Here is a 72,089-nt window from a genome sequence, read left to right on the forward strand (position 1 = left end):
ATGTTCATCCAGATTGCTGTGTACATATATCCATGTTCATACAGATGGCGGTGAAGATATTTCCATGTTCATACAGATGGCGTTGTAGATATTTCCATGTTCATACAGATAGCCGTGTAGATATTGGCATGTTCATACCGATAGCGGTGCTGATACTTCCATGTTTATACAGATAGCGGTGAACATATTTCTGTGTTTATACAGGTAGCGGTGTAGATATTTCCATGTTCATACAGATAGCGGTGGAGATATTTCCATGTTTATACAGATATCGGTGTAGATATCTCCTTCTTAATACAGACGGCAGTGTAGATATTTATATGTTCATACAGATGGCGGTGCAGAAATTTCCATTTTCATACAGATGGTGGTGTAGATATTTCCATGTTTATAGAGATAGCGGTGTAGTTATTTCCATGTGCAAAGAGATAGCTGTGTAGATATTAACATGTATATGCAGATAGCTGTGTAGATATTTCCATTTTCATGCAGATAGCGGTGTAGATATTTCCATCTTCAAACAGATAGCGGTGTAGATATATCCATGTTCATACAGATAGCGGTGTGGATATTTCCATGTTTATACAGATAGCGGTGAAGATGTATGCATGTTTACACAGATAGCGGTGTAGATATTTCCATGTTCATACAGATAGCTGTGTAGATATTTCCATGTTCATCCAGACGGCTGTGTAGACATATCCATGTTCATACAGATGGCGGTGAAGATATTTCCATGTTCATACAGATGGCTGTGTAGATATATCCATGTTCATACAGATGACGGTGAAGATTTTTCCATGTTCATACAGATGGCGGTGTAGATATTTCCATGTTCATACAGATAGCGGTGCTGATATTTCCATGTTTATACAGGTAGCATTGTAGATATTTCCATGTTTATACAGATAGCGGTGTAGATATTTCCATGTTTATACACATAGCGGTGTAGATATTTCCATGTTCATACAGATAGCAGTGTAGATATCTCCATCTTAATACAGATTGCGGAGTAGATATTTATATGTTCATACAGATGGGGGTGCAGATATTTCCATGTTCATACAGATGGTGGTGAAGATATTTCCATGTTCATACAGATGGCGGTGTAGATACTTCCATGTTCATACTGATAGCGGTGCTGATATTTCCATGTTTATACAGGTAGCGGTGTAGATATTTCCATGTTTATACAGATAGTGGTGTAGATATTTCCATGTTTATAGACATAGCGTTGTAGATATTTCCATCTTTATACAGATAGCGGTGTAGATATCTCCATCTTAATAGAGATGGCGGTGTAGATATTTATATGTTCATTCAGATGGCGGTGCAGATATTTCCATGTTCATACAGATAGCGGTGTAGATATTTCCATGTTCATACAGATAGTGGTGTAGATATTTCCATTTTCATGCAGATAGCGGTGTATATATTTCCCTGTTCAAACAGTTAGCGGTGTAGATATTTCCATGTTCATAAAGCTAGAGGTGTAGATATTTCCATGTTTATACAGATAGCGGTGAAGATGTATGCATGTTTACACAGATAGCGGTGTAGATATTTCCATGTTCATCCACATGGCTGTGTAGATATATCCATGTTCAAACAGATGGCGTTGAAGACATTTCCATGTTCATACAGATAGCGGTGTTGATATTTATATGTTCATAGAGATAGCGGTGTAGATATTTCCATGTTCATACAGATAGCGGTGTATGTATTTCCATGTTCATACAGATAGCGGTGTAGATATTTCCATGTTCATCCAGATGGCTGTGTACATATATCCATCTTCATACAGATGGCGGTGAAGATATTTCCATGTTCATACAGATGGCGTTGTAGATATTTCCATGTTCATACAGATAGCCGTGTAGATATTGGCCTGTTCATACCGATAGCGGTGCTGATACTTCCATGTTTATAAAGGTAGCGGTGAACATATTTCTGTGTTTATACAGGTAGCGTGTAGATATTTCCATGTTCATACAGATAGCGGTGTAGATATTTCCATGTTCATACAGATGGCGGTGAAGATATTTCCGTGTTCATACAGATGGCGTTGTAGATATTTCCATGTTCATACAGATAGCGGTGTATGTATTTCCATGTTCATACAGATAGCGGTGTAGGTATTTCCATGTTCATCCTGATGGCTGTGTACATATTTCCATGTTCATACAGATAGCGGTGTAGATATTTCCATGTTCATACAGATAGCGGTGTAGATATTTCCATGTTCATCCAGATGGCTGTGTACATATATCCATGTTCATACAGATGGCGGTGAAGATATTTCCATGTTCATACAGATAGCGTTGTAGATATTTCCATGTTCATACAGATAGCCGTGTAGATATTGGCATGTTCATACCGATAGCGGTGCTGATACTTCCATGTTTATACAGGTAGCGGTGTACATATTTCTGTGTTTATACAGGTAGCGGTGTAGATATTTCCATGTTCATACAGATAGCGGTGTAGATATTTCCATGTTTATACAGATAGCGGCGTAGATATCTCCTTCTTAATATAGACGGCAGTGTAGATATTTATATGTTCATACAGATGGCGGTGCAGATATTTCCATTTTCATACAGATGGTGGTGTAGATATTTCCATGTTTATAGAGATAGCGGTGTAGTTATTTCCATGTGCAAAGAGATAGCTGTGTAGATATTTCCATGTATATGCAGATAGCTGTGTAGATATTTCCATTTTCATGCAGATAGCGGTGTAGATATTTCCATGTTCAAACAGATAGCGGTGTAGATATTTCCATGTTCATACAGATAGCGGTGTGGATATTTCCATGTTTATACAGATAGCGGTGAAGATGTATGCATGTTTACACAGATAGCGGTGTAGATATTTCCATGTTCATACAGATAGCTGTGTAGATATTTCCATGTTCATCCAGACGGCTGTGTAGACATATCCATGTTCATACAGATGGCGGTGAAGATATTTCCATGTTCATACAGATGGCTGTGTAGATTTATCCATGTTCATACAGATGACGGTGAAGATTTTTCTATGTCCATACAGATGGCGGTGTAGATATTTCCATGTTCATACAGATAGCGGTGCTGATATTTCCATGTTTATACAGGTAGCAGTGTAGATATTTCCATGTTTATACAGATAGCGGTGTAGATATTTCCATGTTTATACACATAGCGGTGTAGATATTTCCATGTTCATACAGATAGCGGTGTAGATATCTCCATCTTAATACAGATTGCGGTGTAGATATTTATATGTTCATAGAGATGGCGGTGCAGATATTTCCATGTTCATACAGATGGCGGTGAAGATATTTCCATGTTCATACAGATGGCAGTGTAGATACTTCCATGTTCATACTGATTGCGGTGCTGATATTTCCATGTTTATACAGGTAGCGGTGTAGATATTTCCATGTTTATACAGATAGCGGTGTAGATATTTCCATGTTTATAGACATAGCGGTGTAGATATTTCCATCTTTATACAGATAGCGGTGTACATATCTCCATCTTAATAGAGATGGCAGTGTAGATATTTATATGTTCATTCAGATGGCGGTGCAGATATTTCCATGTTCATACAGATAGCGGTGTAGATATTTCCCTGTTCATACAGATAGTGGTGTATGTATTTCCATGTTCATACAGATAGTGGTGTAGATATTTCCATTTTCATGCAGATAGCGGTGTAGATATTTTCATGTTCAAACAGATAGCGGTGTAGATATTTCCATGTTCATACAGATAGCGGTGTGGATATTTCCATGTTTATACAGATAGCGGTGAAGATGTATGCATGTTTACACAGATAGCGGTGTAGATATTTCCATGTTCATACAGATAGCTGTGTAGATATTTCCATGTTCATCCAGACGGCTGTGTAGACATATCCATGTTCATACAGATGGCGGTGAAGATATTTCCATGTTCATACAGATGGCTGTGTAGATTTATCCATGTTCATACAGATGACGGTGAAGATTTTTCTATGTCCATACAGATGGCGGTGTAGATATTTCCATGTTCATACAGATAGCGGTGCTGATATTTCCATGTTTATACAGGTAGCAGTGTAGATATTTCCATGTTTATACATATAGCGGTGTAGATATTTCCATGTTTATACACATAGCGGTGTAGATATTTCCATGTTCATACAGATAGCGGTGTAGATATCTCCATCTTAATACAGATTGCGGAGTAGATATTTATATGTTCATACAGATGGGGGTGCAGATATTTCCATGTTCATACAGATGGTGGTGAAGATATTTCCATGTTCATACAGATGGCGGTGTAGATACTTCCATGTTCATACTGATAGCGGTGCTGATATTTCCATGTTTATACAGGTAGCGGTGTAGATATTTCCATGTTTATACAGATAGTGGTGTAGATATTTCCATGTTTATAGACATAGCGTTGTAGATATTTCCATCTTTATACAGATAGCGGTGTAGATATCTCCATCTTAATAGAGATGGCGGTGTAGATATTTATATGTTCATTCAGATGGCGGTGCAGATATTTCCATGTTCATACAGATAGCGGTGTAGATATTTCCATGTTCATACAGATAGTGGTGTAGATATTTCCATTTTCATGCAGATAGCGGTGTATATATTTCCCTGTTCAAACAGTTAGCGGTGTAGATATTTCCATGTTCATAAAGCTAGAGGTGTAGATATTTCCATGTTTATACAGATAGCGGTGAAGATGTATGCATGTTTACACAGATAGCGGTGTAGATATTTCCATGTTCATCCACATGGCTGTGTAGATATATCCATGTTCAAACAGATGGCGTTGAAGACATTTCCATGTTCATACAGATAGCGGTGTTGATATTTATATGTTCATAGAGATAGCGGTGTAGATATTTCCATGTTCATACAGATAGCGGTGTATGTATTTCCATGTTCATACAGATAGCGGTGTAGATATTTCCATGTTCATCCAGATGGCTGTGTACATATATCCATGTTCATACAGATGGCGGTGAAGATATTTCCATGTTCATACAGATGGCGTTGTAGATATTTCCATGTTCATACAGATAGCCGTTTAGATATTGGCCTGTTCATACCGATAGCGGTGCTGATACTTCCATGTTTATACAGGTAGCGGTGAACATATTTCTGTGTTTATACAGGTAGCGTGTAGATATTTCCATGTTCATACAGATAGCGGTGTAGATATTTCCATGTTCATACAGATGGCGGTGAAGATATTTCCATGTTCATACAGATGGCGTTGTAGATATTTCCATGTTCATACAGATAGCGGTGTATGTATTTCCATGTTCATACAGATAGCGGTGTAGATATTTCCATGTTCATCCTGATGGCTGTGTACATATTTCCATGTTCATACAGATAGCGGTGTAGATATTTCCATGTTCATACAGATAGCGGTGTAGATATTTCCATGTTCATCCAGATGGCTGTGTACATATATCCATGTTCATACAGATGGCGGTGAAGATATTTCCATGTTCATACAGATAGCGTTGTAGATATTTCCATGTTCATACAGATAGCCGTGTAGATATTGGCATGTTCATACCGATAGCGGTGCTGATACTTCCATGTTTATACAGGTAGCGGTGTACATATTTCTGTGTTTATACAGGTAGCGGTGTAGATATTTCCATGTTCATACAGATAGCGGTGTAGATATTTCCATGTTTATACAGATAGCGGCGTAGATATCTCCTTCTTAATATAGACGGCAGTGTAGATATTTATATGTTCATACAGATGGCGGTGCAGATATTTCCATTTTCATACAGATGGTGGTGTAGATATTTCCATGTTTATAGAGATAGCGGTGTAGTTATTTCCATGTGCAAAGAGATAGCTGTGTAGATATTTCCATGTATATGCAGATAGCTGTGTAGATATTTCCATTTTCATGCAGATAGCGGTGTAGATATTTCCATGTTCAAACAGATAGCGGTGTAGATATTTCCATGTTCATACAGATAGCGGTGTGGATATTTCCATGTTTATACAGATAGCGGTGAAGATGTATGCATGTTTACACAGATAGCGGTGTAGATATTTCCATGTTCATACAGATAGCTGTGTAGATATTTCCATGTTCATCCAGACGGCTGTGTAGACATATCCATGTTCATACAGATGGCGGTGAAGATATTTCCATGTTCATACAGATGGCTGTGTAGATTTATCCATGTTCATACAGATGACGGTGAAGATTTTTCTATGTCCATACAGATGGCGGTGTAGATATTTCCATGTTCATACAGATAGCGGTGCTGATATTTCCATGTTTATACAGGTAGCAGTGTAGATATTTCCATGTTTATACAGATAGCGGTGTAGATATTTCCATGTTTATACACATAGCGGTGTAGATATTTCCATGTTCATACAGATAGCGGTGTAGATATCTCCATCTTAATACAGATTGCGGTGTAGATATTTATATGTTCATAGAGATGGCGGTGCAGATATTTCCATGTTCATACAGATGGCGGTGAAGATATTTCCATGTTCATACAGATGGCAGTGTAGATACTTCCATGTTCATACTGATTGCGGTGCTGATATTTCCATGTTTATACAGGTAGCGGTGTAGATATTTCCATGTTTATACAGATAGCGGTGTAGATATTTCCATGTTTATAGACATAGCGGTGTAGATATTTCCATCTTTATACAGATAGCGGTGTACATATCTCCATCTTAATAGAGATGGCGGTGTAGATATTTATATGTTCATTCAGATGGCGGTGCAGATATTTCCATGTTCATACAGATAGCGGTGTAGATATTTCCCTGTTCATACAGATAGTGGTGTATGTATTTCCATGTTCATACAGATAGTGGTGTAGATATTTCCATTTTCATGCAGATAGCGGTGTAGATATTTCCATGTTCAAACAGATAGCGGTGTAGATATTTCCATGTTCATACAGATAGCGGTGTGGATATTTCCATGTTTATACAGATAGCGGTGAAGATGTATGCATGTTTACACAGATAGCGGTGTAGATATTTCCATGTTCATACAGATAGCTGTGTAGATATTTCCATGTTCATCCAGACGGCTGTGTAGACATATCCATGTTCATACAGATGGCGGTGAAGATATTTCCATGTTCATACAGATGGCTGTGTAGATTTATCCATGTTCATACAGATGACGGTGAAGATTTTTCTATGTCCATACAGATGGCGGTGTAGATATTTCCATGTTCATACAGATAGCGGTGCTGATATTTCCATGTTTATACAGGTAGCAGTGTAGATATTTCCATGTTTATACATATAGCGGTGTAGATATTTCCATGTTTATACACATAGCGGTGTAGATATTTCCATGTTCATACAGATAGCGGTGTAGATATCTCCATCTTAATACAGATTGCGGAGTAGATATTTATATGTTCATACAGATGGGGGTGCAGATATTTCCATGTTCATACAGATGGTGGTGAAGATATTTCCATGTTCATACAGATGGCGGTGTAGATACTTCCATGTTCATACTGATAGCGGTGCTGATATTTCCATGTTTATACAGGTAGCGGTGTAGATATTTCCATGTTTATACAGATAGTGGTGTAGATATTTCCATGTTTATAGACATAGCGTTGTAGATATTTCCATCTTTATACAGATAGCGGTGTAGATATCTCCATCTTAATAGAGATGGCGGTGTAGATATTTATATGTTCATTCAGATGGCGGTGCAGATATTTCCATGTTCATACAGATAGCGGTGTAGATATTTCCATGTTCATACAGATAGTGGTGTAGATATTTCCATTTTCATGCAGATAGCGGTGTATATATTTCCCTGTTCAAACAGTTAGCGGTGTAGATATTTCCATGTTCATAAAGCTAGAGGTGTAGATATTTCCATGTTTATACAGATAGCGGTGAAGATGTATGCATGTTTACACAGATAGCGGTGTAGATATTTCCATGTTCATCCACATGGCTGTGTAGATATATCCATGTTCAAACAGATGGCGTTGAAGACATTTCCATGTTCATACAGATAGCGGTGTTGATATTTATATGTTCATAGAGATAGCGGTGTAGATATTTCCATGTTCATACAGATAGCGGTGTATGTATTTCCATGTTCATACAGATAGCGGTGTAGATATTTCCATGTTCATCCAGATGGCTGTGTACATATATCCATCTTCATACAGATGGCGGTGAAGATATTTCCATGTTCATACAGATGGCGTTGTAGATATTTCCATGTTCATACAGATAGCCGTGTAGATATTGGCCTGTTCATACCGATAGCGGTGCTGATACTTCCATGTTTATACAGGTAGCGGTGAACATATTTCTGTGTTTATACAGGTAGCGTGTAGATATTTCCATGTTCATACAGATAGCGGTGTAGATATTTCCATGTTCATACAGATGGCGGTGAAGATATTTCCATGTTCATACAGATGGCGTTGTAGATATTTCCATGTTCATACAGATAGCGGTGTATGTATTTCCATGTTCATACAGATAGCGGTGTAGATATTTCCATGTTCATCCTGATGGCTGTGTACATATTTCCATGTTCATACAGATAGCGGTGTAGATATTTCCATGTTCATACAGATAGCGGTGTAGATATTTCCATGTTCATCCAGATGGCTGTGTACATATATCCATGTTCATACAGATGGCGGTGAAGATATTTCCATGTTCATACAGATAGCGTTGTAGATATTTCCATGTTCATACAGATAGCCGTGTAGATATTGGCATGTTCATACCGATAGCGGTGCTGATACTTCCATGTTTATACAGGTAGCGGTGTACATATTTCTGTGTTTATACAGGTAGCGGTGTAGATATTTCCATGTTCATACAGATAGCGGTGTAGATATTTCCATGTTTATACAGATAGCGGCGTAGATATCTCCTTCTTAATATAGACGGCAGTGTAGATATTTATATGTTCATACAGATGGCGGTGCAGATATTTCCATTTTCATACAGATGGTGGTGTAGATATTTCCATGTTTATAGAGATAGCGGTGTAGTTATTTCCATGTGCAAAGAGATAGCTGTGTAGATATTTCCATGTATATGCAGATAGCTGTGTAGATATTTCCATTTTCATGCAGATAGCGGTGTAGATATTTCCATGTTCAAACAGATAGCGGTGTAGATATTTCCATGTTCATACAGATAGCGGTGTGGATATTTCCATGTTTATACAGATAGCGGTGAAGATGTATGCATGTTTACACAGATAGCGGTGTAGATATTTCCATGTTCATACAGATAGCTGTGTAGATATTTCCATGTTCATCCAGACGGCTGTGTAGACATATCCATGTTCATACAGATGGCGGTGAAGATATTTCCATGTTCATACAGATGGCTGTGTAGATTTATCCATGTTCATACAGATGACGGTGAAGATTTTTCTATGTCCATACAGATGGCGGTGTAGATATTTCCATGTTCATACAGATAGCGGTGCTGATATTTCCATGTTTATACAGGTAGCAGTGTAGATATTTCCATGTTTATACAGATAGCGGTGTAGATATTTCCATGTTTATACACATAGCGGTGTAGATATTTCCATGTTCATACAGATAGCGGTGTAGATATCTCCATCTTAATACAGATTGCGGTGTAGATATTTATATGTTCATAGAGATGGCGGTGCAGATATTTCCATGTTCATACAGATGGCGGTGAAGATATTTCCATGTTCATACAGATGGCAGTGTAGATACTTCCATGTTCATACTGATTGCGGTGCTGATATTTCCATGTTTATACAGGTAGCGGTGTAGATATTTCCATGTTTATACAGATAGCGGTGTAGATATTTCCATGTTTATAGACATAGCGGTGTAGATATTTCCATCTTTATACAGATAGCGGTGTACATATCTCCATCTTAATAGAGATGGCGGTGTAGATATTTATATGTTCATTCAGATGGCGGTGCAGATATTTCCATGTTCATACAGATAGCGGTGTAGATATTTCCCTGTTCATACAGATAGTGGTGTATGTATTTCCATGTTCATACAGATAGTGGTGTAGATATTTCCATTTTCATGCAGATAGCGGTGTATATATTTCCCTGTTCAAACAGTTAGCGGTGTAGATATTTCCATGTTCATAAAGCTAGAGGTGTAGATATTTCCATGTTTATAGAGATAGCAGTGAAGATGTATGCATGTTTACACAGATAGCGGTGTAGATATTTCCATGTTCATCCACATGGCTGTGTAGATATATCCATGTTCAAACAGATGGCGTTGAAGACATTTCCATGTTCATACAGATAGCGGTGTAGATATTTCCATGTTCATAGAGATAGCGGTGTAGATATTTCCATGTTCATACAGATAGCGGTGTATGTATTTCCATGTTCATACAGATAGCGGTGTAGATATTTCCATGTTCATCCTGATGGTTGTGTACATATTTCCATGTTCATACAGATAGCGGTGTAGATATTTCCATGTTCATACAGATAGCGGTGTAGATATTTCCATGTTCATCCTGATGGTTGTGTACATATTTCCATGTTCATACAGATAGCGGTGTAGATATATCCATGTTCATACAGATGGCGTTGTAGATATTTCCAAGTTCATACAGATAGCCGTGTAGATATTGGCATGTTCATACCGATAGCGGTGCTGATACTTCCATGTTTATACAGGTAGCGGTGAACATATTTCTGTGTTTATACAGGTAGCGGTGTAGATATTTCCATGTTCATACAGATAGCGGTGTAGATATTTCCATGTTTATACAGATATCGGCGTAGATATCTTCTTCTTAATACAGACGGCATTGTAGATATTTATATGTTCATACAGATGGCGGTGCAGATATTTCCATTTTCATACAGATGGTGGTGTAGATATTTCCATGTTTATAGAGATAGCGGTGTAGTTATTTCCATGTGCAAAGAGATAGCTGTGTAGATATTTCCATGTATATGCAGATAGCTGTGTAGGTATTTCCATTTTCATGCAGATAGCTGTGTAGATATTTCCATCTTCAAACAGATAGCGGTGTAGATATTTCCATGTTCATACAGATAGCGGTGTGGATATTTCCATGTTTATACAGATAGCGGTGAAGATGTATGCATGTTTACACAGATAGCGGTGTAGATATTTCCATGTTCATACAGATAGCTGTGTAGATATTTCCATGTTCATCCAGACGGCTGTGTAGACATATCCATGTTCATACAGATGACGGTGAAGATATTTCCATGTTCATACAGATGGCTGTGTAGATATATCCATGTTCATACAGATGACGGTGAAGATTTTTCCATGTTCATACAGATGGCGGTGTAGATATTTCCATGTTCATACAGATAGCGGTGCTGATATTTCCATGTTTATACAGGTAGCAGTGTAGATATTTCCATGTTTATACAGATAGCGGTGTAGATGTTTCCATGTTTATACACATAGAGGTGTAGATATTTCCATGTTCATACAGATAGCGGTGTAGATATCTCCATCTTAAGACAGATTGCGGAGTAGATATTTATATGTTCATACAGATGGCGGTGCAGATATTTCCATGTTCATACAGATGGTGGTGAAGATATTTCCATGTTCATACAGATGGCGGTGTAGATATTTCCATGTTCATACTGATAGCGGTGCTGATATTTCCATGTTTATACAGGTAGCGCTGTAGATATTTCCATGTTTATACAGATAGCGGTGTAGATATTTCCATGTTTATAGACATAGCGGTGTAGATATTTCCATCTTTATACAGATAGCGGTGTAGATATCTCCATCTTAATAGAGATGGCGGTGTAGATATTTATATGTTCATTCAGATGGCGGTGCAGATATTTCCATTTTCATACAGATAGCGGTGTAGATATTTCCATGTTCATACAGATAGTGGTGTATGTATTTCCATGTTCATACAGATAGTGGTGTAGATATTTCCATTTTCATGCAGATAGCGGTGTATATATTTCCCTGTTCAAACAGTTAGCGGTGTAGATATTTCCATGTTCATAAAGATAGAGGTGTAGATATTTCCATGTTTATACAGATAGCGGTGAAGATGTATGCATGTTTACACAGATAGCGGTGTAGATATTTCCATGTTCATCCACATGGCTGTGTAGATATATCCATGTTCAAACAGATGGCGTTGAAGACATTTCCATGTTCATACAGATAGCGGTGTTGATATTTCCATGTTCATAGAGATAGCGGTGTAGATATTTCCATGTTCATGCAGATAGCGGTGTATGTATTTCCATGTTCATAGAGATAGCGGTGTAGATATTTCCATGTTCATCCAGATGGCTGTGTACATATATCCATGTTCATACAGATGGCGGTGAAGATATTTCCATGTTCATACAGATGGCGTTGTAGATATTTCCATGTTCATACAGATAGCCGTGTAGATATTGGCATGTTCATACTGACAGCGGTGCTGATACTTCCATGTTTATACAGGTAGCGGTGAACATATTTCTGTGTTTATACAGGTAGCATGTAGATATTTCCATGTTCATACAGATAGCTGTGTAGATATTTCCATGTTTATACCGATATCGGCGTAGATATCTCCTTCTTAATACAGACGGCAGTGTAGATATTTATATGTTCATACAGATGGCGGTGCAGATATTTCCATTTTCATACAGATGGTGGTGTAGATATTTCCATGTTTATAGAGATAGCGGTGTAGTTATTTCCATGTGCAAAGAGATAGCTGTGTAGATATTTCCATGTATATGCAGATAGCTGTGTAGATATTTCCATTTTCATGCAGATAGCGGTGTAGATATTTCCATCTTCAAACAGATAGCGGTGTAGATATTTCCATGTTCATACAGATAGCGGTGTGGATATTTCCATGTTTATACAGATAGCGGTGAAGATGTATGCATGTTTACACAGATAGCGGTGTAGATATTTCCATGTTCATACAAATAGCTGTGTAGATATTTCCATGTTCATCCAGACGGCTGTGTACACATATCCATGTTCATACAGATGGCGGTGAAGATATTTCCATGTTCATACAGATGGCTGTGTAGATATATCCATGTTCATACAGATGACAGTGAAGATTTTTCCATGTTCATACAGATGGCGGTGTAGATATTTCCATGTTCATACAGATAGCGGTGCTGATATTTCCATGTTTGTACAGGTAGCAGTGTAGATATTTCCATGTTTATACAGATAGCGGTGTAGTTATTTCCATGTGTAAAGAGATAGCTGTGTAGATATTTCCATGTATAAGCAGATAGCTGTGTAGATATTTCCGTTTTCATGCAGATAGCGGTGTATATATTTCCCTGTTCAAACAGTTAGTGGTGTAGATATTTCCATGTTCATAAAGATAGCGGTGTAGATATTTCCATGTTTATACAGATAGCGGTGAAGATGTATGCATGTTTACACAGATAGCGGTGTAGATATTTCCATGTTCATCCAGATGGCTGTGTAGATATATCCATGTTCATACAGATAGAGGTGTAGATATTGCCATGTTCATACAGATAGCGGTGCAGATATTTCCATGTTCATCCAGATGGCTGTGTAGATATATCCATGTTCATACTGATGGCGGTGAAGATATTTCAATGTTCATACAGATAGCGGTGTAGATATTTCCATGTTCATACAGATAGCGGTGTAGATATTTCCATGTTCATACAGATAGGGGTGTATGTATTTCCATGTTAATACAGGTAGTGGTGTAGATATTTCCTTTTTCATGCAGATAGCGTTGTATATATTTCCCTGTTCAAACAGTTAGCGGTGTAGATATTTCCATGTTCATAAAGATAGCGGTGTAGATATTTCCATGTTTATACAGATAGCGGTGAAGATGTATGCATGTTTTCACAGATATCGGTGTAGATATTTCCATGTTCATCCACATGGCTGTGTAGATATATCCATCTTCATACAGATGTCGGTGAAGATATTTCCATGTTCATACAGATAGCGGTGTAGATATTTCCATGTTCATACAGATAGCGGTGTAGATATTTCCATGTTCCTACAGATAGCGGTGTATGTATTTCCATGTTCATACAGATAGCGGTGTAGATATTTCCATGTTCATCCTGATGGCTGTGTAGATATTTCCATGTTCATACAGATAGCGGTGTAAATATTTCCATGTTCATACATATAGCGGTGTAGATATTTCCATGTTCATCCAGATGGCTGTGTAGATATATCCATGTTCATACAGATGGCGGTGAAGATATTTCCATGTTCATACATATTGCGTTGTAGATATTTCCATGTTCATACAGATTGCGGTGATGATACTTCCATGTTTATACAGGTAGCGGTGTACATATTTCCGTGTTTATACAGGTAACGGTGTAGATATTTCCATGTTCATACAGATAGCGGTGTAGATATTTCCATGTTTATACCGATATCGGCGTAGATATCTCCTTCTTAATACAGACGGCAGTGTAGATATTTATATGTTCATACAGATGGCGGTGCAGATATTTCCATTTTCATACAGATGGTGGTGTAGATATTTCCATGTTTATAGAGATAGCGGTGTAGTTATTTCCATGTGCAAAGAGATAGCTGTGTAGATATTTCCATGTATATGCAGATAGCTGTGTAGATATTTCCATTTTCATGTAGATAGCGGTGTAGATATTTCCATCTTCAAACAGATAGCGGTGTAGATATTTCCATGTTCATACAGATAGCGGTGTGGATATTTCCATGTTTATACAGATAGCGGTGAAGATGTATGCATGTTTACACAGATAGCGGTGTAGATATTTCCATGTTCATACAAATATCTGTGTAGATATTTCCATGTTCATCCAGACGGCTGTGTACACATATCCATGTTCATACAGATGGCGGTGAAGATATTTCCATGTTCATACAGATGGCTGTGTAGATATATCCATGTTCATACAGATGACGGTGAAGATTTTTCCATGTTCATACAGATGGCGGTGTAGATATTTCCATGTTCATACAGATAGCGGTGCTGATATTTCCATGTTTATACAGGTAGCAGTGTAGATATTTCCATGTTTATACAGATAGCGGTGTAGTTATTTCCATGTGTAAAGAGATAGCTGTGTAGATATTTCCATGTATAAGCAGATAGCTGTGTAGATATTTCCGTTTTCATGCAGATAGCGGTGTATATATTTCCCTGTTCAAACAGTTAGTGGTGTAGATATTTCCATGTTCATAAAGATAGCGGTGTAGATATTTCCATGTTTATACAGATAGCGGTGAAGATGTATGCATGTTTGCACAGATAGCGGTGTAGATATTTCCATGTTCATCCAGATGGCTGTGTAGATATATCCATGTTCATACAGATAGAGGTGTAGATATTTCCATGTTCATACAGATAGCGGTGCAGATATTTCCATGTTCATCCAGATGGCTGTGTAGATATATCCATGTTCATACTGATGGCGGTGAAGATATTTCAATGTTCATACAGATAGCGGTGTAGATATTTCCATGTTCATACAGATAGCGGTGTAGATATTTCCATGTTCATACAGATAGGGGTGTATGTATTTCCATGTTAATACAGGTAGTGGTGTAGATATTTCCTTTTTCATGCAGATAGCGTTGTATATATTTCCCTGTTCAAACAGTTAGCGGTGTAGATATTTCCATGTTCATAAAGATAGCGGTGTAGATATTTCCATGTTTATACAGATAGCGGTGAAGATGTATGCATGTTTTCAGAGATATCGGTGTAGATATTTCCATGTTCATCCACATGGCTGTGTAGATATATCCATCTTCATACAGATGTCGGTGAAGATATTTCCATGTTCATACAGATAGCGGTGTAGATATTTCCATGTTCATACAGATAGCGGTGTAGATATTTCCATGTTCCTACAGATAGCGGTGTATGTATTTCCATGTTCATACAGATAGCGGTGTAGATATTTCCATGTTCATCCTGATGGCTGTGTAGATATTTCCATGTTCATACAGATAGCGGTGTAAATATTTCCATGTTCATACATATAGCGGTGTAGATATTTCCATGTTCATCCAGATGGCTGTGTAGATATATCCATGTTCATACAGATGGCGGTGAAGATATTTCCATGTTCATACATATTGCGTTGTAGATATTTCCATGTTCATACAGATTGCGGTGCTGATACTTCCATGTTTATACAGGTAGCGGTGTAGATATTTCCATGTTCCTACAGATAGCGGTGTATGTATTTCCATGTTCATACAGATAGCGGTGTAGATATTTCCATGTTCATCCAGATGGCTGTGTAGATATATCCATGTTCATACAGATAGAGGTGTAGATATTTCCATGTTCATACAGATAGCGGTGCAGATATTTCCATGTTCATACAGATAGCGGTGTAGATATCTCCATCTTAATACAGATTGCGGTGTAGATATTTATATGTTCATAGAGATGGCGGTGCAGATATTTCCATGTTCATACAGATGGCGGTGAAGATATTTCCATGTTCATACAGATGGCAGTGTAGATACTTCCATGTTCATACTGATTGCGGTGCTGATATTTCCATGTTTATACAGGTAGCGGTGTAGATATTTCCATGTTTATACAGATAGCGGTGTAGATATTTCCATGTTTATAGACATAGCGGTGTAGATATTTCCATCTTTATACAGATAGCGGTGTAGATATCTCCATCTTAATAGAGATGGCGGTGTAGATATTTATATGTTCATTCAGATGGCGGTGCAGATATTTCCATGTTCATACAGATAGCGGTGTAGATATTTCCCTGTTCATACAGATAGTGGTGTATGTATTTCCATGTTCATACAGATAGTGGTGTAGATATTTCCATTTTCATGCAGATAGCGGTGTATATATTTCCCTGTTCAAACAGTTAGCGGTGTAGATATTTCCATGTTCATAAAGCTAGAGGTGTAGATATTTCCATGTTTATACAGATAGCAGTGAAGATGTATGCATGTTTACACAGATAGCGGTGTAGATATTTCCATGTTCATCCACATGGCTGTGTAGATATATCCATGTTCAAACAGATGGCGTTGAAGACATTTCCATGTTCATACAGATAGCGGTGTAGATATTTCCATGTTCATAGAGATAGCAGTGTAGATATTTCCATGTTCATACAGATAGCGGTGTATGTATTTCCATGTTCATACAGATAGCGGTGTAGATATTTCCATGTTCATCCTGATGGTTGTGTACATATTTCCATGTTCATACAGATAGCGGTGTAGATATTTCCATGTTCATACAGATAGCGGTGTAGATATTTCCATGTTCATCCTGATGGTTGTGTACATATTTCCATGTTCATACAGATAGCGGTGTAGATATATCCATGTTCATACAGATGGCGGTGAAGATATTTCCATGTTCATACAGATGGCGTTGTAGATATTTCCAAGTTCATACAGATAGCCGTGTAGATATTGGCATGTTCATACCGATAGCGGTGCTGATACTTCCATGTTTATACAGGTAGCGGTGAACATATTTCTGTGTTTATACAGGTAGCGGTGTAGATATTTCCATGTTCATACAGATAGCGGTGTAGATATTTCCATGTTTATACAGATATCGGCGTAGATATCTTCTTCTTAATACAGACGGCATTGTAGATATTTATATGTTCATACAGATGGCGGTGCAGATATTTCCATTTTCATACAGATGGTGGTGTAGATATTTCCATGTTTATAGAGATAGCGGTGTAGTTATTTCCATGTGCAAAGAGATAGCTGTGTAGATATTTCCATGTATATGCAGATAGCTGTGTAGATATTTCCATTTTCATGCAGATAGCTGTGTAGATATTTCCATCTTCAAACAGATAGCGGTGTAGATATTTCCATGTTCATACAGATAGCGGTGTGGATATTTCCATGTTTATACAGATAGCGGTGAAGATGTATGCATGTTTACACAGATAGCGGTGTAGATATTTCCATGTTCATACAGATAGCTGTGTAGATATTTCCATGTTCATCCAGACGGCTGTGTAGACATATCCATGTTCATACAGATGACGGTGAAGATATTTCCATGTTCATACAGATGGCTGTGTAGATATATCCATGTTCATACAGATGACGGTGAAGATTTTTCCATGTTCATACAGATGGCGGTGTAGATATTTCCATGTTCATACAGATAGCGGTGCTGATATTTCCATGTTTATACAGGTAGCAGTGTAGATATTTCCATGTTTATACAGATAGCGGTGTAGATGTTTCCATGTTTATACACATAGAGGTGTAGATATTTCCATGTTCATACAGATAGCGGTGTAGATATCTCCATCTTAAGACAGATTGCGGAGTAGATATTTATATGTTCATACAGATGGCGGTGCAGATATTTCCATGTTCATACAGATGGTGGTGAAGATATTTCCATGTTCATACAGATGGCGGTGTAGATATTTCCATGTTCATACTGATAGCGGTGCTGATATTTCCATGTTTATACAGGTAGCGCTGTAGATATTTCCATGTTTATACAGATAGCGGTGTAGATATTTCCATGTTTATAGACATAGCGGTGTAGATATTTCCATCTTTATACAGATAGCGGTGTAGATATCTCCATCTTAATAGAGATGGCGGTGTAGATATTTATATGTTCATTCAGATGGCGGTGCAGATATTTCCATTTTCATACAGATAGCGGTGTAGATATTTCCATGTTCATACAGATAGTGGTGTATGTATTTCCATGTTCATACAGATAGTGGTGTAGATATTTCCATTTTCATGCAGATAGCGGTGTATATATTTCCCTGTTCAAACAGTTAGCGGTGTAGATATTTCCATGTTCATAAAGATAGAGGTGTAGATATTTCCATGTTTATACAGATAGCGGTGAAGATGTATGCATGTTTACACAGATAGCGGTGTAGATATTTCCATGTTCATCCACATGGCTGTGTAGATATATCCATGTTCAAACAGATGGCGTTGAAGACATTTCCATGTTCATACAGATAGCGGTGTTGATATTTCCATGTTCATAGAGATAGCGGTGTAGATATTTCCATGTTCATGCAGATAGCGGTGTATGTATTTCCATGTTCATAGAGATAGCGGTGTAGATATTTCCATGTTCATCCAGATGGCTGTGTACATATATCCATGTTCATACAGATGGCGGTGAAGATATTTCCATGTTCATACAGATGGCGTTGTAGATATTTCCATGTTCATACAGATAGCCGTGTAGATATTGGCATGTTCATACTGATAGCGGTGCTGATACTTCCATGTTTATACAGGTAGCGGTGAACATATTTCTGTGTTTATACAGGTAGCATGTAGATATTTCCATGTTCATACAGATAGCTGTGTAGATATTTCCATGTTTATACCGATATCGGCGTAGATATCTCCTTCTTAATACAGACGGCAGTGTAGATATTTATATGTTCATACAGATGGCGGTGCAGATATTTCCATTTTCATACAGATGGTGGTGTAGATATTTCCATGTTTATAGAGATAGCGGTGTAGTTATTTCCATGTGCAAAGAGATAGCTGTGTAGATATTTCCATGTATATGCAGATAGCTGTGTAGATATTTCCATTTTCATGCAGATAGCGGTGTAGATATTTCCATCTTCAGATAGCGGTGTAGATATTTCCATGTTCATACAGATAGCGGTGTGGATATTTCCATGTTTATACAGATAGCGGTGAAGATGTATGCATGTTTACACAGATAGCGGTGTAGATATTTCCATGTTCATACAAATAGCTGTGTAGATATTTCCATGTTCATCCAGACGGCTGTGTACACATATCCATGTTCATACAGATGGCGGTGAAGATATTTCCATGTTCATACAGATGGCTGTGTAGATATATCCATGTTCATACAGATGACGGTGAAGATTTTTCCATGTTCATACAGATGGCGGTGTAGATATTTCCATGTTCATACAGATAGCGGTGCTGATATTTCCATGTTTATACAGGTAGCAGTGTAGATATTTCCATGTTTATACAGATAGCGGTGTAGTTATTTCCATGTGTAAAGAGATAGCTGTGTAGATATTTCCATGTATAAGCAGATAGCTGTGTAGATATTTCCGTTTTCATGCAGATAGCGGTGTATATATTTCCCTGTTCAAACAGTTAGTGGTGAAGATATTTCCATGTTCATAAAGATAGCGGTGTAGATATTTCCATGTTTATACAGATAGCGGTGAAGATGTATGCATGTTTACACAGATAGCGGTGTAGATATTTCCATGTTCATCCAGATGGCTGTGTAGATATATCCATGTTCATACAGATAGAGGTGTAGATATTTCCATGTTCATACAGATAGCGGTGCAGATATTTCCATGTTCATCCAGATGGCTGTGTAGATATATCCATGTTCATACTGATGGCGGTGAAGATATTTCAATGTTCATACAGATAGCGGTGTAGATATTTCCATGTTCATACAGATAGCGGTGCAGATATTTCCATGTTCATACAGATAGGGGTGTATGTATTTCCATGTTAATACAGGTAGTGGTGTAGATATTTCCTTTTTCATGCAGATAGCGTTGTATATATTTCCCTGTTCAAACAGTTAGCGGTGTAGATATTTCCATGTTCATAAAGATAGCGGTGTAGATATTTCCATGTTTATACAGATAGCGGTGAAGATGTATGCATGTTTTCACAGATATCGGTGTAGATATTTCCATGTTCATCCAGATGGCTGTGTAGATATATCCATGTTCATACAGATAGAGGTGTAGATATTTCCATGTTCATACAGATAGCGGTGCAGATATTTCCATGTTCATCCAGATGGCTGTGTAGATATATCCATGTTCATACTGATGGCGGTGAAGATATTTCAATGTTCATACAGATAGCGGTGTAGATATTTCCATGTTCATACAGATAGCGGTGTAGATATTTCCATGTTCATACAGATAGGGGTGTATGTATTTCCATGTTAATACAGGTAGTGGTGTAGATATTTCCTTTTTCATGCAGATAGCGTTGTATATATTTCCCTGTTCAAACAGTTAGCGGTGTAGATATTTCCATGTTCATAAAGATAGCGGTGTAGATATTTCCATGTTTATACAGATAGCGGTGAAGATGTATGCATGTTTTCACAGATATCGGTGTAGATATTTCCATGTTCATCCACATGGCTGTGTAGATATATCCATCTTCATACAGATGTCGGTGAAGATATTTCCATGTTCATACAGATAGCGGTGTAGATATTTCCATGTTCATACAGATAGCGGTGTAGATATTTCCATGTTCCTACAGATAGCGGTGTATGTATTTCCATGTTCATACAGATAGCGGTGTAGATATTTCCATGTTCATCCTGATGGCTGTGTAGATATTTCCATGTTCATACAGATAGCGGTGTAAATATTTCCATGTTCATACATATAGCGGTGTAGATATTTCCATGTTCATCCAGATGGCTGTGTAGATATATCCATGTTCATACAGATGGCGGTGAAGATATTTCCATGTTCATACATATTGCGTTGTAGATATTTCCATGTTCATACAGATTGCGGTGCTGATACTTCCATGTTTATACAGGTAGCGGTGTAGATATTTCCATGTTCCTACAGATAGCGGTGTATGTATTTCCATGTTCATACAGATAGCGGTGTAGATATTTCCATGTTCATCCAGATGGCTGTGTAGATATATCCATGTTCATACAGATAGAGGTGTAGATATTTCCATGTTCATACAGATAGCGGTGCAGATATTTCCATGTTCATACAGATAGCGGTGTAGATATCTCCATCTTAATACAGATTGCGGTGTAGATATTTATATGTTCATAGAGATGGCGGTGCAGATATTTCCATGTTCATACAGATGGCGGTGAAGATATTTCCATGTTCATACAGATGGCAGTGTAGATACTTCCATGTTCATACTGATTGCGGTGCTGATATTTCCATGTTTATACAGGTAGCGGTGTAGATATTTCCATGTTTATACAGATAGCGGTGTAGATATTTCCATGTTTATAGACATAGCGGTGTAGATATTTCCATCTTTATACAGATAGCGGTGTAGATATCTCCATCTTAATAGAGATGGCGGTGTAGATATTTATATGTTCATTCAGATGGCGGTGCAGATATTTCCATGTTCATACAGATAGCGGTGTAGATATTTCCCTGTTCATACAGATAGTGGTGTATGTATTTCCATGTTCATACAGATAGTGGTGTAGATATTTCCATTTTCATGCAGATAGCGGTGTATATATTTCCCTGTTCAAACAGTTAGCGGTGTAGATATTTCCATGTTCATAAAGCTAGAGGTGTAGATATTTCCATGTTTATACAGATAGCAGTGAAGATGTATGCATGTTTACACAGATAGCGGTGTAGATATTTCCATGTTCATCCACATGGCTGTGTAGATATATCCATGTTCAAACAGATGGCGTTGAAGACATTTCCATGTTCATACAGATAGCGGTGTAGATATTTCCATGTTCATAGAGATAGCGGTGTAGATATTTCCATGTTCATACAGATAGCGGTGTATGTATTTCCATGTTCATACAGATAGCGGTGTAGATATTTCCATGTTCATCCTGATGGTTGTGTACATATTTCCATGTTCATACAGATAGCGGTGTAGATATTTCCATGTTCATACAGATAGCGGTGTAGATATTTCCATGTTCATCCTGATGGTTGTGTACATATTTCCATGTTCATACAGATAGCGGTGTAGATATATCCATGTTCATACAGATGGCGGTGAAGATATTTCCATGTTCATACAGATGGCGTTGTAGATATTTCCAAGTTCATACAGATAGCCGTGTAGATATTGGCATGTTCATACCGATAGCGGTGCTGATACTTCCATGTTTATACAGGTAGCGGTGAACATATTTCTGTGTTTATACAGGTAGCGGTGTAGATATTTCCATGTTCATACAGATAGCGGTGTAGATATTTCCATGTTTATACAGATATCGGCGTAGATATCTTCTTCTTAATACAGACGGCATTGTAGATATTTATATGTTCATACAGATGGCGGTGCAGATATTTCCATTTTCATACAGATGGTGGTGTAGATATTTCCATGTTTATAGAGATAGCGGTGTAGTTATTTCCATGTGCAAAGAGATAGCTGTGTAGATATTTCCATGTATATGCAGATAGCTGTGTAGATATTTCCATTTTCATGCAGATAGCTGTGTAGATATTTCCATCTTCAAACAGATAGCGGTGTAGATATTTCCATGTTCATACAGATAGCGGTGTGGATATTTCCATGTTTATACAGATAGCGGTGAAGATGTATGCATGTTTACACAGATAGCGGTGTAGATATTTCCATGTTCATACAGATAGCTGTGTAGATATTTCCATGTTCATCCAGACGGCTGTGTAGACATATCCATGTTCATACAGATGACGGTGAAGATATTTCCATGTTCATACAGATGGCTGTGTAGATATATCCATGTTCATACAGATGACGGTGAAGATTTTTCCATGTTCATACAGATGGCGGTGTAGATATTTCCATGTTCATACAGATAGCGGTGCTGATATTTCCATGTTTATACAGGTAGCAGTGTAGATATTTCCATGTTTATACAGATAGCGGTGTAGATGTTTCCATGTTTATACACATAGAGGTGTAGATATTTCCATGTTCATACAGATAGCGGTGTAGATATCTCCATCTTAAGACAGATTGCGGAGTAGATATTTATATGTTCATACAGATGGCGGTGCAGATATTTCCATGTTCATACAGATGGTGGTGAAGATATTTCCATGTTCATACAGATGGCGGTGTAGATATTTCCATGTTCATACTGATAGCGGTGCTGATATTTCCATGTTTATACAGGTAGCGCTGTAGATATTTCCATGTTTATACAGATAGCGGTGTAGATATTTCCATGTTTATAGACATAGCGGTGTAGATATTTCCATCTTTATACAGATAGCGGTGTAGATATCTCCATCTTAATAGAGATGGCGGTGTAGATATTTATATGTTCATTCAGATGGCGGTGCAGATATTTCCATTTTCATACAGATAGCGGTGTAGATATTTCCATGTTCATAGAGATAGTGGTGTATGTATTTCCATGTTCATACAGATAGTGGTGTAGATATTTCCATTTTCATGCAGATAGCGGTGTATATATTTCCCTGTTCAAACAGTTAGCGGTGTAGATATTTCCATGTTCATAAAGATAGAGGTGTAGATATTTCCATGTTTATACAGATAGCGGTGAAGATGTATGCATGTTTACACAGATAGCGGTGTAGATATTTCCATGTTCATCCACATGGCTGTGTAGATATATCCATGTTCAAACAGATGGCGTTGAAGACATTTCCATGTTCATACAGATAGCGGTGTTGATATTTCCATGTTCATAGAGATAGCGGTGTAGATATTTCCATGTTCATGCAGATAGCGGTGTATGTATTTCCATGTTCATAGAGATAGCGGTGTAGATATTTCCATGTTCATCCAGATGGCTGTGTACATATATCCATGTTCATACAGATGGCGGTGAAGATATTTCCATGTTCATACAGATGGCGTTGTAGATATTTCCATGTTCATACAGATAGCCGTGTAGATATTGGCATGTTCATACTGATAGCGGTGCTGATACTTCCATGTTTATACAGGTAGCGGTGAACATATTTCTGTGTTTATACAGGTAGCATGTAGATATTTCCATGTTCATACAGATAGCTGTGTAGATATTTCCATGTTTATACCGATATCGGCGTAGATATCTCCTTCTTAATACAGACGGCAGTGTAGATATTTATATGTTCATACAGATGGCGGTGCAGATATTTCCATTTTCATACAGATGGTGGTGTAGATATTTCCATGTTTATAGAGATAGCGGTGTAGTTATTTCCATGTGCAAAGAGATAGCTGTGTAGATATTTCCATGTATATGCAGATAGCTGTGTAGATATTTCCATTTTCATGCAGATAGCGGTGTAGATATTTCCATCTTCAGATAGCGGTGTAGATATTTCCATGTTCATACAGATAGCGGTGTGGATATTTCCATGTTTATACAGATAGCGGTGAAGATGTATGCATGTTTACACAGATAGCGGTGTAGATATTTCCATGTTCATACAAATAGCTGTGTAGATATTTCCATGTTCATCCAGACGGCTGTGTACACATATCCATGTTCATACAGATGGCGGTGAAGATATTTCCATGTTCATACAGATGGCTGTGTAGATATATCCATGTTCATACAGATGACGGTGAAGATTTTTCCATGTTCATACAGATGGCGGTGTAGATATTTCCATGTTCATACAGATAGCGGTGCTGATATTTCCATGTTTATACAGGTAGCAGTGTAGATATTTCCATGTTTATACAGATAGCGGTGTAGTTATTTCCATGTGTAAAGAGATAGCTGTGTAGATATTTCCATGTATAAGCAGATAGCTGTGTAGATATTTCCGTTTTCATGCAGATAGCGGTGTATATATTTCCCTGTTCAAACAGTTAGTGGTGTAGATATTTCCATGTTCATAAAGATAGCGGTGTAGATATTTCCATGTTTATACAGATAGCGGTGAAGATGTATGCATGTTTACACAGATAGCGGTGTAGATATTTCCATGTTCATCCAGATGGCTGTGTAGATATATCCATGTTCATACAGATAGAGGTGTAGATATTTCCATGTTCATACAGATAGCGGTGCAGATATTTCCATGTTCATCCAGATGGCTGTGTAGATATATCCATGTTCATACTGATGGCGGTGAAGATATTTCAATGTTCATACAGATAGCGGTGTAGATATTTCCATGTTCATACAGATAGCGGTGCAGATATTTCCATGTTCATACAGATAGGGGTGTATGTATTTCCATGTTAATACAGGTAGTGGTGTAGATATTTCCTTTTTCATGCAGATAGCGTTGTATATATTTCCCTGTTCAAACAGTTAGCGGTGTAGATATTTCCATGTTCATAAAGATAGCGGTGTAGATATTTCCATGTTTATACAGATAGCGGTGAAGATGTATGCATGTTTTCACAGATATCGGTGTAGATATTTCCATGTTCATCCACATGGCTGTGTAGATATATCCATCTTCATACAGATGTCGGTGAAGATATTTCCATGTTCATACAGATAGCGGTGTAGATATTTCCATGTTCATACAGATAGCGGTGTAGATATTTCCATGTTCCTACAGATAGCGGTGTATGTATTTCCATGTTCATACAGATAGCGGTGTAGATATTTCCATGTTCATCCTGATGGCTGTGTAGATATTTCCATGTTCATACAGATAGCGGTGTAAATATTTCCATGTTCATACATATAGCGGTGTAGATATTTCCATGTTCATCCAGATGGCTGTGTAGATATATCCATGTTCATACAGATGGCGGTGAAGATATTTCCATGTTCATACATATTGCGTTGTAGATATTTCCATGTTCATACAGATTGCGGTGCTGATACTTCCATGTTTATACAGGTAGCGGTGTACATATTTCCGTGTTTATACAGGTAACGGTGTAGATATTTCCATGTTCATACAGATAGCGGTGTAGATATTTACATGTTTATACCGATATCGGCGTAGATATCTCCTTCTTAATACAGACGGCAGTGTAGATATTTATATGTTCATACAGATGGCGGTGCAGATATTTCCATTTTCATACAGATGGTGGTGTAGATATTTCCATGTTTATAGAGATAGCGGTGTAGTTATTTCCATGTGCAAAGAGATAGCTGTGTAGATATTTCCATGTATATGCAGATAGCTGTGTAGATATTTCCATTTTCATGCAGATAGCGATGTAGATATTTCCATCTTCAAACAGATAGCGGTGTAGATATTTCCATGTTCATACAGATAGCGGTGTGGATATTTCCATGTTTATACAGATAGCGGTGAAGATGTATGCATGTTTACACAGATAGCGGTGTAGATATTTCCATGTTCATACAAATATCTGTGTAGATATTTCCATGTTCATCCAGACGGCTGTGTACACATATCCATGTTCATACAGATGGCGGTGAAGATATTTCCATGTTCATACAGATGGCTGTGTAGATATATCCATGTTCATACAGATGACGGTGAAGATTTTTCCATGTTCATACAGATGGCGGTGTAGATATTTCCATGTTCATACAGATAGCGGTGCTGATATTTCCATGTTTATACAGGTAGCAGTGTAGATATTTCCATGTTTATACAGATAGCGGTGTAGTTATTTCCATGTGTAAAGAGATAGCTGTGTAGATATTTCCATGTATAAGCAGATAGCTGTGTAGATATTTCCGTTTTCATGCAGATAGCGCTGTATATATTTCCCTGTTCAAACAGTTAGTGGTGTAGATATTTCCATGTTCATAAAGATAGCGGTGTAGATATTTCCATGTTTATACAGATAGCGGTGAAGATGTATGCATGTTTGCACAGATAGCGGTGTAGATATTTCCATGTTCATCCAGATGGCTGTGTAGATATATCCATGTTCATACAGATAGAGGTGTAGATATTTCCATGTTCATACAGATAGCGGTGCAGATATTTCCATGTTCATCCAGATGGCTGTGTAGATATATCCATGTTCATACTGATGGCGGTGAAGATATTTCAATGTTCATACAGATAGCGGTGTAGATATTTCCATGTTCATACAGATAGCGGTGTAGATATTTCCATGTTCATACAGATAGGGGTGTATGTATTTCCATGTTAATACAGGTAGTGGTGTAGATATTTCCTTTTTCATGCAGATAGCGTTGTATATATTTCCCTGTTCAAACAGTTAGCGGTGTAGATATTTCCATGTTCATAAAGATAGCGGTGTAGATATTTCCATGTTTATACAGATAGCGGTGAAGATGTATGCATGTTTTCACAGATATCGGTGTAGATATTTCCATGTTCATCCACATGGCTGTGTAGATATATCCATCTTCATACAGATGTCGGTGAAGATATTTCCATGTTCATACAGATAGCGGTGTAGATATTTCCATGTTCATACAGATAGCGGTGTAGATATTTCCATGTTCCTACAGATAGCGGTGTATGTATTTCCATGTTCATACAGATAGCGGTGTAGATATTTCCATGTTCATCCTGATGGCTGTGTAGATATTTCCATGTTCATACAGATAGCGGTGTAAATATTTCCATGTTCATACATATAGCGGTGTAGATATTTCCATGTTCATCCAGATGGCTGTGTAGATATATCCATGTTCATACAGATGGCGGTGAAGATATTTCCATGTTCATACATATTGCGTTGTAGATATTTCCATGTTCATACAGATTGCGGTGCTGATACTTCCATGTTTATACAGGTAGCGGTGTACATATTTCCGTGTTTATACAGGTAACGGTGTAGATATTTCCATGTTCATACAGATAGTGGTGTAGATATTTCCATGTTTATACCGATATCGGCGTAGATATCTCCTTCTTAATACAGACGGCAGTGTTGATATTTATATGTTCATACAGATGGCGGTGCAGATATTTCCATTTTCATACAGATGGTGGTGTAGATATTTCCATGTTTATAGAGATAGCGGTGTAGTTATTTCCATGTGCAAAGAGATAGCTGTGTAGATATTTCCATGTATATGCAGATAGCTGTGTAGATATTTCCATTTTCATGCAGATAGCGGTGTAGATATTTCCATCTTCAAACAGATAGCGGTGTAGATATTTCCATGTTCATACAGATAGCGGTGTGGATATTTCCATGTTTATACAGATAGCGGTGAAGATGTATGCATGTTTACACAGATAGCGGTGTAGATATTTCCATGTTCATACAAATAGCTGTGTAGATATTTCCATGTTCATCCAGACGGCTGTGTACACATATCCATGTTCATACAGATGGCGGTGAAGATATTTCCATGTTCATACAGATGGCTGTGTAGATATATCCATGTTCATACAGATGACGGTGAAGATTTTTCCATGTTCATACAGATGGCGGTGTAGATATTTCCATGTTCATACAGATAGCGGTGCTGATATTTCCATGTTTATACAGGTAGCAGTGTAGATATTTCCATGTTTATACAGATAGCGGTGTAGTTATTTCCATGTGTAAAGAGATAGCTGTGTAGATATTTCCATGTATAAGCAGATAGCTGTGTAGATATTTCCGTTTTCATGCAGATAGCGGTGTATATATTTCCCTGTTCAAACAGTTAGTGGTGTAGATATTTCCATGTTCATAAAGATAGCGGTGTAGATATTTCCATGTTTATACAGATAGCGGTGAAGATGTATGCATGTTTACACAGATAGCGGTGTAGATATTTCCATGTTCATCCAGATGGCTGTGTAGATATATCCATGTTCATACAGATAGAGGTGTAGATATTTCCATGTTCATACCGATAGCGGTGCAGATATTTCCATGTTCATCCAGATGGCTGTGTAGATATATCCATGTTCATACTGATGGCGGTGAAGATATTTCAATGTTCATACAGATAGCGGTGTAGATATTTCCATGTTCATACAGATAGCGGTGTAGATATTTCCATGTTCATACAGATAGGGGTGTATGTATTTCCATGTTAATACAGGTAGTGGTGTAGATATTTCCTTTTTCATGCAGATAGCGTTGTATATATTTCCCTGTTCAAACAGTTAGCGGTGTAGATATTTCCATGTTCATAAAGATAGCGGTGTAGATATTTCCATGTTTATACAGATAGCGGTGAAGATGTATGCATGTTTTTACAGATATCGGTGTAGATATTTCCATGTTCATCCACATGGCTGTGTAGATATATCCATCTTCATACAGATGTCGGTGAAGATATTTCCATGTTCATACAGATAGCGGTGTAGATATTTCCATGTTCATACAGATAGCGGTGTATGTATTTCCATGTTCATACAGATAGCGGTGTAGATATTTCCATGTTCATCCTGATGGCTGTGTAGATATTTCCATGTTCATACAGATAGCGGTGTAAATATTTCCATGTTCATACAGATAGCGGTGTAGATATTTCCATGTTCATCCAGATGGCTGTGTAGATATATCCATGTTCATACAGATGGCGGTGAAGATATTTCCATGTTCATAGATATTGCGTTGTAGATATTTCCATGTTCATACAGATTGCGGTGCTGATACTTCCATGTTTATACAGGTAGCGGTGTACATATTTCCGTGTTTATACAGGTAACGGTGTAGATATTTCCATGTTCATACAGATAGCCCTGTAGATATTTCCATGTTTATACAGATAGCGGTGTAGATATCTCCTTCTTAATACAGATGGCGGTGTAGATACTTATGTGTTCATACAGATGGCGGTGCAGATATTTCCATGTTCATACAGATGGTGGTGTAGATATTTCCATGTTTATAGAGATAGCGGTGTAGTTATTTCCATGTGCAGAGAGATAGCTGTGTAGATATTTCCATGTATATGCAGATAGCTGTGTAGATATTTCCATTTTCATGCAGATAGCGGTGTAGATATTTCCATGTTCAAACAGATAGCGGTGTAGATATTTCCATGTTCATACAGATAGCGGTGTGGATATTTCCATGTTTATACAGATAGCGGTGAAGATGTATGCATGTTTACACAGATAGAGGTGTAGATATTTCCATGTTCATACAGATAGCGGTGTAGATATTTCCATGTTCATCCAGACGGCTGTGTACACATATCCATGTTCATAAAGATGGCGGTGAAGATATTTCCATGTTCATACAGATGGCTGTGTAGATATATCTATGTTCATACAGATGACGGTGAAGATTTTTCCATGTTCATACAGATGGCGGTGTAGAAATTTCCATGTTCATACAGATAGCGGTGCTGATATTTCCATGTTTATACAGGTAGCAGTGTAGATATTTCCATGTTTATACAGATAGCGGTGTAGATATTTCCATGTTTATACACATAGCGGTGTAGATATTTCCACGTTCATACAGATAGCGGTGTAGATATCTCCATCTTAATGCAGTTTGCGGAGTAGATATTTATATGTTCATACAGATGGCGGTGCAGATATTTCCATGTTCATACAGATGGAGGTGAAGATATTTCCATGTTCATACAGATGGCGGTGTAGATACTTCCATGTTCATACTGATAGCGGTGCTGATATTTCCATGTTTATACAGGTAGCGGTGTAGATATTTCCATGTTTATACAGATAGCGGTGTAGATATTTCCATGTTTATAGACATAGCAGTGTAGATATTTCCATCTTTATACAGATAGCGGTGTAGATATCTCCATCTTAATACAGATGGCGGTGTAGATATTTATATGTTCATTCACATGGCGGTGCAGATATTTCCATGTTCATACAGATAGCGGTGTAGATATTTCCATGTTCATACAGATAGTGGTGTATGTATTTCCATGTTCATACAGATAGTGGTGTAGATATTTCCATTTTCATGCAGATAGCGGTGTATATATTTCCCTGTTCACACAGTTAGCGGTGTAGATATTTCCATGTTCATAAAGATAGAGGTGTAGATATTTCCATGTTTATACAGATAGCGGTGAAGATGTATGCATGTTTACACAGATAGCGGTGTAGATATTTCCATGTTCATCCACATGGCTGCGTAGATATATCCATGTTCAAACAGATGGCGTTGAAGACATTTCCATGTTCATACAGATAGCGGTGTTGATATTTCCATGTTCATAGAGATAGCGGTGTAGATATTTCCATGTTCATACAGATAGCGGTGTATGTATTTCCATGTTCATACAGATAGCGGTGTAGATATTTCCATGTTCATCCAGATTGCTGTGTACATATATCCATGTTCATACAGATGGCGGTGAAGATATTTCCATGTTCATACAGATGGCGTTGTAGATATTTCCATGTTCATACAGATAGCCGTGTAGATATTGGCATGTTCATACCGATAGCGGTGCTGATACTTCCATGTTTATACAGGTAGCGGTGAACATATTTCTGTGTTTCTACAGGTAGCGGTGTAGATATTTCCATGTTCATACAGATAGCGGTGGAGATATTTCCATGATTATACAGATATCGGTGTAGATATCTCCTTCTTAATACAGACGGCAGTGTAGATATTTATATGTTCATACAGATGGCGGTGCAGATATTTCCATTTTCATACAGATGGTGGTGTAGATATTTCCATGTTTATAGAGATAGCGGTGTAGTTATTTCCATGTGCAAAGAGATAGCTGTGTAGATATTAACATGTATATGCAGATAGCTGTGTAGATATTTCCATTTTCATGCAGATAGCGGTGTAGATATTTCCATCTTCAAACAGATAGCGGTGTAGATATATCCATGTTCATACAGATAGCGGTGTGGATATTTCCATGTTTATACAGATAGCGGTGAAGATGTATGCATGTTTACACAGATAGCGGTGTAGATATTTCCATGTTCATACAGATAGCTGTGTAGATATTTCCATGTTCATCCAGACGGCTGTGTAGACATATCCATGTTCATACAGATGGCGGTGAAGATATTTCCATGTTCATACAGATGGCTGTGTAGATATATCCATGTTCATACAGATGACGGTGAAGATTTTTCCATGTTCATACAGATGGCGGTGTAGATATTTCCATGTTCATACAGATAGCGGTGCTGATATTTCCATGTTTATACAGGTAGCATTGTAGATATTTCCATGTTTATACAGATAGCGGTGTAGATATTTCCATGTTTATACACATAGCGGTGTAGATATTTCCATGTTCATACAGATAGCAGTGTAGATATCTCCATCTTAATACAGATTGCGGAGTAGATATTTATATGTTCATACAGATGGGGGTGCAGATATTTCCATGTTCATACAGATGGTGGTGAAGATATTTCCATGTTCATACAGATGGCGGTGTAGATACTTCCATGTTCATACTGATAGCGGTGCTGATAATTCCATGTTTATACAGGTAGCGGTGTAGATATTTCCATGTTTATACAGATAGTGGTGTAGATATTTCCATGTTTATAGACATAGCGTTGTAGATATTTCCATCTTTATACAGATAGCGGTGTAGATATCTCCATCTTAATAGAGATGGCGGTGTAGATATTTATATGTTCATTCAGATGGCGGTGCAGATATTTCCATGTTCATACAGATAGCGGTGTAGATATTTCCATGTTCATACAGATAGTGGTGTAGATATTTCCATTTTCATGCAGATAGCGGTGTATATATTTCCCTGTTCAAACAGTTAGCGGTGTAGATATTTCCATGTTCATAAAGCTAGAGGTGTAGATATTTCCATGTTTATACAGATAGCGGTGAAGATGTATGCATGTTTACACAGATAGCGGTGTAGATATTTCCATGTTCATCCACATGGCTGTGTAGATATATCCATGTTCAAACAGATGGCGTTGAAGACATTTCCATGTTCATACAGATAGCGGTGTTGATATTTATATGTTCATAGAGATAGCGGTGTAGATATTTCCATGTTCATACAGATAGCGGTGTATGTATTTCCATGTTCATACAGATAGCGGTGTAGATATTTCCATGTTCATCCAGATGGCTGTGTACATATATCCATGTTCATACAGATGGCGGTGAAGATATTTCCATGTTCATACAGATGGCGTTGTAGATATTTCCATGTTCATACAGATAGCCGTGTAGATATTGGCATGTTCATACCGATAGCGGTGCTGATACTTCCATGTTTATACAGGTAGCGGTGAACATATTTCTGTGTTTATACAGGTAGCGTATAGATATTTCCATGTTCATACAGATAGCGGTGTAGATATTTCCATGTTCATACAGATGGCGGTGAAGATATTTCCATGTTCATACAGATGGCGTTGTAGATATTTCCATGTTCATACAGATAGCGGTGTATGTATTTCCATGTTCATACAGATAGCGGTGTAGATATTTCCATGTTCATCCTGATGGCTGTGTACATATTTCCATGTTCATACAGATAGCGGTGTAGATATTTCCATGTTCATACAGATAGCGGTGTAGATATTTCCATGTTCATCCAGATGGCTGTGTACATATATCCATGTTCATACAGATGGCGGTGAAGATATTTCCATGTTCATACAGATAGCGTTGTAGATATTTCCATGTTCATACAGATAGCCGTGTAGATATTGGCATGTTCATACCGATAGCGGTGCTGATACTTCCATGTTTATACAGGTAGCGGTGTACATATTTCTGTGTTTATACAGGTAGCGGTGTAGATATTTCCATGTTCATACAGATAGCGGTGTAGATATTTCCATGTTTATACAGATAGCGGCGTAGATATCTCCTTCTTAATATAGACGGCAGTGTAGATATTTATATGTTCATACAGATGGCGGTGCAGATATTTCCATTTTCATACAGATGGTGGTGTAGATATTTCCATGTTTATAGAGATAGCGGTGTAGTTATTTCCATGTGCAAAGAGATAGCTGTGTAGATATTTCCATGTATATGCAGATAGCTGTGTAGATATTTCCATTTTCATGCAGATAGCGGTGTAGATATTTCCATGTTCAAACAGATAGCGGTGTAGATATTTCCATGTTCATACAGATAGCGGTGTGGATATTTCCATGTTTATACAGATAGCGGTGAAGATGTATGCATGTTTACACAGATAGCGGTGTAGATATTTCCATGTTCATACAGATAGCTGTGTAGATATTTCCATGTTCATCCATACGGCTGTGTAGACATATCCATGTTCATACAGATGGCGGTGAAGATATTTCCATGTTCATACAGATGGCTGTGTAGATTTATCCATGTTCATACAGATGACGGTGAAGATTTTTCTATGTCCATACAGATGGCGGTGTAGATATTTCCATGTTCATACAGATAGCGGTGCTGATATTTCCATGTTTATACAAGTAGCAGTGTAGATATTTCCATGTTTATACAGATAGCGGTGTAGATATTTCCATGTTTATACACATAGCGGTGTAGATATTTCCATGTTCATACAGATAGCGGTGTAGATATCTCCATCTTAATACAGATTGCGGTGTAGATATTTATATGTTCATAGAGATGGCGGTGCAGATATTTCCATGTTCATACAGATGGCGGTGAAGATATTTCCATGTTCATACAGATGGCAGTGTAGATACTTCCATGTTCATACTGATTGCGGTGCTGATATTTCCATGTTTATACAGGTAGCGGTGTAGATATTTCCATGTTTATACAGATAGCGGTGTAGATATTTCCATGTTTATAGACATAGCGGTGTAGATATTTCCATCTTTATACAGATAGCGGTGTAGATATCTCCATCTTAATAGAGATGGCGGTGTAGATATTTATATGTTCATTCAGATGGCGGTGCAGATATTTCCATGTTCATACAGATAGCGGTGTAGATATTTCCCTGTTCATACAGATAGTGGTGTATGTATTTCCATGTTCATACAGATAGTGGTGTAGATATTTCCATTTTCATGCAGATAGCGGTGTATATATTTCCCTGTTCAAACAGTTAGCGGTGTAGATATTTCCATGTTCATAAAGCTAGAGGTGTAGATATTTCCATGTTTATACAGATAGCAGTGAAGATGTATGCATGTTTACACAGATAGCGGTGTAGATATTTCCATGTTCATCCACATGGCTGTGTAGATATATCCATGTTCAAACAGATGGCGTTGAAGACATTTCCATGTTCATACAGATAGCGGTGTAGATATTTCCATGTTCATAGAGATAGCGGTGTAGATATTTCCATGTTCATACAGATAGCGGTGTATGTATTTCCATGTTCATACAGATAGCGGTGTAGATATTTCCATGTTCATCCTGATGGTTGTGTACATATTTCCATGTTCATACAGATAGCGGTGTAGATATTTCCATGTTCATACAGATAGCGGTGTAGATATTTCCATGTTCATCCTGATGGTTGTGTACATATTTCCATGTTCATATAGATAGCGGTGTAGATATATCCATGTTCATACAGATGGCGGTGAAGATATTTCCATGTTCATACAGATGGCGTTGTAGATATTTCCAAGTTCATACAGATAGCCGTGTAGATATTGGCATGTTCATACCGATAGCGGTGCTGATACTTCCATGTTTATACAGGTAGCGGTGAACATATTTCTGTGTTTATACAGGTAGCGGTGTAGATATTTCCATGTTCATACAGATAGCGGTGTAGATATTTCCATGTTTATACAGATATCGGCGTAGATATCTTCTTCTTAATACAGACGGCATTGTAGATATTTATATGTTCATACAGATGGCGGTGCAGATATTTCCATTTTCATACAGATGGTGGTGTAGATATTTCCATGTTTATAGAGATAGCGGTGTAGTTATTTCCATGTGCAAAGAGATAGCTGTGTAGATATTTCCATGTATATGCAGATAGCTGTGTAGATATTTCCATTTTCATGCAGATAGCTGTGTAGATATTTCCATCTTCAAACAGATAGCGGTGTAGATATTTCCATGTTCATACAGATAGCGGTGTGGATATTTCCATGTTTATACAGATAGCGGTGAAGATGTATGCATGTTTACACAGATAGCGGTGTAGATATTTCCATGTTCATACAGATAGCTGTGTAGATATTTCCATGTTCATCCAGACGGCTGTGTAGACATATCCATGTTCATACAGATGACGGTGAAGATATTTCCATGTTCATACAGATGGCTGTGTAGATATATCCATGTTCATACAGATGACGGTGAAGATTTTTCCATGTTCATACAGATGGCGGTGTAGATATTTCCATGTTCATACAGATAGCGGTGCTGATATTTCCATGTTTATACAGGTAGCAGTGTAGATATTTCCATGTTTATACAGATAGCGGTGTAGATGTTTCCATGTTTATACACATAGAGGTGTTGATATTTCCATGTTCATACAGATAGCGGTGTAGATATCTCCATCTTAAGACAGATTGCGGAGTAGATATTTATATGTTCATACAGATGGCGGTGCAGGTATTTCCATGTTCATACAGATGGTGGTGAAGATATTTCCATGTTCATACAGATGGCGGTGTAGATATTTCCATGTTCATACTGATAGCGGTGCTGATATTTCCATGTTTATACAGGTAGCGGTGTAGATATTTCCATGTTTATACAGATAGCGGTGTAGATATTTCCATGTTTATAGACATAGCGGTGTAGATATTTCCATCTTTATACAGATAGCGGTGTAGATATCTCCATCTTAATAGAGATGGCGGTGTAGATATTTATATGTTCATTCAGATGGCGGTGCAGATATTTCCATTTTCATACAGATAGCGGTGTAGATATTTCCATGTTCATACAGATAGTGGTGTATGTATTTCCATGTTCATACAGATAGTGGTGTAGATATTTCCATTTTCATGCAGATAGCGGTGTATATATTTCCCTGTTCAAACAGTTAGCGGTGTAGATATTTCCATGTTCATAAAGATAGAGGTGTAGATATTTCCATGTTTATACAGATAGCGGTGAAGATGTATGCATGTTTACACAGATAGCGGTGTAGATATTTCCATGTTCATCCACATGGCTGTGTAGATATATCCATGTTCAAACAGATGGCGTTGAAGACATTTCCATGTTCATACAGATAGCGGTGTTGATATTTCCATGTTCATAGAGATAGCGGTGTAGATATTTCCATGTTCATGCAGATAGCGGTGTATGTATTTCCATGTTCATAGAGATAGCGGTGTAGATATTTCCATGTTCATCCAGATGGCTGTGTACATATATCCATGTTCATACAGATGGCGGTGAAGATATTTCCATGTTCATACAGATGGCGTTGTAGATATTTCCATGTTCATACAGATAGCCGTGTAGATATTGGCATGTTCATACTGATAGCGGTGCTGATACTTCCATGTTTATACAGGTAGCGGTGAACATATTTCTGTGTTTATACAGGTAGCATGTAGATATTTCCATGTTCATACAGATAGCTGTGTAGATATTTCCATGTTTATACCGATATCGGCGTAGATATCTCCTTCTTAATACAGACGGCATTGTAGATATTTATATGTTCATACAGATGGCGGTGCAGATATTTCCATTTTCATACAGATGGTGGTGTAGATATTTCCATGTTTATAGAGATAGCGGTGTAGTTATTTCCATGTGCAAAGAGATAGCTGTGTAGATATTTCCATGTATATGCAGATAGCTGTGTAGATATTTCCATTTTCATGCAGATAGCGGTGTAGATATTTCCATCTTCAAACAGATAGCGGTGTAGATATTTCCATGTTCATACAGATAGCGGTGTGGATATTTCCATGTTTATACAGATAGCGGTGAAGATGTATGCATGTTTACACAGATAGCGGTGTAGATATTTCCATGTTCATACAAATAGCTGTGTAGATATTTCCATGTTCATCCAGACGGCTGTGTACACATATCCATGTTCATACAGATGGCGGTGAAGATATTTCCATGTTCATACAGATGGCTGTGTAGATATATCCATGTTCATACAGATGACGGTGAAGATTTTTCCATGTTCATACAGATGGCGGTGTAGATATTTCCATGTTCATACAGATAGCGGTGCTGATATTTCCATGTTTATACAGGTAGCAGTGTAGATATTTCCATGTTTATACAGATAGCGGTGTAGTTATTTCCATGTGTAAAGAGATAGCTGTGTAGATATTTCCATGTATAAGCAGATAGCTGTGTAGATATTTCCGTTTTCATGCAGATAGCGGTGTATATATTTCCCTGTTCAAACAGTTAGTGGTGTAGATATTTCCATGTTCATAAAGATAGCGGTGTAGATATTTCCATGTTTATACAGATAGCGGTGAAGATGTATGCATGTTTACACAGATAGCGGTGTAGATATTTCCATGTTCATCCAGATGGCTGTGTAGATATATCCATGTTCATACAGATAGAGGTGTAGATATTTCCATGTTCATACAGATAGCGGTGCAGATATTTCCATGTTCATCCAGATGGCTGTGTAGATATATCCATGTTCATACTGATGGCGGTGAAGATATATCAATGTTCATACAGATAGCGGTGTAGATATTTCCATGTTCATACAGATAGCGGTGTAGATATTTCCATGTTCATACAGATAGGGGTGTATGTATTTCCATGTTAATACAGGTAGTGGTGTAGATATTTCCTTTTTCATGCAGATAGCGTTGTATATATTTCCCTGTTCAAACAGTTAGCGGTGTAGATAGTTCCATGTTCATAAAGATAGCGGTGTAGATATTTCCATGTTTATACAGATAGCGGTGAAGATGTATGCATGTTTTCACAGATATCGGTGTAGATATTTCCATGTTCATCCACATGGCTGTGTAGATATATCCATCTTCATACAGATGTCGGTGAAGATATTTCCATGTTCATAGAGATAGCGGTGTAGATATTTCCATGTTCATACAGATAGCGGTGTAGATATTTCCATGTTCCTACTGATAGCGGTGTATGTATTTCCATGTTCATACAGATAGCGGTGTAGATATTTCCATGTTCATCCTGATGGCTGTGTAGATATTTCCATGTTCATACAGATAGCGGTGTAAATATTTCCATGTTCATACATATAGCGGTGTAGATATTTCCATGTTCATCCAGATGGCTGTGTAGATATATCCATGTTCATACAGATGGCGGTGAAGATATTTCCATGTTCATACATATTGCGTTGTAGATATTTCCATGTTCATACAGATTGCGGTGCTGATACTTCCATGTTTATACAGGTAGCGGTGTACATATTTCCGTGTTTATACAGGTAACGGTGTAGATATTTCCATGTTCATACAGATAGCGGTGTAGATATTTCCATGTTTATACAGATAGCGGTGTAGATATCTCCTTCTTAATACAGATGGCGGTGTAGATATTTATGTGTTCATACAGATGGCGGTGCAGATATTTCCATGTTCATACAGATGGTGGTGTAGATATTTCCATGTTTATAGAGATAGCGGTGTAGTTATTTCCATGTGCAGAGAGATAGCTGTGTAGATATTTCCATGTATATGCAGATAGCTGTGTAGATATTTCCATTTTCATGCAGATAGCGGTGTAGATATTTCCATGTTCAAACAGATAGCGGTGTAGATATTTCCATGTTCATACAGATAGCGGTGTGGATATTTCCATGTTTATACAGATAGCGGTGAAGATGTATGCATGTTTACACAGATAGAGGTGTAGATATTTCCATGTTCATACAGATAGCGGTGTAGATATTTCCATGTTCATCCAGACGGCTGTGTAGACATATCCATGTTCATAAAGATGGCGGTGAAGATATTTCCATGTTCATACAGATGGCTGTGTAGATATATCTATGTTCATACAGATGACGGTGAAGATTTTTCCATGTTCATACAGATGGCAGTGTAGATATTTCCATGTTCATACAGATAGCGGTGCTGATATTTCCATGTTTATACAGGTAGCAGTGTAGATATTTCCATGTTTATACAGATAGCGGTGTAGATATTTCCATGTTTATACACATAGCGGTGTAGATATTTCCACGTTCATACAGATAGCGGTGTAGATATCTCCATCTTAATACAGATTGCGGAGTAGATATTTATATGTTCATACAGATGGCAGTGCAGATATTTCCATGTTCATACAGATGGTGGTGAAGATATTTCCATGTTCATACAGATGGCGGTGTAGATACTTCCATGTTCATACTGATAGCGGTGCTGATATTTCCATGTTTATACAGGTAGCGGTGTAGATATTTCCATGTTTATACAGATAGCGGTGTAGATATTTCCATGTTTATAGACATAGCAGTGTAGATATTTCCATCTTTATACAGATAGCGGTGTAGATATCTCCATCTTAATAGAGATGGCGGTGTAGATATTTATATGTTCATTCAGCTGGCGGTGCAGATATTTCCATGTTCATACAGATAGCGGTGTAGATATTTCCATGTTCATACAGATAGTGGTGTATGTATTTCCATGTTCATACAGATAGTGGTGTAGATATTTCCATTTTCATGCAGATAGCGGTGTATATATTTCCCTGTTCACACAGTTAGCGGTGTAGATATTTCCATGTTCATAAAGATAGAGGTGTAGATATTTCCATGTTTATACAGATAGCGGTGAAGATGTATGCATGTTTACACAGATAGCGGTGTAGATATTTCCATGTTCATCCACATGGCTGTGTAGATATATCCATGTTCAAACAGATGGCGTTGAAGACATTTCCATGTTCATACAGATAGCGGTGTTGATATTTCCATGTTCATAGAGATAGCGGTGTAGATATTTCCATGTTCATACAGATAGCGGTGTATGTATTTCCATGTTCATACAGATATCGGTGTAGATATTTCCATGTTCATCCAGATTGCTGTGTACATATATCCATGTTCATACAGATGGCAGTGAAGATATTTCCATGTTCATACAGATGGCGTTGTAGATATTTCCATGTTCATATAGATAGCCGTGTAGATATTGGCATGTTCATACCGATAGCGGTGCTGATACTTCCATGTTTATACAGGTAGCGGTGAACATATTTCTGTGTTTATACAGGTAGCGGTGTAGATATTTCCATGTTCATAGAGATAGCGGTGGAGATATTTCCATGTTTATACAGATATCGGTGTAGATATCTCCTTCTTAATACAGACGGCAGTGTAGATATTTATATGTTCATACAGATGGCGGTGCAGATATTTCCATTTTCATACAGATGGTGGTGTAGATATTTCCATGTTTATAGAGATAGCGGTGTAGTTATTTCCATGTGCAAAGAGATAGCTGTGTAGATATTTCATTGTATATGCAGATAGCTGTGTAGATATTTCCATTTTCATGCAGATAGCGGTGTAGATATTTCCATCTTCAAACAGATAGCGGTGTAGATATATCCATGTTCATACAGATAGCGGTGTGGATATTTCCATGTTTATACAGATAGCGGTGAAGATGTATGCATGTTTACACAGATAGCGGTGTAGATATTTCCATGTTCATACAGATAGCTGTGTAGATATTTCCATGTTCATCCAGACGGCTGTGTAGACATATCCATGTTCATACAGATGGCGGTGAAGATATTTCCATGTTCATACAGATGGCTGTGTAGATATATCCATGTTCATACAGATGACGGTGAAGATTTTTCCATGTTCATACAGATGGCGGTGTAGATATTTCCATGTTCATACAGATAGCGGTGCTGATATTTCCATGTTTATACAGGTAGCATTGTAGATATTTCCATGTTTATACAGATAGCGGTGTAGATATTTCCATGTTTATACACATAGCGGTGTAGATATTTCCATGTTCATACAGATAGCAGTGTAGATATCTCCATCTTAATACAGATTGCGGAGTAGATATTTATATGTTCATACAGATGGGGGTGCAGATATTTCCATGTTCATACAGATGGTGGTGAAGATATTTCCATGTTCATACAGATGGCGGTGTAGATACTTCCATGTTCATACTGATAGCGGTGCTGATATTTCCATGTTTATACAGGTAGCGGTGTAGATATTTCCATGTTTATACAGATAGCGGTGTAGATATTTCCATGTTTATAGACATAGCAGTGTAGATATTTCCATCTTTATACAGATAGCGGTGTAGATATCTCCATCTTAATAGAGATGGCGGTGTAGATATTTATATGTTCATTCAGATGGCGGTGCAGATATTTCCATGTTCATACAGATAGCGGTGTAGATATTTCCATGTTCATACAGATAGTGGTGTATGTATTTCCATGTTCATACAGATAGTGGTTTAGATATTTCCATTTTCATGCAGATAGCGGTGTATATATTTCCCTGTTCAAACAGTTAGCGGTGTAGATATTTCCATGTTCATAAAGCTAGAGGTGTAGATATTTCCATGTTTATACAGATAGCGGTGAAGATGTATGCATGTTTACACAGATAGCGGTGTAGATATTTCCATGTTCATCCACATGGCTGTGTAGATATATCCATGTTCAAACAGATGGCGTTGAAGACATTTCCATGTTCATACAGATAGCGGTGTTGATATTTATATGTTCATAGAGATAGCGGTGTAGATATTTCCATGTTCATACAGATAGCGGTGTATGTATTTCCATGTTCATACAGATAGCGGTGTAGATATTTCCATGTTCATCCAGATGGCTGTGTACATATATCCATGTTCATACAGATGGCGGTGAAGATATTTCCATGTTCATACAGATGGCGTTGTAGATATTTCCATGTTCATACACATAGCCGTGTAGATATTGGCATGTTCATACCGATAGCGGTGCTGATACTTCCATGTTTATACAGGTAGCGGTGAACATATTTCTGTGTTTATACAGGTAGCGTGTAGATATTTATATGTTCATACAGATAGCGGTGTAGATATTTCCATGTTCATACAGATGGCGGTGAAGATATTTCCATGTTCATACAGATGGCGTTGTAGATATTTCCATGTTCATACAGATAGCGGTGTATGTATTTCCATGTTCATACAGATAGCGGTGTAGATATTTCCATGTTCATCCTGATGGCTGTGTACATATTTCCATGTTCATACAGATAGCGGTGTAGATATTTCCATGTTCATACAGATAGCGGTGTAGATATTTCCATGTTCATCCAGATGGCTGTGTACATATATCCATGTTCATACAGATGGCGGTGAAGATATTTCCATGTTCATACAGATAGCGTTGTAGATATTTCCATGTTCATACAGATAGCCGTGTAGATATTGGCATGTTCATACAGATAGCGGTGCTGATATTTCCATGTTTATACAGGTAGCAGTGTAGATATTTCCATGTTTATACAGATAGCGGTGTAGATATTTCCATGTTTATACACATAGCGGTGTAGATATTTCCATGTTCATACAGATAGCGGTGTAGATATCTCCATCTTAATACAGATTGCGGTGTAGATATTTATATGTTCATACAGATGGCGGTGCAGATATTTCCATGTTCATACAGATGGCGGTGAAGATATTTCCATGTTCATACAGATGGCAGTGTAGATACTTCCATGTTCATACTGATTGCGGTGCTGATATTTCCATGTTTATACAGGTAGCGGTGTAGATATTTCCATGTTTATACAGATAGCGGTGTAGATATTTCCATGTTTATAGACATAGCGGTGTAGATATTTCCATCTTTATACAGATAGCGGTGTAGATATCTCCATCTTAATAGAGATGGCGGTGTAGATATTTATATGTTCATTCAGATGGCGGTGCAGATATTTCCATGTTCATACAGATAGCGGTGTAGATATTTCCCTGTTCATACAGATAGTGGTGTATGTATTTCCATGTTCATACAGATAGTGGTGTAGATATTTCCATTTTCATGCAGATAGCGGTGTATATATTTCCCTGTTCAAACAGTTAGCGGTGTAGATATTTCCATGTTCATAAAGCTAGAGGTGTAGATATTTCCATGTTTATACAGATAGCAGTGAAGATGTATGCATGTTTACACAGATAGCGGTGTAGATATTTCCATGTTCATCCACATGGCTGTGTAGATATATCCATGTTCAAACAGATGGCGTTGAAGACATTTCCATGTTCATACAGATAGCGGTGTAGATATTTCCATGTTCATAGAGATAGCGGTGTAGATATTTCCATGTTCATACAGATAGCGGTGTATGTATTTCCATGTTCATACAGATAGCGGTGTAGATATTTCCATGTTCATCCTGATGGTTGTGTACATATTTCCATGTTCATACAGATAGCGGTGTAGATATTTCCATGTTCATACAGATAGCGGTGTAGATATTTCCATGTTCATCCTGATGGTTGTGTACATATTTCCATGTTCATACAGATAGCGGTGTAGATATATCCATGTTCATACAGATGGCGGTGAAGATATTTCCATGTTCATACAGATGGCGTTGTAGATATTTCCAAGTTCATACAGATAGCCGTGTAGATATTGGCATGTTCATACCGATAGCGGTGCTGATACTTCCATGTTTATACAGGTAGCGGTGAACATATTTCTGTGTTTATACAGGTAGCGGTGTAGATATTTCCATGTTCATACAGATAGCGGTGTAGATATTTCCATGTTTATACAGATATCGGCGTAGATATCTTCTTCTTAATACAGACGGCATTGTAGATATTTATATGTTCATACAGATGGCGGTGTAGATATTTCCATGTTCATACAGATAGCGGTGCTGATATTTCCATGTTTATACAGGTAGCAGTGTAGATATTTCCATGTTTATACAGATAGCGGTGTAGTTATTTCCATGTGTAAAGAGATAGCTGTGTAGATATTTCCATGTATAAGCAGATAGCTGTGTAGATATTTCCGTTTTCGTGCAGATAGCGGTGTATATATTTCCCTGTTCAAACAGTTAGTGGTGTAGATATTTCCATGTTCATAAAGATAGCGGTGTAGATATTTCCATGTTTATACAGATAGCGGTGAAGATGTATGCATGTTTACACAGATAGCGGTGTAGATATTTCCATGTTCATCCAGATGGCTGTGTAGATATATCCATGTTCATACAGATAGAGGTGTAGATATTTCCATGTTCATACAGATAGCGGTGCAGATATTTCCATGTTCATCCAGATGGCTGTGTAGATATATCCATGTTCATACTGATGGCGGTGAAGATATTTCAATGTTCATACAGATAGCGGTGTAGATATTTCCATGTTCATACAGATAGCGGTGCAGATATTTCCATGTTCATACAGATAGGGGTGTATGTATTTCCATGTTAATACAGGTAGTGGTGTAGATATTTCCTTTTTCATGCAGATAGCGTTGTATATATTTCCCTGTTCAAACAGTTAGCGGTGTAGATATTTCCATGTTCATAAAGATAGCGGTGTAGATATTTCCATGTTTATACAGATAGCGGTGAAGATGTATGCATGTTTTCACAGATATCGGTGTAGATATTTCCATGTTCATCCACATGGCTGTGTAGATATATCCATCTTCATACAGATGGCGGTGAAGATATTTCCATGTTCATACAGATAGAGGTGTAGATATTTCCATGTTCATACAGATAGCGGTGTAGATATTTCCATGTTCATACAGATAGCGGTGTATGTATTTCCATGTTCATACAGATAGCGGTGTAGATATTTCCATGTTCATCCTGATGGCTGTGTAGATATTTCCATGTTCATACAGATAGCGGTGTAAATATTTCCATGTTCATACAGATAGCGGTGTAGATATTTCCATGTTCATCCAGATGGCTGTGTAGATATATCCATGTTCATACAGATGGCGGTGAAGATATTTCCATGTTCATACATATTGCGTTGTAGATATTTCCATGTTCATACAGATTGTGGTGCTGATACTTCCATGTTTATACAGGTAGCGGTGTACATATTTCCGTGTTTATACAGGTAACGGTGTAGATATTTCCATGTTCATACAGATAGCGGTGTAGATATTTCCATGTTTGTACAGATAGCGGTGTAGATATCTCCTTCTTAATACAGATGGCGGTGTAGATATTTATGTGTTCATACAGATGGCGGTGCAGATATTTCCATGTTCATACAGATGGTGGTGTAGATATTTCCATGTTTATAGAGATAGCGGTGTAGTTATTTCCATGTATATGCAGATAGCTGGGTAGATATTTCAATTTTCATGCAGATAGCGGTGTAGATATTTCCATGTTCAAACAGATAGCGGTGTAGATATTTCCATGTTCATACAGATAGCGGTGTGGATATTTCCATGTTTATACAGATAGCGGTGAAGATGTATGCATGTTTACACAGATAGAGGTGTAGATATTTCCATGTTCATACAGATAGCGGTGTAGATATTTCCATGTTCATCCAGACGGCTGTGTAGACATATCCATGTTCATAAAGATGGTGGTGAAGATATTTCCATGTTCATACAGATGGCTGTGTAGATATATCTATGTTCATACAGATGACGGTGAAGATTTTTCCATGTTCATACAGATGGCGGTGTAGATATTTCCATGTTCATACAGATAGCGGTGCTGATATTTCCATGTTTATACAGGTAGCAGTGTAGATATTTCCATGTTTATACAGATAGCGGTGTAGATATTTCCATGTTTATACACATAGCGGTGTAGATATTTCCACGTTCATACAGATAGCGGTGTAGATATCTCCATCTTAATACAGATTGCGGAGTAGATATTTATATGTTCATACAGATGGCGGTGCAGATATTTCCATGTTCATACAGATGGTGGTGAAGATATTTCCATGTTCATACAGATGGCGGTGTAGATACTTCCATGTTCATACTGATAGCGGTGCTGATATTTCCATGTTTATACAGGTAGCGGTGTAGATATTTCCATGTTTATACAGATAGCGGTGTAGATATTTCCATGTTTATAGACATAGCAGTGTAGATATTTCCATCTTTATACAGATAGCGGTGTATATTTTTCCATCTTAATAGAGATGGCGGTGTAGATATTTATATGTTCATTCAGATGGCGGTGCAGATATTTCCATGTTCATACAGATGGCGGTGTAGATATTTCCATGTTCATACAGATAGTGGTGTATGTATTTCCATGTTCATACAGATAGTGGTGTAGATATTTCCATTTTCATGCAGATAGAGGTGTATATATTTCCCTGTTCACACAGTTAGCGGTGTAGATATTTCCATGTTCATAAAGATAGAGGTGTAGATATTTCCATGTTTATACAGATAGCGGTGAAGATGTATGCATGTTTACACAGATAGAGGTGTAGATATTTCCATGTTCATACAGACAGCGGTGTATGTATTTCCATGTTCATACAGATAGCGCTGTAGATATTTCCATTTTCATGCAGATAGCGGTGTAGATATTTCCATGTTTATACAGATAGCGGTGTAGATATTTCCATGTTCATACAGATAGCGGTGTAGATATTTCCATGTTTATACAGATAGCGGTGAAGATGTATGCATGTTTACACAGATAGCGGTGTAGATATTTCCATGTTCATACAGATAGCTGTGTAGATATTTCCATGTTCATCCAGACGGCTGTGTAGACATATCCATGTTCATACAGATGGCAGTGAAGATATTTCCATGTTCATACAGATGGCTGTGTAGATATATCCATGTTCATACAGATGACGGTGAAGATTTTTCCATGTTCATACAGATGGCGGTGTAGATATTTCCATGTTCATACAGATAGCGGTGCTGATATTTCCATGTTTATACAGGTAGCATTGTAGATATTTCCATGTTTATACAGATAGCGGTGTAGATATTTCCATGTTCATAGAGATAGCGGTGTAGATATTTCCATGTTCATACAGATAGCGGTGTATGTATTTCCATGTTCATACAGATAGCGGTGTAGATATTTCCATGTTCATACAGATAGCGGTGTAGATATTTCCATGTTCATCCTGATGGTTGTGTACATATTTCCATGTTCATACAGATAGCGGTGTAGATATATCCATGTTCATACAGATGGCGGTGAAGATATTTCCATGTTCATACAGATGGCGTTGTAGATATTTCCAAGTTCATACAGATAGCCGTGTAGATATTGGCATGTTCATACCGATAGCGGTGCTGATACTTCCATGTTTATACAGGTAGCGGTGAACATATTTCTGTGTTTATACAGGTAGCGGTGTAGATATTTCCATGTTCATACAGATAGCGGTGTAGATATTTCCATGTTTATACAGATATCGGCGTAGATATCTTCTTCTTAATACAGACGGCATTGTAGATATTTATATGTTCATACAGATGGCGGTGCAGATATTTCCATTTTCATACAGATGGTGGTGTAGATATTTCCATGTTTATAGAGATAGCGGTGTAGTTATTTCCATGTGCAAAGAGATAGCTGTGTAGATATTTCCATGTATATGCAGATAGCTGTGTAGATATTTCCATTTTCATGCAGATAGCGGTGTAGATATTTCCATCTTCAAACAGATAGCGGTGTAGATATATCCATGTTCATACAGATAGCGGTGTGGATATTTCCATGTTTATACAGATAGCGGTGAAGATGTATGCATGTTTACACAGATAGCGGTGTAGATATTTCCATGTTCATACAGATAGCTGTGTAGATATTTCCATGTTCATCCAGACGGCTGTGTAGACATATCCATGTTCATACAGATGGCGGTGAAGATATTTCCATGTTCATACAGATGGCTGTGTAGATATATCCATGTTCATACAGATGACGGTGAAGATTTTTCCATGTTCATACAGATGGCGGTGTAGATATTTCCATGTTCATACAGATAGCGGTGCTGATATTTCCATGTTTATACAGGTAGCATTGTAGATATTTCCATGTTTATACAGATAGCGGTGTAGATATTTCCATGTTTATACACATAGCGGTGTAGATATTTCCATGTTCATACAGATAGCGGTGTAGATATCTCCATCTTAATACAGATTGCGGAGTAGATATTTATATGTTCATACAGATGGGGGTGCTGATATTTCCATGTTCATACAGATGGTGGTGAAGATATTTCCATGTTCATACAGATAGCGGTGTAGATATTTCCATGTTTATACAGATATCGGCGTAGATATCTTCTTCTTAATACAGACGGCATTGTAGATATTTATATGTTCATACAGATGGCGGTGCAGATATTTCCATTTTCATACAGATGGTGGTGTAGATATTTCCATGTTTATAGAAATAGCGGTGTAGTTATTTCCATGTGCAAAGAGATAGCTGTGTAGATATTTCCATGTATATGCAGATAGCTGTGTAGATATTTCCATTTTCATGCAGATAGCGGTGTAGATATTTCCATCTTCAAACAGATAGCGGTGTAGATATATCCATGTTCATACAGATAGCGGTGTGGATATTTCCATGTTTATACAGATAGCGGTGAAGATGTATGCATGTTTACACAGATAGCGGTGTAGATATTTCCATGTTCATACAGATAGCTGTGTAGATATTTCCATGTTCATCCAGACGGCTGTGTAGACATATCCATGTTCATACAGATGGCGGTGAAGATATTTCCATGTTCATACAGATGGCTGTGTAGATATATCCATGTTCATACAGATGACGGTGAAGATTTTTCCATGTTCATACAGATGGCGGTGTAGATATTTCCATGTTCATACAGATAGCGGTGCTGATATTTCCATGTTTATACAGGTAGCATTGTAGATATTTCCATGTTTATACAGATAGCGGTGTAGATATTTCCATGTTTATACACATAGCGGTGTAGATATTTCCATGTTCATACAGATAGCGGTGTAGATATCTCCATCTTAATACAGATTGCGGAGTAGATATTTATATGTTCATACAGATGGGGGTGCAGATATTTCCATGTTCATACAGATAGCTGTGTAGATATTTCCATGTTCATCCAGACGGCTGTGTAGACATATCCATGTTCATACAGATGGCGGTGAAGATATTTCCATGTTCATACAGATGGCTGTGTAGATATATCCATGTTCATACAGATGACGGTGAAGATTTTTCCATGTTCATACAGATGGCGGTGTAGATATTTCCATGTTCATACAGATAGCGGTGCTGATATTTCCATGTTTATACAGGTAGCATTGTAGATATTTCCATGTTTATACAGATAGCGGTGTAGATATTTCCATGTTTATACACATAGCGGTGTAGATATTTCCATGTTCATACAGATAGCGGTGTAGATATCTCCATCTTAATACAGATTGCGGAGTAGATATTTATATGTTCATACAGATGGGGGTGCAGATATTTCCATGTTCATACAGATGGTGGTGAAGATATTTCCATGTTCATACAGATGGCGGTGTAGATACTTCCATGTTCATACTGATAGCGGTGCTGATATTTCCATGTTTATACAGGTAGCGGTGTAGATATTTCCATGTTTATACAGATAGCGGTGTAGATATTTCCATGTTTATAGACATAGCGGTGTAGATATTTCCATCTTTGTACAGATAGCGGTGTAGATATCTCCATCTTAATAGAGATGGCGGTGTAGATATTTATATGTTCATTCAGATGGCGGTGCAGATATTTCCATGTTCATACAGATAGCGGTGTAGATATTTCCATGTTCATACAGATAGTGGTGTATGTATTTCCATGTTCATACAGATAGTGGTGTAGATATTTCCATTTTCATGCAGATAGCGGTGTATATAATTCCCTGTTCAAACAGTTAGCGGTGTAGATATTTCCATGTTCATAAAGATAGACGTGTAGATATTTCCATGTTTATACAGATAGCGGTGAAGATGTATGCATGTTTACACAGATAGCGGTGTAGATATTTCCATGTTCATACAGATAGCAGTGTAGATATTTCCATGTTCATCCACATGGCTGTGTAGATATATCCATGTTCAAACAGATGGCGTTGAAGACATTTCCATGTTCATACAGATAGCGGTGTAGATATTTCCATGTTCATAGAGATAGCGGTGTAGATATTTCCATGTTCATACAGATAGCGGTGTATGTATTTGCATGTTCATACAGAGAGCGGTGTAGATATTTCCATGTTCATCCTGATGGTTGTGTACATATTTCCATGTTCATACAGATAGCGGTGTAGATATTTCCATGTTCATACAGATAGCGGTGTAGATATTTCCATGTTCATCCTGATGGTTGTGTACATATTTCCATGTTCATACAGATAGCGGTGTAGATATATCCATGTTCATACAGATGGCGGTGAAGATATTTCCATGTTCATACAGATGGCGTTGTAGATATTTCCAAGTTCATACAGATAGCCGTGTAGATATTGGCATGTTCATACCGATAGCGGTGCTGATACTTCCATGTTTATGCAGGTAGCGGTGAACATATTTCTGTGTTTATACAGGTAGCGGTGTAGATATTTCCATGTTCATACAGATAGCGGTGTAGATATTTCCATGTTTATACAGATAGCGGTGAAGATGTATGCATGTTTACACAGATAGCGGTGTAGATATTTCCATGTTCATACAGATAGCTGTGTAGATATTTCCATGTTCATCCAGACGGCTGTGTAGACATATCCATGTTCACACAGATGACGGTGAAGATATTTCCATGTTCATACAGATGGCTGTGTAGATATATCCATGTTCATACAGATGACGGTGAAGATTTTTCCATGTTCATACAGATGGCGGTGTAGATATTTCCATGTTCATACAGATAGCGGTGCTGATATTTCCATGTTTATACAGGTAGCAGTGTAGATATTTCCATGTTTATACAGATAGCGGTGTAGATGTTTCCATGTTTATACACATAGCGGTGTAGATATTTCCATGTTCATACAGATAGCGGTGTAGATATCTCCATCTTAATACAGATTGCGGAGTAGATATTTATATGTTCATACAGATGGCGGTGCAGATATTTCCATGTTCATACAGATAGCAGTGTTGTTATTTCCATGTGTAAAGAGATAGCTATGTAGATATTTCCATGTATATGCAGATAGCTGTGTAGACATTTCCATTTTCATGCAGATAGCGGTGTATATATTTCCCTGTTCAAACAGTTAGCGGTGCAGCTATTTCCATGTTCATAAAGATAGCAGTGTAGATAATTCCATGTTTATACAGATAGCGGTGAAGATGTATGCATGTTTACAAAGATAGCGGTGTATATATTTCCATGTTCATCTAGATGGCTGAGTAGATACATCCATGTTCATACAGATAGCGGTGTAGATATTTCCATGTTCATACAGATAGCGGTGCAGATATTTCCATGTTCGTCCAGATGGCTGTGTAGATATATCCATGTTCATACAGATGGCGGTGAAGATATTTCCTTGTTCATAGAGATAGCGGTGTAGATATTTCCGTGTTCATACAGATAGCGGTGTAGATATTTCCATGTTCATACAGATAGCGGTGTATGTATTTCCATGTTCATACAGATAGCAGTGTAAATATTTCCATGTTCATCCAGATGGCTGTGTAGGTATATCCATGTTCATACAGATAGCGGTTTAGATATTTCCATGTTCATCCAGATGGCTGTGTAGCTATTTCCATGTTCATACAGATAGTGGTGCAGATATTTCCATGTTCATACAGATAGCGGTGTAGATATTTCCATGTTCATACAGATAGCCGTGTAGATATTGCCATGTTCATACCGATAGGGGTGCTGATACTTCCATGTTTATACAGGTAGCAGTGTACATATTTCCGTGTTTATACAGGTAGCGGTGTAGATATTTCCATGTTCATACAGATAGCGGTGTAGATATTTCCATGTTTATACAGGTAGCGGTGTAGATATCTCCTTCTTAATACAGATGGTGGTGTAGATATTTATATGTTCATACAGATGGCTTTGCACATATTTCCATGTTCATACAGATGGTGGTGTAGATATTTCCATGTTTATAGAGATAGCGGTGTAGTTATTTCCATGTGCAAAGAGATAGCTGTGTAGATATTTCCATGTATATACAGATAGCTGTGAAGATATTTCGATTTCCATGCAGATAGCGGTGTAGATATTTCCATGTTCAAACAGATAGCGGTGTAGACATTTCCATGTTCATACAGATAGCGGTGTGGATATTTCCATGTTTATACAGATAGCGGTGAAGATGTATGCATGTTTACACAGATAGCGTTGTAGATATTTCCATGTTCATCCAGATGGCTGTGTAGATATATCCATGTTCATACAGATAGCAGTGTAGATATTTCCATGTTCATACAGATAGCGGTGCAGATATTTCCATGTTCATCCAGATGGCTGTGTAGATATATCCATGTTCATACAGATGGCGGTGAAGATATTTCCATGTTCATACAGATAGCGGTGTAGATATTTCCATGTTCGTACAGATAGCAGTGTAGATATATCCATGTTCATACAGATAGCGGTGTAGATATTTCCATGTTTATACAGATATCGGTGAAGATGTATGCATGTTTAAACAGATAGCGGTGTAGATATTTCCATGTTCATACAGATAGCGGTGTAGATATTTCCATGTTCATCCAGACGGCTGTGTAGACATATCCATGTTCACACAGATGGCGGTGAAGATATTTCCATGTTCATACAGATGGCTGTGTAGATATATCCATGTTCATACAGATGGCGGTGACGATATTTCCATGTTCATACAGATGGCGGTGTAGATATTTCCATGTTCATAAAGATAGCGGTGCTGATATTTCCATGTTTATACAGGTATCGGTGTATATATTTCCATGTTTATACAGATAGCGGTGTAGATATTTCCATGTTTATACAGATATCGGTGTAGATATGTCCATGTTTATGCAGATAGTTGTGTAGATATCTCCATTTTAATACAGATGGCGGTGTAGATATTTAAATGTTCATTCAGATGGCTGTGTAGACATATCCATGTTCATACAGATGGCGGTGAAGATATTTCCATGTTCATACAGATAGCGGTGTAGATATTTCCATGTTCATACAGATAGCGGTGTAGATATTTCCATGTTCATACAGATGGCTGTGTAGATATATCCATGTTCCTACAGATGGCGGTGAAGATATTTCCAAGTTCATACAGATGGCGGTGTAGATATTTCCATGTTCATACAGATAGCGGGGCTGATATTTCCATGTTTGTACATGTAGCGGTGTAGATATTTCCATGTTTATACAGATAACGGTGTAGATATTTCCATGTTTATACACATAGCGGTGTAGATATTTCCATGTTCATACAGATAGCGGTGTATGTATTTCCATGTTCATACAGATAGCGGTGTAGATATTTCCATTTTCATGCAGATAGCGGTGTATATATTTCCCTGTTCAAACAGTTAGCGGTGTAGATATTTCCATGTTCATAAAGATAGCGGTGTAGATATTTCCATGTTTATACAGATAGCGGTGAAGTTGTATGCATGTTTAAACAGATAGCGGTGTAGATATTTCCACGTTCATCCAGATGGCTGTGTAGATATATCCATGTTCATACAGATGGCGGTGTAGAAACTTCCATGTTCATACTGATAGCGGTGCTGATATTTCCATGTTTATACAGGTAGCGGTGTAGATATTTCCATGTTTGTACAGATAGCAGTGTAGACATTTCCATGTTTATACACATAGCGGTGTAGATATTTCCATGTTCATACAGATAGCGGTGTATGTATTTCCATGTTCATACAGATAGCGGTGTAGATATTTCCATTTTCATGCAGATAGCGGTGTATATATTTCCCTGTTCAAACAGTTAGTGGTGTAGATATTTCCATGTTCATAAAGATAGCGGTGTAGATATTTCCATGTTTATAAAGATAGCGGTGAAGATGTATGCATGTTTACACAGATAGCGGTGTAGATATTTCCGTGTTCATCCAGATGGCTGTGTAGATATATCCATGTTCATACAGATAGAGGTGTAGATATATCCATGTTCATACAGATAGCGGTGCAGATATTTCCATGTTCATCCAGATGGCTGTGTAGATATATCCATGTTCATACTGATGTCGGTGAAGATATTTCAATGTTCATACAGATAGCGGTGTAGATATTTCCATGTTCATACAGATAGCGGTGTAGGTATTTCCATTTTCATACAGATAGGGGTGTATGTATTTCCATGTTAATACAGATAGTGGTGTAGATATTTCCATTTTCATGCAGATAGCGGTGTATATATTTCCCTGTTCAAACAGTTAGCGGTGTAGATATTTCCATGTTCATAAAGATAGCGGTGTAGATATTTCCATGTTTATACAGATAGCGGTGAAGATGTATGCATGTTTTCACAGATATCGGTGTAGATATTTCCATGTTCATCCACATGGCTGTGTAGATATATCCATGTTCATACAGATGGCGGTGAAGGTATTTCCATGTTCATACAGATAGCGGTGTAGATATTTCCATGTTCATACAGATAGCGGTGTAGATATTTCCATGTTCATACAGATAGCGGTGTATGTATTTCCATGTTCATACAGATAGCGGTGTAGATATTTCCATGTTCATCCTGATGGCTGTGTAGATATTTCCATGTTCATACAGATAGCGGTGTAAATATTTCCATGTTCATACAGATAGCGGTGTAGATATTTTCATGTTCATCCAGATGGCTGTGTAGATATATCCATGTTCATACAGATGGCGGTGAAGATATTTCCATGTTCATTCAGATGGCGTTGTAGATATTTCCATGTTCATACAGATAGCCGTGTAGATATTGCCATGTTCATACCGATAGTGGTGTAGAGATTTCCATATGCATTCCGATAGCGGTGTAGATATTTCCATGTTCATACAGATTGCGGTGCTGATACATCCATGTTTATACAGGTAGCGGTGTACATATTTCCGTGTTTATACAGGTAACGGTGTAGATATTTCCATGATCATACAGATAGCGGTGTAGATATTTCCATGTTTATACAGATAGCGGTGTAGATATCTCCTTAATACAGATGGCGGTGTAGATATTTATATGTTCATACAGATGGCGGTGCAGATATTTCCATGTTCATACAGATGGTGGTGTAGATATTTCCATGTTTATAGAGATTGCGGTGTAGTTATTTCCATGTGCAAAGAGATAGCTGTGTAGATATTTCCATGTATATGCAGATAGCTGTGTAGATATTTCCATTTTCATGCAGATAGCGGTGTAGATATTTCCATGTTCAAACAGATAGCGGTGTAGATATTTCCATGTTCATACAGATAGCGGTGTGGATATTTCCATGTTTATACAGATAGCGGTGAAGATGTATGCATGTTTACACAGATAGATGTGTAGATATTTCCATGTTCATACAGATAGCGGTGTAGATATTTCCATGTTCATCCAGACAGCTGTGTAGACATATCCATGTTCATACAGATGGCGGTGAAGGTATTTCCGTGTTCATAGAGATGGCTGTGTAGATATATCTATGTTCATACAGATGACGGTGAAGATTTTTCCATGTTCATACAGATGGCGGTGTAGATATTTCCATGTTCATACAGATAGCGGTGCTGATGTTTCCATGTTTATACAGGTAGCAGTGTAGATATTTCCATGTTTATGCAGATAGCGGTGTAGATATTTCCATGTTTATACACATAGCGGTGTAGATATTTCCATGTTTATACAGATAGCGGTGTAGATATCTCCATCTTAATACAGATGGCGGTGTAGATATTTATATGTTCATACAGACGGCGGTGCAGATATTTCCATGTTCATACAGATGGCGGTGAAGATATTTCCATGTTCATACAGATGGCGGTGTAGATACTTCCATGTTCATACTGATAGCGGTGCTGATATTTCCATGTTTATACATGTAGCGGTGTAGATATTTCCATGTTTATACAGATAGCGGTGTAGATATTACCATGTTTATACACATAGCGGTGTAGATATTTCCATGTTTATACAGATAGCGGTGTAGATATCTCCATCTTAATACAGATGGCGGTGTAGATATTTATATGTTTATTCAGATGGCGGTGCAGATATTTCCATGTTCATACAGATGGCGGTGTAGATATTTCCATGTTCATACAGATAGCGGTGTAGCTATTTCCATGTTCATACAGATAGCGGTGTGGATATTTCCATGTTCATAGAGATAGCGGTGTAGGTATTTCCATGTTTATACAGGTAGCGGTGTAGATATTTCCATGTTTATACAGATAGCGGTGAAGATGTATGCATGTTTACACAGATAGCAGTGTAGATATTTTCATGTTCATCCAGATGGCTGTGTAGATATATCCATGTTCATACAGATGGCGGTGAAGATATTTCCATGTTCATACAGATAGCGGTGTAGATATTTCCATGTTCAAAGAGATAGCGGTGTAGATATTTCCATGTTCATACAGATAGCAGTGTAGCTATTTCCATGTTCATACAGATAGTGGTGTAGATATTTCCATTTTCATGCAGATAGCGGTGTATATATTTCCCTGTTCAAACAGTTAGCGGTGTAGATATTTCCATGTTCATAAAGATAGAGGTGTAGATATTTCCATGTTTATACAGATAGCGGTGAAGATGTATGCATGTTTACACAGATAGCGGTGTAGATATTTCCATGTTCATCCACATGGCTCTGTAGATATATCCATGTTCAAACAGATGGCGTTGAAGACATTTCCATGTTCATACAGATAGCGGTGTAGATATTTCCATGTTCATAGAGATAGCGGTGTAGGTATTTCCATGTTCATACAGATAGCGGTGTATGTATTTCCATGTTCATACAGATAGCGGTGTAGATATTTCCATGTTCATCCTGTTGGCTGTGTACATATTTCCATGTTCATACAGATAGCGGTGTAGATATTTCCATGTTCATACAGATAGCGGTGTAGATATTTCCATGTTCATCCAGATGGCTGTGTACATATATCCATGTTCATACAGATGGCGGTGAAGATATTTCCATGTTCATACAGATGGCGTTGTAGATATTTCCATGTTCATACAGATAGCCGTGTAGATATTGGCATGTTCATACCGATAGCGGTGCTGATACTTCCATGTTTATACAGGTAGCGGTGTACATATTTCTGTGTTTATACAGGTAGCGGTGTAGATATTTCCATGTTCATACAGATAGCGGTGTAGATATTTCCATGTTTATACAGATAGCGGCGTAGATATCTCCTTCTTAATACAGACGGCAGTGTAGATATTTATATGTTCATACAGATGGCGGTGCAGATATTTCCATTTTCATACAGATGGTGGTGTAGATATTTCCATGTTTATAGAGATACCGGTGTAGTTATTTCCATGTGCAAAGAGATAGCTGTGTAGATATATCCATGTATATGCAGATAGCTGTGTAGATATTTCCATTTTCATGCAGATAGCGGTGTAGATATTTCCATGTTCAAACAGATAGCGGTGTAGATATTTCTATGTTCATACAGATAGCGGTGTGGATATTTCCATCATAATACAGATAGCGGTGAAGATGTGTGCATGTTTACACAGATAGCGGTGTAGATATTTCCATGTTTATACAGATAGCGGTGTAGATATTTCCATGTTTATACACATAGCGGTGTAGATATTTCCATGTTCATACAGATAGCGGTGTAGATATCTCCATCTTAATACAGATTGCGGTGTAGATATTTATATGTTCATACAGATGGCGGTGCAGATATTTCCATGTTCATACAGATGGTGGTGAAGATATTTCCATGTTCATACAGATGGCGGTGTAGATACTTCCATGTTGATACTGATAGCGGTGCTGATATTTCCATGTTTATACAGGTAGCGGTGTAGATATTTCCGTGTTTATACAGATAGCGGTGTAGATATTTCCATGTTTATAGACATAGCGGTGTAGATATTTCCATCTTTATACAGATAGCGGTGTAGATATGTCCATCTTAATAGAGAAGGCGGTGTAGATATTTATATGTTCATTCAGATGGCGGTGCAGATATTTCCATGTTCATACAGATAGCGGTAGAGATATTTCCATGTTCATACAGATAGTGGTGTATGTATTTCCATGTTCATACAGATAGTGGTGTAGATATTTCCATTTTCATGCAGATAGCGGTGTATATATTTCCCTGTTCAAACAGTTAGCGGTGTAGATATTTCCATGTTCATAAAGATAGAGGTGTAGATATTTCCATGTTTATACAGATAGCGGTGAAGATGTATGCATGTTTACACAGATAGCGGTGTAGATATTTCCATGTTCATCCACATGGCTTTGTAGATATATCCATGTTCAAACAGATGGCGTTGAAGACATTTCCATGTTCATACAGATAGCGGTGTAGATATTTCCATGTTCATAGAGATAGCGGTGTAGATATTTCCATGTTCATACTGATAGCGGTGTATGTATTTCCATGTTCATACAGATAGCGGTGTAGATATTTCCATGTTCATCCTGATGGCTGTGTACATATTTCCATGTTCATACAGATAGCGGTGTAGATATTTCCATGTTAATACAGAAAGCGGTGTAGATATTTCCATGTTCATCCAGATGGCTGTGTACATATATCCATGTTCATACAGATGGCGGTGAAGATATTTCCATGTTCATACAGATGGCGTTGTAGATATTTCCATGTTCATACAGATAGCCGTGTAGATATTGGCATGTTCATACCGATAGCGGTGCTGATACTTCCATGTTTATACAGGTAGCGGTGTACATATTTCTGTGTTTATACAGGTAGCGGTGTAGATATTTCCATGTTCATACAGATAGCGGTGTAGATATTTCCATGTTTATACAGATAGCGGCGTAGATATCTCCTTATTAATACAGATGGCAGTGTAGATATTTATATGTTCATACAGATGGCGGTGCAGATATTTCCATTTTCATACAGATGGTGGTGTAGATATTTCCATGTTTATAGAGATAGCGGTGTAGTTATTTCCATGTGCAAAGAGATAGCTGTGTAGATATTTCCATGTATATGCAGATAGCTGTTTAGATATTTCCATTTTCATGCAGATAGCGGTGTAGATATTTCCATCTTCAAACAGATAGCGGTGTAGATATTTCAAGGTCATACAGATAGCGGTGTGGATATTTAAATGTTTATACAGATAGCGGTGAAGATGTATGCATGTTTACAAAGATAGCGGTGTAGATATTTCCATGTTCATACAGATAGCTGTGTAGATATTTCCATGTTCATCCAGACGGCTGTGTAGACATATCCATGTTCATACAGATGGCGGTGAAGATATTTCCATGTTCATACAGATGGCTGTGTAGATATATCCATGTTCATACAGATGACGGTGAAGATTTTTCCATGTTCATACAGATGGCGGTGTAGATATTTCCATGTTCATACAGATAGCGGTGCTGATATTTCCATGTTTATACAGGTAGCAGTGTAGATATTTCCATGTTTATACAGATAGCGGTGTAGATATTTCCATGTTTATACACATAGCGGTGTAGATATTTCCATGTTCATACAGATAGCGTTGTAGATATCTCCATCTTAATACAGATTGCGGTGTTGATATTTATATGTTCATACAGATGGCGGTGCAGATATTTCCATGTTCATACTGATGGCGGTGTAGATATTTCCATGTTCATACAGATGGCGGTGTAGATATTTCCATGTTCATACAGATAGCGGTGTAGTTATTTCCATGTGTAAAGAGATAGCTGTGTAGATATTCCCATGTATATGCAGATAGCTGTGTAGATATTTCCATTTTCAAGCAGATAGCGGTGTATATACTTCCCAGTTCAAACAGATAGCGGTGTAGATATTTCCATGTTCATACAGATAGTGGTGTAGATATTTCCATGTTTGTACAGATAGCGGTGTAGATATCTCCATCTTAATACAGATGGCGGTGTAGATATTTATATGTTCATACAGATGGCGGTGCAGATATTTCCATGTTCATACACACGGCGGTGTAGATATTTCCATGTTCATACAGATAGTGGTGCAGTTATTTCCATGTGTAAACAGATAGCTGTGTAGATATTTCCATGTATATGCAGATAGCTGTGTAGATATTTCCATTTTCATGCAGATAGCGGTGTATATATTTCCCTGTTCAAACAGATAGCGGTGTAGATATTTCCATGTTCAGAAAGATAGCGGTGTAGATATTTCCATGTTTATACAGATAGCGGTGAAGATGTATGCATGTTTACACAGATAGCGGTGTAGATATTTCCATGTTCATCCAGATGGCTGTGTAGATATATCCATGTTCATACAGATAGCGGTGTAGATATTTCCATCTTCATACAGATAGCGGTGCAGATATTTCCATGTTCATCCAGATGGCTGTGTAGATATATCCATGTCCATACAGATGGCGGTGAAGATATTTCCATGTTCATACAGATAGCGGTGTAGATATTTCCATCTTCATACAGATAGCGGTGCAGATATTTCCATGTTCATCCAGATGGCTGTGCAGATATTTCCTTGTTCATACAGATAGCGGTGTATGTATTTCAATGTTCATACTGATAGCAGTGTAGATATTTCCATTTTCAAGCTGATAGCGCTGTATATATTTCCATGTTCAAACAGATAGCGGTTTAGATATTTCCATGTTCATACAGATAGCGGTGCATGTATTTCCATGTTTATACATGTAGCGGTGTAGATATTTCCATGTTTATACAGATAGCGGTGTAGATATTACCATGTTTATACACATAGCGGTGTAGATATTTCCATGTTTATACAGATAGCGGTGTAGATATCTCCATCTTAATACAGATGGCGGTGTAGATATTTTTATGTTTATTCAGATGGCGGTGCAGATATTTCCATGTTCATACAGATGGCGGTGTAGATATTTCCATGTTCATACAGATAGCGGTGTAGCTATTTCCATGTTCATACAGATAGCGGTGTGGATATTTCCATGTTCATAGAGATAGCGGTGTAGATATTTCCATGTTTATACAGGTAGCGGTGTAGATATTTCCATGTTTATACAGATAGCGGTGAAGATGTATGCATGTTTACACAGATAGCAGTGTAGATATTTTCATGTTCATCCAGATGGCTGTGTAGATATTTCCATGTTCATACAGATAGCGGTGTAGATATTTCCATGTTCATCCAGATGGCTGTGTAGATATATCCATGTTCATACAGATGGCGGTGAAGATATTTCCATGTTCATACAGATAGCGGTGTAGATATTTCCATGTTCAAAGAGATAGCGGTGTAGATATTTCCATGTTCATACAGATAGCAGTGTAGCTATTTCCATGTTCCTACAGATAGCGGTGTAGATATTTCCATGTTCATCCAGATGGCTGTGTAGATATATCCATGTTCATACAGATGGCGGTGAAGATATTTCCATATTCATACAGATAGCGGTGTTGATATATCCATGTTCATACAGTTAGTGGTGTAGATATTTCAATGTTCATACAGATAGCGGTGCAGATATTTCCATGTTCATACAGATAGCGGTGTAGATATTTCCATGTTCATACAGATAATGGTGTATGTATTTCCATGTTCATACAGATAGTGGTGTAGATATTTCCATTTTCATGCAGATAGCGGTGTATATATTTCCCTGTTCAAACAGTTAGCGGTGTAGATATTTCCATGTTCATAAAGATAGAGGTGTAGATATTTCCATGTTTATACAGATAGCGGTGAAGATGTATGCATGTTTACACAGATAGCGGTGTAGATATTTCCATGTTCATCCACATGGCTGTGTAGATATATCCATGTTCAAACAGATGGCGTTGAAGACATTTCCATGTTCATACAGATAGCGGTGTAGATATTTCCATGTTCATAGAGATAGCGGTGTAGATATTTCCATGTTCATACAGATAGCGGTGTATGTATTTCCATGTTCATACAGATAGCGGTGTAGATATTTCCATGTTCATCCAGATGGCTGTGTACATATATCCATGTTCATACAGATGGCGGTGAAGATATTTCCATGTTCATACAGATGGCGTTGTAGATATTTCCATGTTCATACAGATAGCCGTGTAGATATTGGCATGTTCATACCAATAGCGGTGCTGCTACTTCCACGTTTATACAGGTAGCGGTGTACATATTTCTGTGTTTATACAGGTAGCGTGTAGATATTTCCATGTTCATACAGATAGCGGTGGAGATATTTCCATGTTTTACAGATAGCAGCGTAGATATCTCCCTCTTAATACAGACGGCAGTGTAGATATATATATATTCATACAGATGGCGGTGCAGATATTTCCATTTTCATACAGATGGTGGTGTAGATATTTCCATGTTTATAGAGATACCGGTGTAGTTATTTCCATGTGCAAAGAGATAGCTGTGTAGATATTTCCATGTATATGCAGATAGCTGTGTAGATATTTCCATTTTCATGCAGATAGCGGTGTAGATATTTCCATGTTCAAACAGATAGCGGTATAGATATTTCCATGTTTATACAGATAGCGGTGAAGATGTATGCATGTTTACACAGATAGCGGTGTAGATATTTCCATGTTCATACAGATAGCTGTGTAGATATTTCCATGTTCATCCAGACGGCTCTGTAGACATATCCATGTTCATACAGATGGCGGTGAAGATATTTCCATGTTCATACAGATGGCTGCGTAGATATATCCATGTTCATACAGATGACGGTGAAGATTTTTCCATGTCCATACAGATGGCGGTGTAGATATTTCCATCTTCATACAGATAGTGGTGCTGATATTTCCATGTTTATACAGGTAGCAGTGTAGATATTTCCATGTTTATACAGATAGCGGTGTAGATATTTCCATGTTTATGCACATAGCGGTGTAGATATTTCCATGTTCATACAGATAGCGGTGTAGATATCTCCATCTTAATACAGATTGCGGAGTAGATATTTATATGTTCATACAGATGGCGGTGCAGATATTTCCATGTTCATAAAGATGGTGGTGAAGATATTTCCATGTTCATACAGATGGCGGTGTAGATACTTCCATGTTCATACTGATAGCGGTGCTGATATTTCCATGTTTATACAGGTAGCGGTTTAGATATTTCCATGTTTATACAGATTGCGGTGTAGATATTTCCATGTTTATAGACATAGCGGTGTAGATATTTCCATCTTTATACAGATAGCGGTGTAGATATGTCCATCTTAATTGAGATGGCGGTGTAGATATTTATATGTTCATTCAGATGGCGGTGCAGATATTTCCATGTTCATACAGATGGCGGTGTAGATATTTCCATGTTCATACAGATAGCGGTGTAGTTATTTCCATGTGTAAAGAGATAGCTGTGTAGATATTCCCATGTATATGAAGATAGCTGTGTAGATATTTCCATTTTCAAGCAGATAGCGGTGTATATACTTCCCTGTTCAAACAGATAGCGGTGTAGATATTTCCATGTTCATACAGATAGGGGTGTAGATATTTCCATGTTTGTACAGATAGCTGTGTAGATATCTCCATCTTAATACAGATGGCGGTGTATATATTTATATGTTCATACAGATGGCGGTGCAGATATTTCCATGTTCATACACACGGCGGTGTAGATATTTCCATGTTCATACAGATAGTGGTGCAGTTATTTCCATGTGTAAAGAGATAGCTGTGTAGATATTTCCATGTATATGCAGATAGCTGTGTAGATATTTCCATTTTCATGCAGATAGCGGTGTATATATTTCCCTGTTCAAACAGATAGCGGTGTAGATATTTCCATGTTCAGAAAGATAGCGGTGTAGATATTTCCATATTTATACAGATAGCGGTGAAGATGTATGCATGTTTACACAGATAGCGGTGTAGATATTTCCATGTTCATCCAGATGGCTGTGTAGATATATCCATGTTCATACAGATAGCGGTGTAGATATTTCCATCTTCATACAGATAGCGGTGCAGATATTTCCATGTTCATCCAGATGGCTGTGTAGATATATCCATGTTCATACAGATGGCGGTGAAGATATTTCCATGTTAATTCAGATAGCGGTGTAGATATTTCTATGTTCATACAGAAAGTGGTGTAGATATTTCCTTGTTCATACAGATAGCGGTGTATGTATTTCCATGTTCATACTGATAGCAGTGTAGATATTTCCATTTTCAAGCAGATAGCGCTGTATATATTTCCATGTTCAAACAGATAGCGGTTTAGATATTTCCATGTTCATACAGATAGCGGTGCATGTATTTCCATGTTCATACAGATAGCGGTGTAGATATTTCCGTGTTCATCCAGATATCTGTGTAGATATTTCCAGGTTCATACAGATAGCGGTGTAGATATTTCCGTGTTCATCCAGATATCTGTGTAGATATTTCAAGGTTCATACAGATAGCGGTGTAGATATTAACATGTTCATACAGATAGCGGTGTAGATATTTCCATGTTCATCCAGATGGCTGTGTAGATATATCCATGTTCATACAGATGGCTGTGAAGATATTTCCATGTTCATACAGATAGCGGTGTAGACATTTCCATGTTCATACAGATAGCCGTGTAGATATTGCCATGTTCATACCGATAGCGGTGCTGATACTTCCATGTTTATACAGGTAGCGGTGTACATATTTCCATGTTTATACAGATAGCAGTGTAGATAATTCCATGTTTATACAGATAGCGGTGAAGATGTATGCATGTTTACACAGATAGCGGTGTATATATTTCCATGTTCATCCAGATGGCTGTGTAGATATATCCATGTTCATACAGATAGCGGTGTAGATATTTCCATGTTCATACAGATAGCGGTGCAGATATTTCCATGTTCATCCAGATGGCTGTGTAGATATATCCATGTTCATACAGACGGCGGTGAAGATATTTCCATGTTCATACAGATAGCGGTGTAGATATTTCCATGTTCATACAGATAGCGGTGTAGATATTTCCATGTTCATACTGATAGCGGTGTATGTATTTCCATGTTCATACAGATAGCAGTGTAGATATTTCCATGTTCATCCAGATGGCTGTGTAGATATATCCATGTTCATACAGATAGCGGTGTAGATATTTCCATGTTCATCCAGATGGCTGTGTAGCTATTTCCATGTTCATACAGATAGTGGTGTAGATATTTCCATGTTCATACAGATAGCGTTGTAGATATTTCCATGTTCATACAGATAGCCGTGTAGATATTGCCATGTTCATACCGATAGCGGTGCTGGTACTTCCATGTTCATACAGTTGGTGGTGTAGATATTTCCATGTTTATAGAGATAGCGGTGTATTTATTTCCATGTGCAAAGAGATAGCTGTGTAGATATTTCCATGTATATACAGATAGCTGTGTAGATATTTCCATTTCCATGCAGATAGCGGTGTAGATATTTCCATGTTCAAACAGATAGCGGTATAGATATTTCCATGTTCATACAGATAGCGGTGTGGATATTTCCATGTTTATACAGATAGCGGTGAAGATGTATGCATGTTTACACAGATAGCGGTGTAGATATTTCCATGTTCATCCAGACGGCTGTGTAGACATATCCATGTTCATACAGATGGCGGTGAAGATATTTCCATGCTTATACAGAAGCTGTGTATATATATCCATGTGGATACAGATGGCGGTGAAGATTTTTCCATTTTCATACAGATGGAGGTGTAGATATTTCCATGTCCATACAGATAGCGGTGCTGGTATTTCCATGTTTATACAGGTAGCAGTGTCGATATTTCCATGTTTATACAGACAGTGGTGTAGATATTTCCATGTTTATACACATAGCGGTGTAGATATTTCCATGTTTATACAGATAGCGGTGTAGATATCTCCATCTTAATACAGATGGTGGTGTAGATATTTATATGTTCATACAGATGGCAGTGCAGATATTTCCATATTCATACAGATGGCGTTGAAGATATTTCCATGTTCATTCAGATGGCGGTGTAGATACTTCCATGTTCATACTGATAACGGTGCTGATATTTCCATGTTTATACAGGTAGCGGTGTAGATATTTCCATGTTTATACAGATAGCGGTGTAGATATTTCCATGTTTATACACATAGCGGTGTAGATATTTCCTTGTTTATACACATGGCAGTGTAGATATCTCCATCTTAATACAGATGGCGGTGTAGATATTTATATGTTCATTCAGATGGTGGTGCAGATATTTCCATGTTCATACAGATGGCGGTGTAGATATTTCCATGTTCATACAGATAGCGGTGTAGTTATTTCCATGTGTAAAGAGATAGCTGTGTAGATATTTCCATGTATATGCAGATAGCTGTGTAGACATTTCCATTTTCATGCAGATAGCGGTGTATATATTTCCCTGTTCAAACAGTTAGCAGTGTAGATATTTCCATGTTCATAAAGATAGCAGTGTAGATATTTGCATGTTCATACAGATAGCAGTGTAGTCATTTCCATGTGTAAAGAGGTAGCTGTGTAGATATTTCCATGTATATGCAGATATCTGTGTAGACATTTCCATTTACATGCAGATAGCGGTGTATATATTTCCCTGTTCAAACAGATAGCGGTGCAGATATTTCCATGTTCATAAAGATAGCAGTGTAGATAATTCCATGTTTATACAGATAGCGGTGAAGATGTATGCATGTTTACACAGATAGCGGTGTATATATTTCCATGTTCATCCAGATGGCTGAGTAGATACATCAATGTTCATACAGATAGCGGTGTAGATATTTCCATGTTCATACAGATAGCGGTGCAGATATTTCCATGTTCATCCAGATGGCTGTGTAGATATATCCATGTTCATACAGATGGCGGTGAAGATATTTCCATGTTCATACAGATAGCGGTGTAGATATTTCCGTGTTCATACAGATAGCGGTGTAGATATTTCCATGTTCATACAGATAGCGGTGTATGTATTTCCATGTTCATACAGATAGCAGTGTAAATATTTCCATGTTCATCCAGATGGCTGTGTAGATATATCCATGTTCATACAGATAGCGGTGTAGATATTTCCATGTTCATCCAGATGGCTGTGTAGCTATTTCCATGTTCATACAGATAGTGGTGCAGATATTTCCATGTTCATACAGATAGCGGTGTAGATATTTCCATGTTCATACAGATAGCCGTGTAGATATTGCCATGTTCATACCGATAGCGGTGCTGATACTTCCATGTTTATACAGGTAGCGGTGTACATATTTCCGTGTTTATACAGGTACCGGTGTAGATATTTCCATGTTCATACAGATAGCGGTGTAGATATTTCCATGTTTATACAGATAGCGGTGTAGATACCTCCTTCTTAATACAGATGGCGGTGTAGATATTTATATGTTCATACAGATGGCGGTGCACATATTTCCATGTTCATACAGATTGTGGTGTAGATATTTCCATGTTTATAGAGATAGCGGTGTAGTTATTTCCATGTGCAAAGAGATAGCTGTGTAGATATTTCCATGTATATACAGATAGCTGTGTAGATATTTCCATTTCCATGCAGATAGCGGTGTAGATATTTCCATGTTCAAACAGATACCGGTGTAGATATTTCCATGTTCATACAGATAGCGGTGTGGATATTTCCATGTTTATAGATAGCGGTGTAGATATTTCCATGTTCATACAGATAGCCGTGTAGATATTGCCATGTTCATACCGATAGCGGTGCTGATACTTCCATGTTTATACAGGTAGCGGTGTACATATTTCCGTGTTTATACAGGTACCGGTGTAGATATTTCCATGTTCATACAGATAGCGGTGTAGATATTTCCATGTTTATACAGATAGCGGTGTAGATACCTCCTTCTTAATACAGATGGCGGTGTAGATATTTATATGTTCATACAGATGGCGGTGCACATATTTCCATGTTCATACAGATTGTGGTGTAGATATTTCCATGTTTATAGAGATAGCGGTGTAGTTATTTCCATGTGCAAAGAGATAGCTGTGTAGATATTTCCATGTATATACAGATAGCTGTGTAGATATTTCCATTTCCATGCAGATAGCGGTGTAGATATTTCCATGTTCAAACAGATACCGGTGTAGATATTTCCATGTTCATACAGATAGCGGTGTGGATATTTCCATGTTTATACAGATAGCGGTGAAGATGTATGCATGTTTACACAGATAGCAGTGTAGATATTTCCATGTTCATACAGATAGCGGTGTAGATATTTCCATGTTCATCCAGACGGCTGTGTAGACATATCCATGTTCATACAGTTGGCGGTGAAGATATTTCCATGCTTATACAGAAGCTGTGTAGATATATCCATGTTGATACAGATGGCGGTGAAGATTTTTACATGTTCATACAGATTTCGGTGTAGATATTTCCATGTTCATACAGATAGCGGTGTATCTATTTCCATGTTCATACATATAGCGGTGTAGATATTTCCATGTTCATCCAGATGGCTGTGTAGATATTTCCATGTTCATACAGATAGCGGTGCTGCTATTTCCATGTTTATACAGGTAGCGGTGTAGATATTTCCATGTTTATACAGATAGTGGTGTAGATATTTCCATATTTATACAGATAGCGGTGTAGATATTTCCATGTTTATACAGATAGCGGTGTAGATATCTCCATCTTAATACAGATGGCGGTGTAGATATTTATATGTTCATACAGATGGCGGTGAAGATATCTCCATGTTCATACAGATGGCGGTGTAGATATTTCCATGTTAATACAGATAGCGGTGTAGTTATTTCCATGTGCAAAGAGATAGCTGTGTAGATATTTCCATGTATATGCAGATAGCTGTTTAGATATTTCCATTTTCATGCAGATAGCGGTGTAGATATTTCCATCTTCAAACAGATAGCGGTGTAGATATTTCAAGGTCATACAGATAGCGGTGTGGATATTTAAATGTTTATACAGATAGCGGTGAAGATGTATGCATGTTTACAAAGATAGCGGTGTAGATATTTCCATGTTCATACAGATAGCTGTGTAGATATTTCCATGTTCATCCAGACGGCTGTGTAGACATATCCATGTTCATACAGATGGCGGTGAAGATATTTCCATGTTCATACAGATGGCTGTGTAGATATATCCATGTTCATACAGATGACGGTGAAGATTTTTCCATGTTCATACAGATGGCGGTGAAGATATTTCCATGTTCATACAGATAGCGGTGCTGATATTTCCATGTTTATACAGGTAGCGGTGTAGATATTTCCATGTTTATACAGATAGCGGTGTAGATATTTCCATGTTTATACACATAGTGGTGTAGATATTTCCATGTTCATACAGATAGCGTTGTAGATATCTCCATCTTAATACAGATTGCGGTGTTGATATTTATATGTTCATACAGATGGCGTTGCAGATATTTCCATGTTCATACAGATGGCGGTGTAGATATTTCCATGTTCATACAGATGGCGGTGTAGATATTTCCATGTTCATACAGATAGCGGTGTAGTTATTTCCATGTGTAAAGAGATAGCTGGGTAGATATTCCCATGTATATGCAGATAGCTGTGTAGATATTTCCATTTTCAAGCAGATAGCGGTGTATATACTTCCCAGTTCAAACAGATAGCGGTGTAGATATTTCCATGTTCATACAGATAGTGGTGTAGATATTTCCATGTTTGTACAGATAGCGGTGTAGATATCTCCATCTTAATACAGATGGCGGTGTAGATATTTATATGTTCATACAGATGGCGGTGCAGATATTTCCATGTTCATACACACGGCGGTGTAGATATTTCCATGTTCATACAGATAGTGGTGCAGTTATTTCCATGTGTAAACAGATAGCTGTGTAGATATTTCCATGTATATGCAGATAGCTGTGTAGATATTTCCATTTTCATGCAGATAGCGGTGTATATATTTCCCTGTTCAAACAGATAGCGGTGTAGATATTTCCATGTTCAGAAAGATAGCGGTGTAGATATTTCCATGTTTATACAGATAGCAGTGAAGATGTATGCATGTTTACACAGATAGCGGTGTAGATATTTCCATGTTCATCCAGATGGCTGTGTAGATATATCCATGTTCATACAGATAGCGGTGTAGATATTTCCATCTTCATACAGATAGCGGTGCAGATATTTCCATGTTCATCCAGATGGCTGTGTAGATATATCCATGTCCATACAGATGGCGGTGAAGATATTTCCATGTTCATACAGATAGCGGTGTAGATATTTCCATCTTCATACAGATAGCGGTGCAGATATTTCCATGTTCATCCAGATGGCTGTGTAGATATTTCCTTGTTCATACAGATAGCGGTGTATGTATTTCAATGTTCATACTGATAGCAGTGTAGATATTTCCATTTTCAAGCTGATAGCGCTGTATATATTTCCATGTTCAAACAGATAGCGGTTTAGATATTTCCATGTTCATACAGATAGCGGTGCATGTATTTCCATGTTTATACATGTAGCGGTGTAGATATTTCCATGTTTATACAGATAGCGGTGTAGATATTACCATGTTTATACACATAGCGGTG

Source organism: Gorilla gorilla, chromosome 4 (assembly GCF_029281585.2).
Source record: "Gorilla gorilla gorilla isolate KB3781 chromosome 4, NHGRI_mGorGor1-v2.1_pri, whole genome shotgun sequence".
NCBI lineage: Eukaryota > Metazoa > Chordata > Mammalia > Primates > Hominidae > Gorilla > Gorilla gorilla.